The sequence below is a fragment of the Coptis chinensis genome, chromosome 6, assembly GCF_015680905.1.
Source record: "Coptis chinensis isolate HL-2020 chromosome 6, ASM1568090v1, whole genome shotgun sequence".
Lineage (NCBI taxonomy): Eukaryota > Viridiplantae > Streptophyta > Magnoliopsida > Ranunculales > Ranunculaceae > Coptis > Coptis chinensis.
The window spans coordinates 33,456,831-33,528,919 of record NC_141461.1 but is presented as its reverse complement, the minus strand read 5'-3'; the positions used below and the strand labels follow the sequence as shown (position 1 = coordinate 33,528,919).

The 72,089-nt window shown below is 37.5% G+C and overlaps 4 protein-coding genes across 4 annotated transcripts; 1 reads left to right on the top strand and 3 right to left on the bottom strand.

The window, feature by feature from the left end:
- Positions 1-9,739: 9,739 nt before the first annotated feature.
- On the bottom strand, positions 9,740-10,339 carry LOC147492652 (secreted RxLR effector protein 161-like). Its single transcript, XM_086567577.1, has one exon. The coding sequence runs from the start codon at positions 10,337-10,339 to the stop codon at positions 9,740-9,742; it is 600 nt and encodes a 199-aa protein (XP_086423703.1).
- A 19,262-nt stretch (positions 10,340-29,601) lies between these two features.
- Positions 29,602-62,302, top strand: LOC147492651 (uncharacterized). Its single transcript, XM_086567576.1, has 4 exons — positions 29,602-29,706; positions 60,015-60,671; positions 60,774-60,999; positions 61,122-62,302. The coding sequence occupies exons 1-4, from the start codon at positions 29,602-29,604 to the stop codon at positions 62,300-62,302; spliced, it is 2,169 nt and encodes a 722-aa protein (XP_086423702.1).
- A 6,260-nt stretch (positions 62,303-68,562) lies between these two features.
- On the bottom strand, positions 68,563-70,146 carry LOC147492650 (uncharacterized). The gene is made up of 4 exons (XM_086567575.1): positions 69,822-70,146; positions 69,266-69,557; positions 69,107-69,184; positions 68,563-69,007 (listed from the first exon to the last, which is right to left on the bottom strand). Exons 1-4 carry the CDS (start codon positions 70,144-70,146, stop codon positions 68,563-68,565), a joined length of 1,140 nt encoding a protein of 379 aa, XP_086423701.1.
- A 321-nt stretch (positions 70,147-70,467) lies between these two features.
- LOC147492649 (uncharacterized) lies at positions 70,468-71,628 on the bottom strand. The gene is made up of 2 exons (XM_086567574.1): positions 71,488-71,628; positions 70,468-71,391 (listed from the first exon to the last, which is right to left on the bottom strand). The coding sequence occupies exons 1-2, from the start codon at positions 71,626-71,628 to the stop codon at positions 70,468-70,470; spliced, it is 1,065 nt and encodes a 354-aa protein (XP_086423700.1).
- Positions 71,629-72,089: the final 461 nt, after the last annotated feature.

Sequence of the window (72,089 nt, the reverse complement as noted above, 5' to 3'; positions counted from 1 at the left end):
CATAAGGAGGTTCTAGATATCATGACTGGGGGTAGTTTTCTTAGTAAAAGAGCCTTGGAGGCTTATACATTCTTAGAAGATCAATCTAAGAGGAACAACAATTGGGGAGGTAACGACTCTTCCCGCTCCACTCCTTCTTCTTTTGAGGTTAAACTTGATTCCGAGCTTAAAACTCTTATCGATGCCCCCACTAAAAAGGTAGATGCCATCTCTGTTCAACAACAACCCACTCCAGTCATGAACATTAAATCTACTCGTTGTAATGTCTGTTTTAGTCTTGAGCATTCCGACTTCTATTGTCCTCTTGTCTATGCACAACCACCACCATAACCATCACACCTTAACCAGTTGTCTCAACATCAAGGACAAGGGAACTTAGGTAACCAGAATAGAGGTTTAGTGCCCATGACCCAGAACTATCAACATCAAGACATGAACGCTCAACAAGCCTTAATTCTAGTTCAACCATCTATAGAAGTAGTAGTAGTAACCTTGTTGGAAAAACAAAATCAAATTATGCAACAAAACTCCAACTTGATGAAAGATCAGCATGATCAAAACTCTAATATGATGAAACAAACGATACAAATGATGCAGTCTTTGTGCCAAAAAGTTATTGACATGTCTCCTAACCAAAATAATAACCAAACAGTGTTTCCGGTCAAGCGAAGGTCCTAATCCTAAGTCCATAAACACCGCCTTTGAAATAAACAAGATTCAATCAGAATGGTAATATAAACCAAAGGGGACCTACTGAGGCAGTCACTACCCTTCGTTCAGGGCGAGTAGTTGATAACCAAGTAACTATGCCTAAAAATCACCTGCAAACTAAAAATGATATCATACCAAATACTATAATAGAAACTGAAGACCCTACAACTGTAGAAGTACCAGTTAAACCACAACCAAAAGGGAAAACATTACACGACCCAATAATAGAAATTAAAGACCCTACACCTGTAGAGATTCCAATATGGACACCTAGATGGAAAACGGCTAGAGATAAAGCAAAGACTAATAATATTGCTAAATATAGAGATAAACCACCGTATCCCAAGAGACTAATTGTGTCTAAAAAGGACGAAAATTTTAATGAGATTAGGGAAGTGTTTAAAAATCTGACTATAAACCTACCTTTTCTAGATGCTATAAAAAGTCTACCTGGACACGCTAAGTTTCTAAAAGAGTTGTGCACCAAGAAGAGGAAAACCAACATACCTAATGAAGCCTTTTTAACTGAACAAGTATCCCAAGGGTGTAGTTGAAAACATTCTCGTTAAAGTTTAGGATTTTTACTATCCAGCCGACTTTGTTATTCTCGACATAGAACTTGCTCATGATTCCATTCCCATCATTTTAGGGCGTCCTTTCTTGGCAACCGCCAATGCCCAAATCAATTGTCGGGATGGCTCAATGACTCTTTCTTTTGGAAATCTTTCTGTGGAAGTTAACATGTTTAGACAAAAGCAGAGACAACTAGGTTTTCCTGTAGAAGGTGAAGTTAAGTTTATTGAGAGTTTTGTTTATCACATTACTGCTTCCGACAATCTTGTCCCCACACTAGTAAATACCCCTCTTATGGAAGAAGACAAAGATCACAATTTTGACTCCTTGAACATAACTGAACTAGTGAAATAATTTTCCACCTTGCCTTCTGACACTACAAGAGATGGAGTAAACCTCACAATAGACGAGATAGATGAATTCCTCAAAGATGGAGATGAATACCATAATTATATGGATGCGAACAACCTAGATGAGGAATTCGACAAGTTTTTAAGAGCCTGTGATGATCCACCCTCTCAAGAACTACCTAAAGAGCCACTTGATACCTTCATTTTCCGATGTGTGCTAATACTAACCCATGCCACCAATAAGTTTTATACTAAAACCGCGCACTCATTTTTTCCATTCCTTTAATCTAAAACTTATCCATACCCTACATATCTTCCACAACCATCCATTTTCTCACGATCATTCACTTGGACACCTTTTCGTTCAAAGAAAAAGAAGAAACTTTATGCTCGATTAGGTTCTAGATCCATCAGAATTCACTCACATTCTATTAAGCCATGCCATAGGAAATCTTGGTGCTTAATTATGTTTGGTGGTGCATTACATGTTAACTATTTATGGAAAGATCCACAATTATTTAGATTATTGATGTATGGTAAACTGCATGCTAATACATATATATCACATTAAGTCTAGGGAATCTGACTTAAAAACACCCATATAATTTTTTGTAACATACCACCTTTCTGGAGTATAGGCCAAACAAACATTTTCAAACTTAAAAAGAATTTCCCAATTTTGTTTGGGGGTGGCATATTTGGTATTTTATTTCAAATCTTTTTGCCACCTTTTGCCTATCATGTTTACTCTAGTAGAGTTGGTGTTAGTTAGTACGTAACAGTTTAATTGTGCTTCATGTTATCATATCATCTTTACAATATTTCTGTTACAGGTACTGTCAATTTTGCCACGTTTTTATGGTAAATTCCTTCCTTATCTCTTTACACTTTGAGGACAAAGCGTTCGATTGTTTGGGGGTGGGATATAAATATTTGCAAATATTAGGCACTTTTAGGATGTAAATTATGCACTTTTCTTTATAAAAAATTAAAAATCATAAATATTGTTTATACTAGGCACTTAGTGATAATAGTATTGTTCCCTTATCCATGATAATATTAGTCTAAAAATCTCACGTAGTACTTGAATTAGGATTTAATTTTTGAAACATAGATTAATATATAGGTAATAGTTATTGCATCTTTTCATGAACATCTTGCATGAGCATCTTTGATTGTACTTGGCAGTATTTTTCTGAGACCTAGGTTAGAGTACTTAATACATATCTTGTGAGCATCTAGCCTAAAAGCCTCATAAGAGTGAAATATCTGAATGATGACAGAGGGGAGAAGTAAATTCCGAGTAGAGAAATCACACATCCACTTGCTTAAACACCACACCATATCCTAAGCAAGAATTTAGGCCCTCGTTGGATCGATATAGCGAGAAATTCACACCTATATGGAATTTATTATCCACTAGTCTCCCCATTGAGCTTTTCATTAGCCTATTCACAAACCACAAATCCTTTACCCAATAAAACAAAAGGAAAAAATAAAATCAGCTTACCTATCTGGATAAGTCTGAGAAATGGGATGAGTGAAGAAAAGAGAAGAGAAATGTAAACAAAAATTAGTTAGTTGCTTCAGAAAAGAAAAAGAAAAGAAGTTTCCATCCAAATAAAAAATAAAAAAAAAAATAAAGAGTTGGAACTCCAAAAATAGAATCAAAGTAGTCAAAAGCCAAAGAAAAAAAAAATATGGCTAAGGATGGAAACAAAGTGTAGAAGCAAAAGTAAAGAACAAGGGTTTGTCTAGTTGCATAATATGAAGCCTCTATTATCTCAGACTTGTTTTTTTTTAATATCCATTTCCTTCCTTCTTAAACCATCTCCTAATCCATGTAACACCTAATAAAGACCTCTAGTTCAATTAGGAATAGGTTAGTGTGATAGTAAGTGGCAGATGTGTTTGATAGACTCCGGCTTTCTTGTGTGTCATAGAGTTTGTAAGGTAAAGTGTGCCCACTTCACACTGGAGTAGCGAAACTTGAGCGGAAAAATCAGAGTGGTTTTTGTCTTGACATTTATGTGAGGACCTACTTAAGGACGCTTATTCCGAGTTTTCAGAAATGGACCTACTAGTTCATCTCATAATATTACTCATTGTATATATGTTTATTCGTAGATGATTGATTATTATGCATATATTAGCTTAGGTTTCGACTTGATTATTCTGTATTCATTGCTAGTGAGATGTATAGATAATTGAGACATAGATAAGGAAACAATAGTTTTATTTCTGAGTCGTTGTAGTATAGATGAAGTTTGTGAGTACGTTCACTGGAAAACTCTCACGAGGCTATAACTCGTCCACTAGGGAAATTCCTAGTGGTTTAAGGCCTTGTTGCATATGGCAATGCAATCGCACTCGGCGAAACGAGATTAGTTAGAACTTCATTTTTGGTCACTTATGTTAATTTCTCATATTTGCTTGAGGACAAGCAAAATGCTGTTTGGGGCTGGTTTGATAAGAGCCCAAAACTGTAGTTTTAACCCCTTAACAATAATACTTTTAGACCAATTATGCCAGTAATAAATAAGAGTTAATGCTAATTACGTGCTCTTATGTATTTCAGGCATTAAAGTTAATTATGTGCAGAAATGTGCCACTTTGGCGATATAAAGGAGCAAGGGTTGGTTACTAAGAAGTTCTGGGATTAAAGGCCAAGACGGGCAGAAACAACACACAAAAGTCAGCAAAACTTCCGAAGACCGTATCTTTGGACTCAAGCCTTGGAATTGGGCATACCTTATGTCAAAACGACCGGCTCGGAAAGAGCTTTCCAATGGTCCAAACCTTGACTCAATCAGAGCCTACTGAAGTCAAAGCCAGCTGAAAAGGGCCTTGTGGACTGAAGAAATTGGGCTTTGGGCTCGATTTTCCGGCCCAAAACATGGACCCTCAGGCCATGCACGAAGATGTGGATCTGGTCTCCTCCATTTCCACACACAAGACTTAGCTCTAAAGTATCAATTAGCTTAGGATAGAAAGTTGTCATTAGGGTAGCCATTAAAGCTTAGTTCTAGATCTAATTTTTCAATTAATTAATTAGTTGTTATTCTTATTTTAATTTCAGTATTGAATCATTGTTTATCATTCATTAGATAAATAAAATAGTTACTTCTTGTTAAATTCGATCTTTGTTATTTAATGATTGTTTAGATTAATTTCGATTCTTTTTATTTAATGATTTCTTAGTTGTTAATTTAATAAAGGTAGAATCTTTATATTATATCATATTCAATTTCATATGGAAATGATATTTTGATGAATCAAGGATAAACCTCCATTAGAGGGGTTTGATAAAGCCTTGATGAAAACTTGATTGTGTAGTATAGAATCGTTGTAAGAGTCTATTCCACTCTAGAAGGTCGTTGATTCGCTATGAGAATGGGTGGACGTCCTCACATGCTAGTTATGAATTGGTAGAGATGCCATGTAAAATTAGGGATTAGAACGACCAATTCTTACTGTAACAACGTAAGAATTGGATTACAACAATCTATGCTAGTTTCTTAAGTTGGATTCAAGGTGGATTCAATTCCCCCATAATTCTTATTCTAGATTCAAACTTTAGTATTCCGTAGCATTTCTTAGTATAATTCGTAAAACTCTCATTGACTTTGGTAGGATTAATAGTCATAGGAAACTTGAATGCTAAAGAACTAGGAGTGGAACGAATCTTCTATTCCAACTCTACTTCAATAGTATTGAGAGTAGAAATCTTTGATAATTACCAGTATAGTTCAGTTTTAGTTTTACTTGCATGTAGAGTTTCATCGCTTTATTCATTAGTAAAACTATCAATTTTACGTTTATCAAATGAATCACATAATTGGTCAAAAGCGATGTAAGTGCATGTAGATGTAGATGTTGGTAGATGTAGAACTGTTCTAACATAGTTTTGCAGGCATCTAGACCAACTGTTATGGTCAGAATGATTTCTGAAAAGAAATGGATCGTTTTTTATTTTATGAAAAATTGATCGTTTTTACAATTTTTGATTATCAATGGATGTAATTTAAATCATGGTATGTATTGTGTTATTGTTTTTATCATTGATGTAATCTATTGTAAAGATCAAAACATCAAAAAGATCAAGATTTGGATTGATCGAAATCTGGATCTAAATTTTTTTCAATGAGAGTGCAGCGGCTGGTCGCCTCTATCACGCAGCAATAACCGAGCACGGTCGCCACTTTAATACCAGAAAGAGAAAAATTGGATCTAGCTTTGTAAGAAAGAAGGGGATTGTTAGATTGTTGCCCACACAACGTCCAATTTTTTCTAAAGGAATACAACAGAAAATCAAGGGGTTGATTTCGGATTTGATAAAGCTTTGATTCTCAGAGATTGGACATTCTCTACCGTTAAACTTGAAACTACCGTTATTAATGGTTTGTATCTAGTATATATAAAGAATTGTAGTTAATACAAAAGTAATGCTTTTATCTCTACCGTTTATGGCCTTGAAAAAAACGGTTCCTACAATTGGTATCAGAGCTGTTAGATGTTAGAGTTACGGACCTTGCATCGATACGGTCCGTAATGCTTTTAAATAACGGTTCATATATACTAATCAATGAACCCAAAGGTCCATTGGCTACCAATCTCTGAATCCTCTTCAAGTTGATATGACCTAACTGTAGATGCCAAATAAGTGTTTGCTTAATTCTGAAATTGTAGGAACCGTTATTTTCAGAACGAATATTTCTAAAAACCGTGAGAACCACGCGCAGCGGAATTAATGGGTTCTCACGATTTTGGATTAGAGAACATACCTTTCAGAATCGGCTAAAATGTAATCTCTGAGAATCAAAGCTTTATCAAATCCGAAATTAACCCCTTGATCTTCTGTTGTATTCCTTTAGAACATATTTGACGTTGTGTGGGCAACGATCTACCAATCCCCTTCTTTCTCACAAAGCTAGATCCAATTTTTGGATCTATCTTTCCATACCTCTTTTTCTAATCCAGTGAATAGTGAATAGGTTCATTTTGGCCAGAGAAAAAAAGTATTCTATTTATAGGCTACAACAGGGAACATGAAGAGAAATTAGGGTTGGGCCTCCTGACGGGCTTGGGCTTCCCATGTTTGCCCAGAACACACGGCCCAAGTCCGTCAACAAATGGCTTATTCCACTAAAGGCCATTGTTGCACTACCGCCCTAATCCTAAATTACGTGTCAGCGTTTATGGGCTCCATAATATATACTCGTTGATCTCCCATGTTTAAGATATCGAATGTCCGTTGATTAAGTCAAGTTCTTCAACTTCAACTATTGTCATTAATCAACTTGGTTTATGCCTTTTGAGTAGTACATCATCACTCAACCTCATTGTCATGTCACACCTTTATAAATACACAAATGAATCTCATGGTTTACATGTACAATGCATGTAAGTGCCCGTTATTATATCCGGATTAGGAGGACAAACATCCATAATAACAAAGGTGTTTGTTCTCTTATATAGTCAGTACAAAGAGAAACAATTGTAGGAACCATTATTTTCAGAACGAATATTTCTACAAACCGCGAGAACCACTCGCAGTGGAATTAATGGGTTCTCACGATTTTGGATTAGAGAACATACCTTTTAGAATCGGGTAAAATGTAATCTCTGAGAATCAAAGCTTTATCAAATCTGAAATCAACCCCTTGATCTTCTGTTGTATTCTTTTAGAACAGATTATACGTTGTGTGGGCAACGATCTACCAATCCCCTTCTTTCTCACAAAACTAGATCCAATTTTTGGATCTATCTTTCCTTGTCTCTTTTTCTAATCTAGTGAATAGGTTAATTTTGGCCAGAGAGAAAGAGTATTCTATTTATAGGCTACAAAAGGGACCATGAGGAGAAATTAGGGTTGGGCCTCCTGACGGGCTTGCGCTTCCCATGTTCGCCCAGAACACATAGCCCAAGTCCGTCAACAAATGGCTTATTCCACTAAAGGCCATTGTTGCACTACCGCCCTAATCCCAAATTACGTGTCAGCGTTTATGGGCTCCATATTATATGCTCGTTGATCTCCCCGTGTTTAAGATATCAAATGTCCGTTGATTAAGTCAAGTTACTGACAACTACATTAATTAACTTCTTATGTCCTTGAGTAGTACCACTCAACCTCATTGTCATGTCGGAATAAATCCACCTGCAGGGTTTACATGACAATCTTTTTGAGCTCCTCAAGGGGACATCATTAACCCGACTTTTTGCGGGACATTGATTCCTTCTATAATCAACAGCATACCTTACATACAATGTCATTACCCAATCCATCGAGTTTGTTGATTCACAAATGAATCTCATAAATTGATGATTTAAAGCAATGTACAATGCGTGTATATGCTTGTTATTATATCCGGATTAGGAGAACAAGCATCCATAATAACAGAGGCGTTTGTTCTCTTATATAGTCAGTATAAAGAGAAACAATCTCACTTGGTCCTATTCAATACACACAAAGTGTACTAGTGTAATCCTATAGTCAAGATAGACTAATACCAGATTATACTATAATCGTACTAATGGTTTGTCCAAATCCATCTAGGTTGTGAACGATTACTTATACTTCATAAGGTACTGATGATATGGTCATTTGTGTGTTCACACCATATCATCTACAACATAAAGTATTAGACACATGCATATAACTAATAACATATATAATATGCATAACATTTGCCCATATGATTCTCATTCAAAATATAAAGAATTAGAGTTAATACAAAAGTAATGCTTTTAGTATATAACCCTATCAATAATTGTAGGAACCGTTATTTTCATAACGAATATTTCTACAAACCGCGAGAACCCACGCACAACGGAATCAATGGTGTTCACAATTTTGGATAGAAAACATACCTTTTCGATCCGGTTTAGATAACTCTGAGAATCCAACCTTTATGAATCCAAATCAACAATCAACCCCTTGATCTTCTGTTGTATTCCTTTAGAATAGATTGGACGTTGTGTGGGTAACGATCTACCAATCCCCTTCTTTCTCATAAGGCTAGATCCAATTTTGGATCTATCTTTCCTTGCCTCTTTTTCAAATCCAGTTAATAATGAATTTCGGCCAGAGAGAGAGTATTCTATTTATAGGCTACAATAGGGACCATGAGGAGAAATTAGGGTTAGGACTCCTGACGGGCTTAGGCTTCCCATGTTCGCCCAGAACACATAGCCCAAGTCCTTCAACAAATGGCTTATTCCACTAAAGGCCATTGTTGCACTACCGCCCTAATCCCAAATTACGTTTCAGCGTTTATGGGCTCCATATTATATGCTCATTGATCTCCCCGTGTTTAAGATATCGAATGTCCATTGATTAAGTCAAGTTACTGACAACTACATTAATCAACTTCTTATGTCCTTGAGTAGTACCACTTAACCTCATTGTGATGTCGGAATAAATCCACCCGTAGGGTTTACATGACAATATTTTTGAGCTCCTCAAGGGGGCATCATCAACCCAACTTCTTGCAGGACACGGATTCCTTTTATAATCAACAACATACCTTACATACAATGTCATTACCCAATTCATCGAGTTTGTTGATTCACAAATGAATCTCACTCATTGATGATTTAAAGCAATGTACAGTGCATGTAAGTGCCTGTTATTATATCCGGATTAGGAAGAAAAGCATCCATAATAACAGAGGCGTTTGTTCTCTTACACAGTCAGTATAAAGAGAAACAACCTCACTAATTCCTGTTTAATACACACAAAGTGTACTAGTGTAATCCTATAGTCAAGATAGACTAATATAAGATTATATTACAACCGTACTAATGGTTTGTACGAATCCATCTAGGTTGTGAGCGATTAGTTATACTTTATAAGGTACTTATGGTATGATCTTCTGTGTGTTCACACCATATCATCTACAACATAAAGTATTGAATACATGCATATAACTAATAATATATATAATATGCATAACATTTGCCCATATGATTTTCATTCAAAATATAAAGAATTAGAGTTAATGCAAAAGTAATGCTTTTAGTATATAACCCTATCAATCTCCTACTTATACTCAAAGCATTACTTTTTAGTATACTACTAACAAATCTCCCACTTAAACTTAAAGCTATGCTGTCAAACATCTGATTCCCATCCCCTCAACATGCCTGTCAAAAGACTTAGCCGGTAAGCTCTTTGTAAAGGGGTCAGCCAGGTTATCTTCTGATGCTATCTTGGTAACAGTGACATCTCCTCTCTTTACAATTGATCGTATCAGGTGGTACTTGCGCTCAATGTGTTTACTTGCTTTATGGGGTCGTGGTTCCTTCAAGTTAGATACTGCACCAGTGTTATCACAATAAAGTGTGATACTCTTAGGTAAACCAGGTACCACTGTCAAGTCCAATAAGAAGTTCCAGAGCCAAACTGCCTCTTTGGCTGCCTCAGTGGCTGCCACATATTCAACTTCCATGGTGGAGTCATACATGCATTTCTGTTTGACACTCCTCCATACTATGGCTCCACCTCCTAAGGGAAACACACAACCTGAGGTAGACTTACTCTTGTCCCTATCTGACTGAAAATCAGAATCTATACACCCTAAGGGCACCAAACTATCTGCATGGTATACTAACATATAATCTTTAGTCCTTTTTAGGTACCTCAGAATATGTTTTAAAGTAGTCCAGTGCCCTTGTCTTGGGTTCTTCTGATATCTGCTAACCATGCCTACGGTAAAGCAGATGTCTGGCCTCCTGCATAGCATGGCGTACATTAAGCTTCCTACAGCCGAAGCATAAGGAACCGCTTTCATGTCCTCTATCTCTTTTGGTGTTTTTGGACACATATCCTTTGATAGAGGAACTCCATACCTGAAAGGCAAGAAACCTTTCTTGGAGTTTTCCATGCTAAAACGAGTCAACAAAGTATCAATATAGGTAGCCTGGGATAAGCACAACATCCTTTTCTTGCGATCTCTTATAATTTTGATCCCTAGGACGTGACCCGCTTTTTCCAAGTCCTTCATATCAAATTTCTTTGATAATCATACCCTTATGTGTGACAACACTTTCACATTATTTCCAATGAGTAAGATGTCATCTACATAAAGCACAATAAATACTACTACGTATCCATCAAATTTCTTGTACACACAAGATTCGTCTGGGCTTTGATCAAATCCATAAGATTGGATTACCTCATCAAAAAGAATGTTCCAAGATCTAGAAGCTTGTTTAAGTCCATAAATGGAACTTTTAAGCTTACAAGCAAGATGCTCTTGACCTTTTTCAATGAATCCTTCTGGTTGCTTCATATAGATGGTTTCCTCAAGACTTCCATTAAGGAAAGCTGTCTTGACATCCATTTGCCAAATTTCATAATCGAAATGAGCTGCAATAGATAAAAGAATCCGGATAGACTTAAGCATGGCTACTGGTGAAAAGGTCTCCTCATAATCGATACCTTCTCTCTGAGTAAACCCCTTTGCCACCAGCCTTGCTTTAAAGATTTCAACCTTACCGTCTACCCCTATTTTCCTTTTATAGACCCACTTGCATCCAATGGTTTTAACACCATTGGGTGGCTCTACAAGCTCCCAGACCTAATTAGAATCCATAGATTCTATCTCAGAAATCATTGCCTTTTGCCAAGATTCTACATCTTTATCTTGGAGTGCTTCATTGTAGGTCCAGGGATCAGGATCTTGGTTATCAATGGTTATGTTTGAAGACATTCCCAAACCAATCCACCTGTCAGGTTATCTAACAACCCTCCCACTACGATGAACCACCTCTTGTTTTTGTACGTTATTATTGACACGTTGTGGTTCCAGTTCTTGTATAATTGATACTGAAGTAGTTGGTGTCTCTCCTCTTAATTCTTCTAGAATAATACTACTTGGGGTTTTGTGGTTCATCACATAGTCTTCTTCTAAGAATTGAGCATTGGTGCTAACAATGATCTTCTGATCCTTAGGACTATAAAATAAACCACCATTCGTTCCTCTAGGATAGCCTACAAACAAGCTAGCGTACTTCTGTATGAGATCCCAACTTATCAGCATCTCCCAACACATGTGCTGGGGTACCCCAAATCCGAATGTGTTTCATACTAGGCTCACGCCCGATCCACAATTATGTTGGGGTCTTAGGTACTGATTTAGAAGGTACCAGGTTTAGAATGTAAGCTGCCGTTTCCAAGGAATATCCCCAAAACGAAATTGGTAAATACGAATAACTCATCATCGATCTAACCATTTCCATAAGAGTCATGTTTCTCCTCTGTGCTACACCATTCTGTTGGGGAGTCCTAGGTGCAGACATTTGGGATGTAATCCCAACCTCTGATAAATAATCCCTAAACTCTCCTAAGAGGTATTCAACACCACGAACTGATTGTAGTGACTTGATACATTTTCCATGACGTTTCTCCGTCTCAGCCTTGTACATTTTGAATTTTTCAAAACACTTAGACTTACGACGCATCAAATAAATGTACCCATATCTTGAATAATCGTTAATGAAAGTGACAAAAATATTCAGAACCACCTCTAGCCTGGACAATCATGGGTCCACATAAATCAGAATGAACCAGTTCCAACACATCTTTGGCTCTATACCCCTTGGCCGTGAAAGGCCTTTTTGTCATCTTACCTTCCAAGCAGGATTCACAGATAGGAAAAGTTTCCACTTTCAATGAACCCAAAGGTCCATCGGCTACCAATCTCTGAATCCTCCTTAAGTTGATATGACCTAACTGTAGATGCTAGAGATGTGTTTGGTTCATTTGAGAAGGTTCCTTTCTCTTATTTGAATTAGAAGATGTGTTATTAATTTCCATTTGATGCACTGTGGGTGGAATAGGATTAATGAAGTATAAATTGCCTTCTAATATACCAGAATAGATAAAATGTTTACTTTTCTTAATGACTACTGATAAGTGCTCAAAAGTAATGATTTATAACCCCAATTATGTGTATGTTAGTCTCCATTTTATATTTAAATATTCTAATATGATGCAATTTGAGTTTTTGTAGGTCAAAGAACCTAAATATGAAATATGGAGGGAAAAGAAGTTAAACAAGTCAAAAAGGAGTCACTGGGAATTACAGCTAAAGGCCTAGGGCAAAAACGTCATATTTGTCTCCATAAGTGCCAAGCCAAATGGGACTCTAAAAGAGGATAATAATTGAGTTAGAAGAGTCTTCAATCTGATCTCAAAGCCTTAATTTTGACTTCATAGGAAGATGAGATCAACATGGAAAAGAAGTCAGAGTTTCACAAGAATTAGGAAACTGAAAGCTGTCAGAAGCTGCAGCTTGGGAAATAGCCTGCAGGGCAAAGTGGGCCACGTCCAACTTTGGTACAACCAAATTTAACTTTTCTAGGATTGCTTATAGAAAGATTACAGAGAGTTTGACACCAAATAAACATAGGATTCGAATCTCTATCCAGACGAGCATGTAAGCCAATATATAAGGCACAAAAACCTCAGTTTATATCATCTAGGAAATTTAGTGTTTGCATCTTAGATCTAGAATTAAGAGAGAAGAAAGTTCAGACCTTTTCACCATTAATAGCTATAAAGATTATTCCTTTTCATATTGTGTTCATAGCATAGCATGAGGGGCTAATCTCTCTTCTCTTGGGAGGGGAGATGAAGCCTTTTTCGTATGTTTTAGTTTAATTCTTCTTCTATCATGTTTTATTTTAAATCCCTTATTGAGTTTCTTCTTAGTCGTCCATTGATCTAACGCTCCTGTGGAGGTTAGGAGGTCTTAGGGTAATTCATGATTGTGTAGAGCCAAATACCACAAACCCTAGATTCTTTTCTTCTAGTTTTTAGTGTTCTAGTGTGATGATTGGATTCTTTATGGCACCTCAATTAGTTGTATGGTTAATGCCACATGTGGATTTTCCATGGCACCTAGAGTTGTATATTGAATGCCACTTAAAGCACAATTTGGTTAGATAGAAGATATCATTGGAGATTGAAGAAGTATTTGATAGAAAGATAGAAAGCACGTTGAAAGCCACATATTATCATCATGGTTATGAGCATAAGGTTTGTAGGTATGGTGAGTTTCTATTGGTGATTTATATTAAGCATGATATATAGATCTATTAGACTAATTCTATGATTTTGGTGGATTCATCTCTCCCAAGATATTCTTTCTCTTGATTCATATTTATATATTTAATTTAGTTTAGTTTATGCATAATTTACATCTCAAATCAAATCAATTATATATTCATCATTACTTAGCCACATATTTTACTTGCATCCATTAGAGTAACTTAGATTAGGAATTTCTATTATCATCAACTAGTTATTTAGAGTAGGATTGATACCTTGCTAGCCACTATATTAATCAATATTTAATAGGCTAAGTAATTTTTTCAAAAGATACGTAACACAAACAACGACACAAATAATTACGCTGCCCCGAATCCAGCAACCTGACTGGGCAGGTCGAACCCGTCGGACTTTGTGAAGGCAACTAAAAAGTTTGGCGAACAGGATGGAGCAATGGATATGGGCCATAACAGTTGGGAATTTGTTTTCCATTTTATTGTTCATATTTGCTTATTCTATATGCATGTTTTTATTTGTTGATGTTTGCTAAAAACTAAGCCCACATGAATAATAGATAACATGAACATAGACCTGACCAGTAAACAGAAAGATCCTCAGTTCTAAATAACTAAGTGGGAGCAGGAATTTAGTTTCATATAAATCCCACGGTTTCCATTACTAGTTTGTTGGTAATATAATTATACTTGTGCGTCGGTTTTAGTGCTTTCCTCCATATCGAATGAGTCTAATTACGGATTACCATAACAAACTTCTAAAGGACAACTATATGAAGTTATTAATGTATGGATTCACTTCTCCATCTGAAGGGATTCATTACAAATAATGGACTAAGAAGTTGAGTAATGGTATACACTTAGATGCAAGTAATGGTATCCTCCCGATCGGAGTTACTGCTATTATTTGTAGGACTAAAGAAGGTCAGCATTTTAGTTTTACTTGTCTAGATGGCATGTGTCCACTCTAACGAGTTGTGTGCTGTTAAGTTGATGAGAAGTAGAACTAATAGGAAAAACCTCTCTACATGAATGTAGATAGGGTAAACGTCCACACTATCGTGGCTTACAACATCTCGGTGTGTAGGGTACTGACGGGTTAATTAATTGATTTTTAAGTTAACTCGATAAGTATTTCCACGAATGTAGAATGGTAAACGTCCACACTATCGTGGCTTACTACTTCTCAGTGTGGAGGGTACAAGTGATGGGTTGATTAATTAATTAATTTTTGTTATTAACTCAAGAAGGTTTTGCCCTACATAATAGTTATTTTATGTGATTCTCAGGTTTTCAAAATGGTTACTTTCAACCCACTAGCAACTATTCTTAAGGAAAACAAACTTCTTGGCCCTAATTACATAGACTGGAAATGCAACTTGGATATCGTGTTGATTGCTGAAGAGTACAAATATGTACTCAATGAGGAATGCCCACCTAAGCCTGAAGATATTGTTGGAGAAGAAGAGAAAGAAGCATATAAGAAGTGGAACAAGGCAGATGAGATGTCGCGGTGTTACATTCTGGCATCTATGTCGTGTCTTTGCAACATCGAGATCGCCATGACCATGGCTTATGATATGATGCTCAATCTCAAGGAACTCTTTGGACACCAGAATAGGGCTGCTAGGCAAACTGCCATGAAAAACTTGATGACCACAACTATGACTGAAGGGACTCCTGTAAAGGATCATATACTCAGGATGATGGCTTATCTGAATGAGTTGGAGATCCTTGGAGCTGATATCGATGTGGAAACCTAGGTCGATATCATTCTCATGATGCTGCCTGAGAGGTTTGAACCGTTCCGTCTTAACTACAACATGAACAAAAGGTTGTATTCTTTGGCAGAACTGATGACAGAACTTCAGTCAGCGGAGAGTCACTTTAAGCAGAGTTATGTTCAGGTTTATGCTACTGAGAAGGTTTCTACTTCTACACCTAATGGCAGGAAGAAGAAGAACAATGTTCAGAAGCATAAGAATATGGCAAAGAAGGGCATAGGACCTCAAGGAGCTGTGAAAAAGCCTAAGGGCAAATGCTACAAGTGCAAGCCGTCAGGATACTGGAAGCCAGATTGTCCTCTTCTCAACAAAGAGAATAATGGAGGTATGTCTCATGCACTAGTAGTTTAAACATGTTTAGCGGTGTTATCTACCAGAACCTGGTGTGTAGATACGGGAACCACTAACCATGTCTACATTTCCTTGCAGAGGTTCCAGGAAACCAGGAAACTTAGTACTGGAGAGATTGCCTTATCTTTGGGGATGATACCAGAGTAGTAGTTGTTGCAGTGGGATATGTTTGTTTATCTTTTGGTAGAAATAAGACTAAGGTGTTAAAGAATTGTCTTTATGTGCCTAATTTTAGAAAGAACTTAATTTTAGTTTCTATGTTAATTAAGGATGGATATTCTATTTCTTTTAAATGACAAGATTGTCATTAAGAAAAATAAACTTTTTATCTATTCTGGTACATTAGAAGGCAATTTATACATCATTAATCTTATTCCACCCACAGTACATTAAATTTTACCCAAAGTAGTATTATTCTAGAAGTATTGAGAGGAGAGACATTAAACTACTTCAGTACCAATTGTACAAGAATAGGAACCACAACGTGTCACAAATGACGTACAAGAACAATAGGTGCTTCGTCGTAGTGGGAGGGTTGTTAGACAACCAGATAGGTGATTGGTTTGGGAATGCCTTTAGACATAACCACTGATAACCAAGATCCTGATCCCTGGACCTACAATGAAGCACTCCAAGATAGAGATGTAATATCTTGGCAAAAGGCAATGAATTCTGAGATAGAATCTATGGATTCTGATCAGATCTGGGAGCTTGTAGAGCCACCCAATGGTATAAAACCCATTGGATTCAAGTGGGTCTATAAAATAGATGTAAAGATAGTTTTCCTTAATGGAAGTCTTGAGGAAACCATCTATATGGAGCAACCAGAAAGATTCATTGAAAAAGGTCAAGAGCATCTTGTTTTGTACAAGAAATTTGATGGAAACATAATGGTAATTCTTGTGCTTTATGTAGATGACATCTTATTCATTGGAAACAATGTGAAAGTGTTGTCAAACATAAGGGTATGGTTATCAAAGCAATTTGATATGAAGGACATGGGAGAAGCGGGTCACATCCTTGGGATCAAAATTATAAGAGATCGCAAGAAAAGAATGTTGTGCTTATCTCAGGCTACCTATTTTGATATTATGTTGACTCGTTCTAACATGCAAAACTCTAAGAAAGGTTTCTTGCCTTTCAAGCATGGAGTTCCTCTATCAAAGGATATGTGTCCCAAGACACCAAAAGAGATAGAGGACATGAAAGCGGTTCTTTTTGCTTTGGCTGTAGGAAGCTTAATGTACACCATGTTATGCACGAGGCAAGACATCTACTTTGCCGTTGGCATGGTTAGCAGATATCAGAAGAACCCTGGACAAGGGCACTGGACTGTGGTAAAACATATACTGAAGTACCTGAAAAGGTCTAAGGATTATATGTTAGTATACCATGCAGATAGTTTGGTTCCCTTAGGGTATACAGTCTACACTATCGTGAACTCCAAAAGTATTTCCACGAATGTAGAATGGTAAATGTCCACACTATCGTGGCTTACTACTTCTCGGTGTGGAGGGTACTGAAGGGTCAGATAAAGACAAGAGTAAGTCTACTTCAGGTTATGTTTTTACCTTGTGAGGTGGAGCCATAGTATGGAGGAGTGTCAAGCAGAAATGCTTGTCTGACTCCACCATGGAAGCTGAATATGTGGCAGCCATTAAGGCAGCCAAAGAAATAGTTTTGGGTCCGGAACTTCTTGTAAGCAAGTAAACACATTGAGCGCAAGTACCACCTAGAAAAAAGGAGATGTTTATGTTACCAAGATAGCATCAGAAGATAACCTAACTGGATAGGCATGTTGAGGGGATGGGAATCAGATGCTTGGTAGCATAGCTTTAAGTATAAGTAGGAGATTTGTTAGTAGTATACTAAAAAACAATGCTTTTAGTATAACTGGGAGATTGATAGGGTTATATACTAAAAGCATTACTTTTGTATTAACTCTAATTCTTTATATTTGAATGAGAACCATATGGGCAAATGTTATGCATATTATATATGTTATTAGTTATATGTATGTGTCCAATACTTTATGTTGTAGATGATATGGTGTGAACACACAGAAGATCATATCATCAGTACCTTATAAAGTATAAGTAATCGTTCACAACCTAGATAGATTTGGATAAACCATTAGTACGATTATAGTATAATCTGGTATTAGTCTATCTTGACTATAGGATTACACTAGTACACTTTGTGTGTATTGAACAGGACTAAGTGAGGTTGTTTCTCTTTATACTGACTGTGTAAGAGAACAAATGCTTCTGTTATTATGGATGTTTGTCCTCCTAATCCGGATATAATAACGAGCACTTACTTGCATTGTACATTGCTTTAAATCATCAATGAGTGAGATTCATTTGTGAATCAACAAACTCGATGGATTGGGTAATGACATTGTATATAAGGTGAGCTGTTGATTATAGAAGGAATCCGTGTCCCGCAAGAAGTCGGGTTGATGATGTCCCCTTGAGGAGCTCAAAAAGATTGTCATGTATACCCTGTAGGTGGATTTATTCCGACATGACAATGAGGTTGAGTGGTACTACTCAAGGACATAAGAAGTTGATTAATGTAGTTGTCAGTAACTTGACTTAATCAACGGACATTCGATATCTTAAACACGGGGAGATCAATGAGCATATAATATGGAGCCCATAAACGCTGACACGTAATTTGGGATTAGGGCGGTAGTGCAACAATGGCCTTTAGTGGAATAAGTCATTTGTTGACGGACTTAAGCCGTGTGTTCTGGGTGAACATGGGAAGCCCAATCCCGTCAGAAGGCCCAACCCTAATTTCTCCTCATGGTCCCTGTTGTAGCCTGTAAATAGAATACTCTCTCTCTGGCCAAAATTCACTATTCACTATATTAGAAAAAGAGGCAAGGAAAGATAGATCCAAAATTGGATCTAACTTTGTGAGAAAGAAGGGGATTGGTAGATCGTTGCCCACACAACGTCCAATCTATTCTAAAGGAATACAACAGAAGATCAAGGGGTTGATTGTTGATTTGGATTCATAAAGCTTGGATTCTCAGAGTTATCTAAACCGGATCGAAAAGATATGTTTTCTATCCAAAACCGTGAACCCCATAGATTTTGACTTTTGTATTAACTCTAATTCTTTATATTTTGAATAAGAATCATATGGGCAAAATGTTATGCATATTATATATGTTATTAGTTATATGCATGTGTCTAATACTTTACGTTGTAGATGATATGGTGTGAACATACAGAAGATCATATCATCAGTACCTTATAAAGTATAAGTAGTCGTTCACAACCTAGATGGATTTGGACAAACCATTAGTACGGTTGTAGTATAATCTTGTATTAGTCTATCTTGACTATAGAATTACACTAGTACACTTTGTGTGTATTGAATAGGACCAAGTGAGGTTGTTTCTCTTTATACTGACTATATAAGAGAACAAACGCCTCTGTTATTATGGATGCTTGTTCTCCTAATCCGGATATAATAACAGGCACTTACATGCATTGTACATTGCTTTAAATCCTCAATGAGTGAGATTCATTTGTGAATCAACAAACTCGATGGATTGGGTAATGACATTGTATGTAAGGTGTGTTGTTGATTATAGAAGGAATCCATGTCCCGCAAGAAGTCGGGTTGATGATGTCCCCTTGAGGAGCTCAAAAAGATTGTCATGTAAACCCTGCAACTGGATTTATTCCGACATGATAATGAGGTGGAGTGGTACTACTCAAGGACATAAGAAGTTAATTAATGTAGTTGTCAGTAACTTGACTTAATCAACGGACATTCGATATCTTAAACACGGGGAGATCAACGAGCATATAATATGGAGCCCATAAATGCTGACACGTAATTTGGGATTAGGGTGGTAGTGCAACAATGGCCTTTAGTGGAATAAGCCATTTGTTGATGGACTTGGGCCGTGCGTTCTGGGCAAACATGGGAAGCCCAAGCCCATCAGGAGGCCCAACTCTAATTTCTCCTCATGGTCCCTGTTGTAGCCTATAAATAGAATACTCTTTCTCTCTGGCTGAAATTAACCTATTCACTCTTCACTGGATTAGAAAAAGAGGCAAGGAAAGATAGATCCAAAAATTGGATCTAGCTTTGTAAGAAAGAAAAGGATTGGTAGATCGTTGCCTACACATCGTCCAATCTGTTCTAAAGGAATACAACAGAAGATCAAGGGGTTGATTTCGGATTTGATAAAGCTTTGATTCTCAGAGATTACATTTTAGCCGATTCTAAAAGCTATGTTCTCTAATCCAAAATCGTAAGAACCCACTAATTCCACTGCACGTGGTTCTCGCGGTTTGTAGAAATATTCGTTCTGAAAATAACAGTTCCTACAATTGTTTCTCTTTATACTGACTATATAATAGAACAAACGCCTCTGTTATTATGGAAGCTTGTCCTCCTAATCCGGATATAATAACGGGCACTTACTTGCATTGTACATTGCTTTAAATCATCAATGAGTGAGATTCATTTGTGAATCAACAAACTCGATAGATTGGGTAATGACATTGTATGTAAGGTGTGTTGTTGATTATAGAAGGAATCTGTGTCCTGCAAGAAGTCGGGTTATTGATGTTCCTTTGAAGAGCTCAAAAAGATTGTCATATAAACCCTACAGGTGGATTTATTCCGACATGACAATGAGGTTGAGTGGTACTACTCAAGGACATAAGAAGTTGATTAATGTAGGTGTCAGTAACTTGACTTAATCAACGGACATTCGATATCTTAAACAGAAGGAGATCAACGAGCATATAATATGGAGCCCATAAACACTGACACATAATTTGGGATTAGGGCGGTAGTGCAACAATGGCCTTTAGTGGAATAAGCCATTTGTTGACGGACTTGGGCCGTGTGTTCTGGGCGAACATGGGAAGCCCAAGACCGTCAGGAGGACCAACCCTAATTTTTCCTCATGGTCCCTGTTGTAGCCTATAAATAGAATACTCTTTCTCTCTGGCCGAAATTAACCTATTCACTATTCACTAGATTAGAAAAAGATGCAAAGAAAGATAGATCCAAAAATTAGATCTAGCTTTGTGAGAAAGAAGGGGATTGGTATATCGTTGTCCACACAACGTCCAATCTGTTCTAAAAGAATACAACAGAAGATCAAGGGGTTGATTTCGGATTTGATAAAGCTTTGATTCTCAGAGATTATATTTTAGCCGATTCTAAAAGGTATGTTCTCTAATCCATAATCGTGAGAACCCATTAATTCCGTTGCGCGTGGTTCTCGCGGTTTGTAGAAATATTCGTTCTAAAAATAACGGGGTGGACATTCTCTACCGTTAAACTAGATATAACTCTAACTACAGTTGTAGTTTTAACCCCTTAAAATAATACTTTTAGACCAATTATGCGAGTAATAAATAAGAGTTAGTACTGCTATCTTGTTCTTATGTATTTCAGGCATTGGAGTCGAATATGTGTAGAAATGCGCCTCTTTTGCAAGATAAAGGAGCAAGGGTTGGTTGCTAAGAATTTCAGTGATTAAAGGCCAAGATTCAAGGAGAAAAAGCCTTTTTAAAGCCTGGTCAAAGCTGAAAAGTCAAAGTCAACGCGGGCAAAAACAGCGCATAAAAGTCAGCAAAACTTCCAAAGGTTGTATCTTTGGACTCAGACCTCAGAATTGGGCCTACCTTAGGTCAAAACGACCGGCTCGGAAAGAGCTTTCCAATAGTCTAAGCTTTGACCCAATTAGAGGAACAAAAGTGGACAAAAAGTCCATGGAAGTCAAATCCTACTGAAAAGGCCTCTGTGGACTGAAGAAATTAGGCTTTGGGCTCGATATTCCGGCCCAAAACATGGCTCCTCAGCCCATGCACGAAAAATTGGATCTGGTCTCCTCCATTTGTATGGAGAAGAATTAGCTCTTAAGGATTGTTAAAGCTACATTAGAAAAGGAGGTTAGACTTCATTAATTAGTTAGAATAGCTTGTTTTAGATCTAGTTTTTTTACATTCAATTAATTAGTTTTAGAATTCAAATAATTAGTTCTATTACCTTTTTTTAATTTAGATTTAGTTTTGTAGCATCCATTAGAACCATTTAATAAAAGCTTTGTTATTATTCAATTCAATTGCTTCTCTTTCTATTATGTATTCTTTTCATTATTTTGTTCATGATACTCCCATGAATCAAAGCTAAACTTCCATTAGAGGGAGTTGAATGAAGCTTTGAGAGGACTTGATTTGTTAGTATAGATTTGTTGTTTAGGATTTTAAGTTAATGTTTTTCTTGACTTAGAGATAAGAAGAGTTTAACCTAAACTAGAGAATAATGAGTTTGCCATGAGAATGGGAACAAGCTTTCTCTCATGCTAATTATTTTATGACTAGAGATAGTATAAAGTAATTAGGGATCATTAGAGGTCTAGTCTTTATATTTTAATCTTGTGTGAGAATATCTAGACTAGGGTTTTCTATACAAATCTATGCTAGCATGTTAAGAACTTAAAAAGTGGATTTCAATCTCTCTTTAGCTTTCTCCATATTTGATTCATCTATATTTTTATTAGTTTAGTTAATTTAGATTTATTTGAATCCATCGTATAATAGTAGAATAGAAATTTCACATCTCATTACGTGTTTGATTAATTGAATTCGTTTAAGTCTAGAGAGTTAAGAGTGGAACGATTCCGTACTCTATATATTGAATGAATATATATGTGAGAGTAGGAAATAAATAATTGATACCGTAAGAATGAAGTTAGAGTAATCTAAGTTTAGTTTTTAAGGGTTATCAGGAAACAAACCAAGCAGCAGACTACTTAGCTAGTCTAACTACTAATGTAAATGATGAATGCACTTTCATTCCACCTCTGGATTTAAAGTGATGTAATATTATAAAGGATAAGAGTGGCATGATAAATGTAAGACTTTGATTAGTTATGAATGTAGGTTAGGGTCTGTCGAACCCTCTACTTTATTCAAAAAACAAAAAAACCAAATACTAGTAGTATTCAGCACAAAACTTTTTATCTCGGGATGAAATGAAATAAATTATAGTACTTACGAATCCCAAGGTTGTTGTGGGCAATCAACAATCGATATGGCTTTGAGTGGATTCTGATCATGATGTTAAGGCTCCAACTGAGTGTTTGCAAGTTCTTCCTGAACCTTTGCCTTCTATTGAATGAGAAAATACAAGTCTAAATATTAGATTAAAGGAGCTAACTAATGAATTTGGTTATGGAAGACATATTACACATGTTACTCTAGATTAGAAGAGAGTTGTTTACCATTTGCAGTGCAGCTTTGTAGTGTGGGCAATTATTTGGATTTCCTCTTGCTTTGATGGAGTTGTAGAATTTCCAATTCATTGTTTGACTCAAATCGAGCTCCAATAGAGTGAAGTGGCTGTCCACAACGATAGGGAAAAGCAAATTATGCACCTGGTTATGGTCTTTGGCCATCATTTCCAACCTTCTTGTCAGCACGCGCTTCAAACCTTTTTCTTTTGAGTTTTGATTTTTGGTCTCAGGTGATATGTATCTCTATGGGGAAAAAAACATAAAAATAAAAAAGTTGTAATATTAGATGTCAGGTGGTATAAACTATTGCCCTCATAAACTATAAGTCTGTGGAATTGAGTTTGATGTTCTTAAGTATGCCCAAGAACTAAACACGATCATTTTGATTTCAGTTCTAGGGTTATTTTCAACATATCTTCCGTACCAGTCGAGTAAAAAAAAACATAAAAAGCTATGTGTAGTTAGTAAAATGTTGAATTACAGTAGTGTATGATTGAGAATTTAGGTAATAACTTACGTCGCTTGAGAGCATATCATTATGCAGCAGCCGTTGAAGCTCCACTCCTCCCATACAACTTTCTCCTTCTTTGTCTTCCCATAATACTGTGCACTTGAAAATGTTTTTATAGGATTGCTCTAATCTTTCTCGGTCATCGTCATTGATATATCTCAAGCATTTTGATCGTTTTAGCTCTTTCAACCTCATTTTGGATTTACTAACACAATCCAAATCATCAATTTCAATAACATTGACCTCTTTCTTATTTTTCTCAATAGCGATCCTTTTCTTTTTGTTTTTCTCCTCTACCACTTCGTTGGGTCCTGTTTGACCCACATACATCACGAAACCCTTTTCACCGGGAGACATCAAGAAACCCTTCTTTGATGCTTGTGAGGATCCTGCAATAGATGGACTTCTGTGAGAAAGACTAATAAAATAAGCCATGAAACCACATACTAAAAAAAGACCACAATGACACAATTCCTTATGAGGGAGAGTTATAAGAAATTTAACTAACTACATTCTTACTTCATTCAAAGTAAAATATAGTTCGTCATTCGCTCAATGAGTGGGGCTTCAACAATTTCGACTTGAGCAATATGGTTCAACTTGAAGTCTTCACACAAACCAACAATAACAAGCAAGAATATGACAACCTCATGAGTCAAAACAAAATTGTCGCTTCAAAACAATCCTTTAAGACATTATCTATATATGTGATAAGACAATATCTATATGACGATCACTCCTTATGAGGGACATAATCTTTGAATATTGTAGAAATGAATATCATATGAAAATCACAAATGAAAAGGGATACCTACCATATTTACCTTCATCTGAGTCTGGTTCACCCTCACCCTCACCCTCACCCTCACCCTCTGGGTTATCATCTGTGGGGTTAATTCTTGGTTGGTCCGTCGCAGTCAAATCTTGCACAAAATCCACATAAATATGAATGTGGCCATCTTCATGAGAAGATGAATCTGTAAAGAACTCTTTCACTATTGCATCAGTATCTAGAGGAATCTTCATGCCCCTAACCAACCAATAAACGTATGTATCATCATTGGGAGGACATTCAATAGCTCAATGTATCCAACCCAACAACTGACCTCTAGTCACTGGTATCATCTGGAACTTGAGTTGAGCTTCAACAATGGTCCCCCCTTCGTACTCAAACATTTCTATCTTGTTGATCTTATTAACAATCCAAAGCCCTCCATAATGCAGCTTGATGAACTTACTATCAAGATGAGTGACATCGGTGGCATCATCTCCATCTCCATCTCCATCTCCATCCCCATCTCCTTCTCCATCTCCATCTCCATCACCATCGCCATCAACATCTTCCTCTTCATCTTCACCCAAAATTGCCCTAAGTTGTGCTTTCTCAGACTTGATGTCAGCGTATTCTCTCCTCAATCTCTCACACTCGGTCTCAGCCTCTTTTGGTTCATAGCATCTGTCTAGAAGAATTTGTTCTTCCTTGCTGATATCTCTGAGCACTTGACTTACTTTTAAGGAAATTTGATCCTGAAATGAAAAACTAAAATTTAATGGAGAAATCAAAATCATATAATCCACGAATACATCCCACCATTCTTCATTGCTAACATTGATCCATTAATGTAGTGATATATGTCATATATCATTTCAAAGCTAAATGATATATTATGATACAGAGAAACTAAAAGGAACCCATCACACCACATCGATAGAATATAGATGGAATTTTACTTCTAAGAAATCAATGATTTACTAGATGAACAAGATAGAAGATTACAATTAGGATGGTATATAGTATGCAGCATTCCAAATAATGGATGATATATAGTATGTATCATCCTTATATTGGCAAACCAAAACTTCCAGTAAGAATGGTGAGAACCAAGTGATAATGGGGTTAAGTTGATAGGATGGTATATGGTATGTAGCATTCCAAATAATGAATGATACATTGTATGTATCATCCTTACTTTGGCAGACCAAAACTTGATACAAAGAGGAGGCTCTCACTATGTTATAAAGAGGAGCTCTCACTTCACTCACTTTTAGAATGATCTCTCTCACTCACAAATTTCCAGTGCACCCTCTCAACTATTTTTATTGCATATTAGTCCCTACAAATTTAGCAATTCGCCCTTCAGTTAAATATTCCTCTGTGTACTTTTTATATATTTTTACTCAAACTTGTCCTTCTCAATAACATTCTTTAAAATCTCAATTCTAAATGTTGTTTCATATACGCGCAACCAACACTAGATGAAAACTATATTAACATGTCGCAATTTCTTTAAACACAACAAAAGGTCATACAAACAAAACACTAATAACTTAATTCTAAAAAATGTGGTGTTACACTTATCAAAACCAAAACTTACCTTTGCTTTACTCTTTTTGTCCAGCCCCTCACCTACTACTTGTGGGAACTTGTGATTGAGCACACTCTTATCCCACTTTGCACACCTAGGGTATTGTGTTTCATAATCATTGACCGGTGAGATGAAGTCCACCGTATGCTCACAGAACCAGTACTATCATTGAAAAAAATGAAATAAAAAAAACACAGTTATTATTCAATCACTCAATAATAAAACCTATAATACCACTAAAATGGGTTAAATACTTACAAGTAGTTGTACCATACATGTAGCAGTGCTCATTGGGATTTTAGCACTGTGTTTTCTAATCTGCTTCATCATGTGGTCGGAGATTGTTGCTGGCCACGACACCTTATTCATTTCTTCAAACCGTAGTACCGCATTATCTTTGAAGCCAGAGTAAAATTTTATTTTGTGAAGAAGACGGAGTTAAGCATAAACAACACCATAAGCTTGGCAAAGTCGGCTATTGACTCCTTATCTTCTTTCTTCACAACTCCTTCTAGTGCACTCCGGATTTCAGAAGTGGTGATGAGGCTAGCGTTGAAGTATTTCACTTTAAAATCAAGTGCATCCCCACTCAAAAACTTCTTGTCTGGTTTACTTACTGCTTCAACAACATTCTCACCCTGCTTTGGTAGCCCAAAAGTCAGGCTCACATCCTCTGGAGTTAGTCACACACTAACTCTGTGTATTACGAAATACCCATCCTCTGCGTTGAATGCTTCAATGATAGTCTTGATGACTTGACTAGACTTCGAAACCATCTTGTCGGTCAGCTTCGAATCATAGCAACTTTTGAACAGTGGGAAGAAAGGGGTTTTCTTCATCTCTTCCAAGTGACACTCTTTGATTGCACTTTTAAAAGAGGTGATAACTGTAAAAAGATAGTCTTACTCACAAATAGAGAGATGAAACTCTAAACGAAAGTAAAACTATAAACTGTTGCTTATACTAGACTTATCAAAGATGTTTGCTTTCTACTCTCGAATCTATTGACGTAGAGTTGGAATAGAAGATTTGTTTCACTCCTAGTCCTTTAGGATTCAAGTTTTCTACAATTGATGGTCTATCCAAGGTGAATGAGAGATTTACGAAGGGAATTATACTACGATGTGAATTCAACTAACAAGATACGAATAACGAAATGACAGAATGCTAAGGTTTGAATCTAGATAAAGAATTAAAGGGGAATTGAATCCGCCTTGAATCCAACTTAATAAACTAGCATAGATTTGTTGTAAACCAATTCTTATGTTCTTACGGTAAGAATTGGTCGTTCTAATCCCTAATTACACATGGCATCTCTACCAATTCATAACTAGCATGTGAAGTCGTCCACCCATTCTCATGGCGAATCAACGACCTTCTAGAGTGGAATAGACGCTACAACGATTCAATACTACACAATCAAGTTTTTATCAAGGCTTCATCAAACCCCTCTACTGAAGGTTTAGCCTTGATTCATCAAATTATCATTTCCAATTGAATTTAAACTAGGCATAATATAAAGGTTTGAATATTACTAATTTAACTACTCAAGAATTGAAATCCAAATTAATAACTAGGAAATGAATAACAAACAATAATTGAAATTGGATCTAAACAAATTTAAATGACAAAATCGAAATTAACAAGAACTACTATTTTATTTATCTAATGAATGAAGAACAATGATTCAAATAATTAATCTAAAATAAGGAATGAAACTAATTAATTAACTAATTGAAATTCAAATCTAGATCTACAAGCTATTTTAATGGCTACTTTTTATTCTAAGCTATCTAACTATATCTTTCTTAAGAGCTAAGTCTTGTTTTATGTAAAGGAGGAGACCAGATCCATAATTTCGTGCATGGGTTAAGGAGCCATGTTTTGGGCCGGAAAATCGAGCTCATAGCCCCATTTCTTCAGTCCACAGAGCCTGTTTCAGTTGGCTTTGACTTCATCAGACTTTTCGTCCACTTTTTCTCCTCTTATTGGGTCAAGGCTTTAACCATTAGAAAGCGCTTTCCGAGACGGTCGTTTTGACGTAAAGTAGGCCTAAATCCAAGGCCTAAGTCCAAAGATATGGTCTTCAGAAGTTCTGACTGACTTGTGCACTATTTCTACCCGTGTTGACTTTTCAGCTTTTGACCGGGATTCATAAAGGCTTTGTCTCCTTGAATCTTGGCCTTTATCACAGAACTTCTTAGCAACCAACCCTTTGCTCCTTTATATCGCCAAAGTGGCACATTTCTACACATAATTGAGTTCCATGCCTGAAATACATAAAAGCACGTAATTAGCATTAACTCTTATTTATTACTCGCATAATTGGTCTAAAAGTAGTGTTATTAAGGGATTAAAACTACAGTTTCGGGCTCTTATCAAGAGGGTTCACCCATAAGCTTCACCAAAGATGACATTCCACTCCGGAATGAAGTTACCTTTCTCTTTTTGTTCCTCACTACCTCTTGCCTTGCTCTTGCTCTTGCTTTTCCTCTTGCTCATTTCCTTTGTTTTTCCCTCTAGGTTTGTCCTTTCTCAGTTCCTGATATAAGATATTTGTTGTGAACAATGTAATGGAAGACATAAGACATGGGATAGTTTTGTAAAAACACTGTATACTACATTAGATAATATATACACATGGCATAATATATACGGTGCATCATCCGTCATACAACATATAACAAATCAATGACATTTAAATTCACAAATAAAATCTTTCAAGCGTGTTGCATTTAACACAACTCATGCATGCATGCTCTGTGACATGCACAACATATAAAGATGCAACATAAAATAATCAAATGCCAATAAGAATGCATGAAACTAGTAATTAAATCAAATGGATGCAAAGATAAAAGAAAAATGGGAATAAAATCCTAATATAAACAAACTAAGTATAATAGAAGCTTACAATCGCGAAATAATTATAACGGGATATCGGTGTAGAATGTTGGGACACACAGGAAATGAACCATATAACGCAAAGGTCAAACTTATGCTACTAGATTCCCTTCCGCAAACTAGGAGAAATCGAAACTCGGTAGATCTTATGTGACAACCAGAGTAAATATGGTGCTAGTGCTAGTGCCAATTGACATCTTGATTAATGCCTTCAAAAGTTATTAAGACTAAACTGGAAAATTAGGGCCTACTGATAACAGAAGCAGATAACTTGTAGAAATTTATTCAGAACATCGCAAATAGAAAATGAGAAGGGCTAGGGAACCCTTTGGCAGTACATAAGGGCTTAATCAGTTTCATGTCCCTAAAGTAGTTGATGCCCCTACTCAAAGTATCTTCAGCAATGGCTAAGAGTAAAGGAGATAGTGGGTGTCCTTGTCGGAGGCCCCTACCAATTTCCATAAAGCCACAAAGACCTCCATTCAAGAGCACTTAAATCTGTTGCAATCCATTTAACGTCAATACTATGGCAAATGGTCCAACAACATGAACTGGTTCAAATCCAGGCATCGTCACAAAGAATCCTGTAAATGATTTTTCATCACCCTACTTTCTCCATTCTTCTGATCATCCTGGATCAATCCTAGTTTCCACTCCAATAAATGGTGAAAATTACCCAACATGGAGAAGATCTATGAAGATGGCTTTGAATGCCAAAAACAAACTTGGATTTGTTGATGGAAGTCTATCTAAACCTTCTGCAGGTGCAACTGAAATTCAGGCATGGGAAAGATGCAATGACATGGTATTATCATGGATTCTCAACTCCATTGATAAAACACTTATATCTAGCATCATCTATGCATAAACTTCTCAAGAGGTATGGCTCGATCTTGAAGAGCATTTTTCTCAGAGTAACAATCCTAGAATTTATCAATTGAAGTAAGGTATTTACAACCTTCACCAAGATCAACAGCCATTAGCCTCTTATTACAACTCTCTTAAATCCTTTTAGGATGAGTTAAACAGTTATGCCACCGTAACTAAGTGCACTTGTGGCGCGGCCAAAAGTATCAAGGACATGCATGAAAAAGAGCGTGTTTTCCAATTCCTCTTGGGCCTTAATGATACTTAAGCCCCCATTCGGAGCCAAATTATTGCGAATGATCCCTTACCCCAAGTCAGTAAGGTTTACAAGAATGTCTCGGGTAAAAGCCGAAACAGGGGCCATCACACACAGAACAAGCAACTAAAGATGCGGACTATACCACATACAAGAAAGAAGAAGTGCTCCTCCATGACACGACTGGTGACGGTATGGAATGAGACCTAATAAGAAGGCCTACTTCATTACTGCCGAATGCGCATTGATATACCCCAGTAATGTAACACACAGCTAAAGGGCCCAAAAGGCGTTAAATGGCGTTTTTGTTCATACCATTTGATCAAGCTATGAGAGGATGCCTACCACTCGTCAGAAGCCTTCTTATTAGAGTCAGTCTCGCTTAAACTTAAAGTAGGTCTAACAGCCGCTTATTCTCCATCAACGGTATCCGTTTCCATTCTTAGAATATTATTCCAACCATACGTCTCATTAAACTAAGATTTCTCCTCTGCACGCCCCGATTCTCTCTCTAGTAACCTTGAAGCTATTGGTGGAACTACTAGTAGACAACTTCCCCTATCAAAATCGGCAAGAGGCACTCTATCTGAGCCTTCAAGAACAGAACCATAAAACACAACAAATGCGAACGAAAAAAAGATCACTACAAAGGCGTCGGCACGAGGTCTTTATGATACACGCGCCGGGGGTGACGACCTTACAAAGATTAGTTACAAGAGTCACCTTACACTCAGGAGCCTTCGAAAGCCAAGCAAGCATTCGACCACTAGCGGCCTAGACAACCAACAAGAAGGCATCGGGGGAGCAGGGCTAGCGGAGATGATCCCATATTCTGTGGATTGAACCATGCAGGGGATAGTACATGTCCGCAGAGAAGGAGAGGTAGCGTGCTAGTTATATATAGTTATATGCATCCAACTCTGTCTCTATCTCCACTGCTGGATCGAAAGAAGAGATTGCAGAGTGAAGTAAAAGAAGAAAGAGTTGTCAACTGCTACTAAGAAGAACCTAACAGAAGATCCATCCGGATATACTTCCCGATCAACTGCTATTGGTGCTTGCTCTGGTGCTTATAGCCTCGTATATGAATAATAAAGGGGAATTCAAATTTAGGTATATTATGTCAGATCGGATTATTATGTCCTTTAAGCAGAGGTAAGTTTACTTACACTAGACTGAGATCTTGAGGTTTCCTAAATAGTGAGATATTGAGCCCATTCCCTTCCTATTAGCCCCTTCTTCTTCTTCCCGAGGGCACTTGAAGACTGCTAGCTCACCTTCTGATTCTGCCTTAAACTAATCAATAGTGCTCGCTTTGAATCAATATAACTAGACTCGATCTTGACCTGAGACGAAATGGGGCTCCTACTTGTTTGCAACAGCCTCTTCCTCGTGAGCTACGTCTATTCCAATAGGACTTTTTCCGTTTTCTCAGTCAAAATGTCATATCATAAGAGACATCGAAATAGTGCAACTTTCATCAACCCCCGGGATTTTTGGTTGTGACTCAAATTCCTTTAATAAATGAAAATTTGTCAATCATGCAACTTTCATCTCCCCCCGTAAAAATGGCTTAAAGTAAAATTCCTTTCATATGGGGCATCTCAATTTGAGGAATGTTTGTGATGAAACACCATGTTTTTTGCTTGTTTTTGGCCGTCAAATGGGCCTGTTTTCCCGCATGAAACACCTTCCAGGCCATAAACACCGGGCTATCCAAGAAATAATCGGAATTCTCTATTCGAATTTGGTTTAAAAAAAAGGCTTATGCTTCGAAAACACATTGATTTGACCAATAGGATAGTACACCTTCACGGCATGGCAGGGGTTTTCAAACAAACTCTTCATAGTTGCCCACCCCTACAGCTAGAGTTATCTCGTATTTACACCATTTCTCTCCTTCACTTGTAATTGTTGAGAGATGAAGCCCTACCTGGACTATTCTATAATTTAAAGAAAGATCTCCGCTCGAGCCTATCTCCTTTGAGCTAGACAGCCCATCTCTAATCGATGGAAAACAAAACCGTACTCGATAGCGCCCCTCTTTTAAGGCAACCAGGAATGCATTTACTTTGCTTTCTTCTCACTGCCTAGTATATATTATATTATTCATTTATCTGGAACCCTATCTTAACCCTTGCCTTTCTCTAGCCTAGCCTAATTCAAACCTTTGCCCTAACCCAACTCCGTAGGGATTCTAAAGATTAGAAAGACTATCGACCAAGAATAAGGATGATTCCCTGACTGACTCTATTTTTATTACCCGTGACTGCCCTAAGTGAGAGTAATGGATTTGCTTCCAAGGGAACATAGATCAGGATGGAATCATGAACAAATAACTATTTTGTGGGTTGGTCTATCGATCTTTCCTTAAGTGCGCAACTTATTGCATTGATTTTCTCTTTCTCCATGGACTATTATTTTTTTATTGATCCCTTGATTCATACAGATTAGTGGAAGTGGATGTTGGATTCTGATAAGCAAAGGATTTAATAATCCCTTTACTGAGCTACAGACCTCCTGAATGCCTGCCTACATCTGCCTTTGCTGCTGGTTTTAAGGTTGATCCACTTCCCTGAGCTATGGACTTGAGTTCGGGAATGGATAGATATGAAGTTGTTACTTGAACGGATGAACTACCTACTTTTTTAGACTTCTTAGCTCCTGCGAGAAAGCGAATGATCCCTTACCCCTAACTACATATAATATAACAGCGTCTTCTTCATTTATCTCCACAAATTCACAAGAAAATGTCGCAATGGTTGTTAATGGCATGGGTCATGGAACTAGTCACTTTGGTGGACAAGGACGTGGTCGTCCTCAGTGTGAACACTGTGATACAAGTTGCTGAGTACGGGATAAGGATGGATATAAGACACGGCATTAAGAAGATAAGAGTACAAACAGATTCATAGAATGTCCTAACCTTTCTCACAAAGGACAAAAAGCATCCATGGCAAGCAGAGAAAATGATCAGAGGCATTAGAAGGATGAAGGAAGCTTTTGAGTTATTTAGTATCATCCATGTGTTTTAGGGAAACAAATAAAGTAGTTGATGTTTAGCTAGTAACAAACCTACTGTTAGCTATATAGAGTTAGTACCTAGTTCATTTTCAGAAGATGTAAAGAAAATAACGTATGATGATGCAAGTGGCAAACAATATGTAAGAGAATGTAACAAGCTATTATTTTATTTATGAAAAGGGGTAAGGGACCTCTATAAAAACCTCGCTTTCCAACCAAAAAAAAAACTATTATGGGGAGAAGTTACTTTTAGCTTTACTCTGACATTTGGATTGGAGCCAACTACTTGTGCATGAACTACTAACATTTCACAAATACATATAACATGTTGACTTGTTTCGAAAAATTCCAATTATTTTTGAAGAAACTAGTTTAAATGTAAAAAAACTATAATAAAAAAAACAAACAAACTCTTATATACAATTCCAGAACATGGCATTCCAAGTTGGCTTTTCTGAAATTTATAGAAAATTATTAGATATGCAACAAGATCTTTAAAGTTAAAAAAATAAGTTTAAAAGTGATTTTACCTGTGACTCTTCACATGATTTTCGAGATTTTGAAGAAGCAGAAACTTTCTGAGATTTAGCAGTGGATGGTTTACGAGATTTAGCAGTGGATGCTTTACGAGATTTATCTACCTTACGAGGCTCCTTGAACCTCAATGCACCTGGGGCGATGACGTCATCTCCCCCCTGCAAAATTGCACGTGCTCTTTTCCTTTTACCTATTCTTCTTCAACAACAATTACTAGAAAATTGCTTTGCAATGGGGCGCAAGCGGAGTAATCGGCTTCTTCCTTCGTCGAGAAGAACGAACTAAACCCTGCAAGGGGAAAAGCAATCAAAAATGATAACCAATATTTAGTCATCAATAAGGCGACAATGAGCGCTATAAACCGAATCTAGCTGGTTAGACTCCGTCACCAACTAAACATCACTAAACTGACGAATACATGAAAATAAAACAAATCAGTAGCACAAGAATGAAAAGGTATCATAAGAATCAAACTTCTACCACACCAATTATCTAAAACACCTAGAAAATCCCTATAGAAGCAATCGCATAGGCCACCGGCCATAAACAATCACATAGGAGAAGAAAATCAAGCACAACCAAAAGAAACAGTATCGATATATTAAATTCACATCAATAACTAACAATGCAAGCAAAATCAAAGAAAAAATCACATCAAGAAAAATCGAAGCAGAATCAATGCAAGCAAAATCTAAGGTAGAGAAACAAAAAATTCATCAATTTAGAGAGATGAAAAACAATTTGTTAACAGTTAATTGAGAGATGACTAAAGTATTCTACTTACCCTAATTTGTTAACAGTTAATTAAGATAGAGTGCGATTTTTTGTTTCCAAATTTAGGGAAATTTTGCAGTTGCTTTGGTTTCCTCTTTTGCACCAAAATTTTGAAATTTGTATTTACAGTATGACTATGATAGGTGAAATTTGATTAAACTGATTTTGTCCAACTGACTCGATTTGGGTCAAAGTCAAACACGGTCATTTTGAGAACTTGTTTTTGGACCGGATCAGGTTAGACCGGGGTTCAAAATATTCCAACCACTAATTCAAATGAAACCAGAGCGGTTATTTGTTAAGTAAAAATTGCGCGCCATTAATTTTGATACAGCCTGGTGACAAGCCTTCTTTTTGTGTTTGTAGATGAGATGGTATATGGATGATGTAGATAGATGATGGTCGTTGAACAAAACAGAAGCGTATCAAAACCTAATTATCCATCAATAAGTAAATAATGAGTAGGGTATCGTTCCACTTTTAAGTGTATGTTTATATGAAGGACAGGACTGGAAAGGGAGTTTGAGGGATTAAAAACTATTATTATAGATTTTAGAGATTCTAATGCTAAACTAAACTAAACTAAACTAAACTATTGAGAATTTATAAGAGAGGGAATTCAAGAGATTAGAATACACCAATACTTTTGATTCAATAACTTTTTGCTTCATGGTTGTTCTCACAAGTAAACTACAATTAGGCAATCGAGCGAGTGTCGATGCCCTCTTGGACAAAACATCGTTAACAAATAACTCTACTTAAGGTTATTCCTATGTTCATGTTACTAGTATCTTCTTTCTTTTTGTGTGAGCTTGGGCAGCTATTCAATGAATCACCATCTAAGGCAAACACAAGGAATACTTCCCTTATTCTAAAACAATACACAACTAGAAGAAAAGTAGAGAATAATAGTATAATATTCAATTACAATAAATAAAACCCTATTCTAGCATTATATTCAATTGTAATAAATAAAAACATGTTACTAACAAATATTCAATTGCAATAAATACAACCCTAAACTAGCATGATATTCGATTGCAATAAATAAAAACCTTAATCTATACTTCCATCCCCTGGTCTGGGCAATGGAACTAATAACTAAGAACATAAAGAACTAACATGATTGAAGAACACCATGAACCAGAAGAATCATTAAACCTTAAGCACCGGCTTCATCTTCTCCCTTGAAGGAGAAGATTAGACTTCCATAAAGAAGGAAGAACACGAAGAACGAGAAGAAGAAGAGTCGAAGAACATAAGACTAGAAAGACTAATTTATTAAGACTCAGCTACTTAAAACCGATATTTTATTATTAATCTCTCTCTGCCTCAAGTTCTGGACACAAGAGTATAAGTGAATTGGCAAATTACAGGTCCTCTATTTATAGAGGTTACAATAAGCTCTAGAAGTATTCCAAACCATCATTTGTTTCCTAATACAAATAGACTTCTTTCAGAGTCCAACTTCGTCTCCAAAACTGAGAAGAAATTGGCTATAGTGTCGATCCATGCGTCTGGACACACTATTCATGCATCTCAGACGCGATCAATACGTCTGGACGCTCGATCCATGCGTCCCAGACGCGTTAGCCGATTTTGTCTCTTCTGCTCTATCCTTCTATCTTCTTTTGCGGGCTTTGATCCAAACAACAAATCTTTTGGCCTTGGGCTTCCAAATAGGCTTTAAAATAAGTCCAAGTCACATCTTTAATAGCTCCAATTCCTTGGCCTTCTCAATGATTGTCCTCGAGCTTTCCATGTGATCTTTAATGCTCCGAATTGCTCCGTTTTACCCCTTTTTCTCTAATATTCTGCAAAACTCTCTCTTTGACCTGTAGAATCATAAAACATAACTTATAAACACTATTAGTCCACTAAGATGGCTAAACAAGAGGCATAATCGAGGGTTAAATAGCACTTTTTGAGCACTTATCACAACTCCCAACTAGCATTTTGCTAGTCTCTTAGCAAATAAGATAAAAAATAGATAAGTGATCAAAATCACATCCTAATAACAAAAATAAAATCCTAACTCATTTTCGCAGGCATTGTGATTGCATTTACCATATGCAACAAGGCTTTAAACCTTTAAGTTCCTAAAAAAGGACGAGTTATAGTCTCGTGAGGGTTTTCAGGTGATATACCCACAAAATCAATCAATAGCATGTTCAAGAATGATAGTATTTTTCAGAGAGAGAAAATCCTTACCAACTTAGTGATTACTCCAACAAGCGGTCTCCATTGCTAACTACATTGCTGCAAAGACTCGTAAATTATGATGGGAGATGGTAAAAATTGACAAAATTCTTAATCAAGGCTTATGTGTGTACTTAGTCAATCTCCTATACTCTCCTATCCAAGAAACGGAATCCCTAGTTTACCATAGGTAGATAATCTCGACTTTCAATCCTCACCGGTCATACTCTCAGAAAAGAATCTCTCAGAAGATGGTCTACTATTTTACCTCATGTATGTGGGGAAAAGAATAATGCATACGATCATCCCACATACTACCTTGAAAAATAGACTTCTGAATAAAAGTAGTCTCATAGAACGAATGTCAATCACATATGAAGTGTCGGGTCCTTCACTTTAGCATCCTCTCACTTATTCTAGACTTTGTACCATACTGTAGTGATAAGGTTGTAAGTTGGCTTGGGTATTGGTTTATGAAGAAAAGGTAGAAAAGATTCTAAGGTTGTTTCTAAAAACACTAAGGGTTTTCCTTCAATCTTTTAAAGATTTCTTCAAATTCTGTATTGTAGAGAAAATTCTTCCTTTGTCTTAGCTTTTCCATCCATTCTGTTCAACTTTTTTTTTTTTTTTTTTTTTTTAAAACTTTGTGGTATATCCTTGATTAGTACTGGATATGCTTGTTTTCCACTAACTTCTTTCACTTAGAACAGAATGATGGTCTTCATTGTATCTCTCTGGTATTTTCTTGTAATATTCCTTTTGTGCTATTTCTTCCTCTTTGTGCCCCTCGTATTCTCAGAAACATATAGGTATGGCTAATAAATATTTTGGCTATACTCCTTGTCTGGAGTTGGGTAAAGGGTAAAGGGTTTTATGAAAGAAAATGGCTTATTGTAAGGTTCAAAAGGGTTTAACATGATGGTCCTACTAGGTGGGATAAAGGCTAAATGGATTCACTACTTGACTTATTAGTATGATACTCTGTTTCGAATAGACTACAAGACCTAATGGCTATCTCCCCAGTTGATGTCACTTCGTGATTAACCAAATCAATGAATAATGAGACTATATTATAACGACATAAAGAACTGAAAGATGTTGAGTCACTAAGACTCGGATTTTTCATAAGAACTCTCTAAAGAATAGGTATAAAGCTCAAGTCTAAAAATTCTACTTCTAGTTTACTAGGGGTTTAAATCTCTCTTCTATCAAAAGTACACAAAACTGACCAAGTATTATGGTGGTGCCTTAATAAAGAATTATATCAACAAGAACTATGTCCGAGCATAATAAATAGTCTAAGCGGTAATTAAATTAATAATATCAACTATCTATCAGTAAGCAGTATAGAATCTATATCCCAGACTCATCATTAAAATTCATTTTTCTCATGCTACTGATATAAGAGAAAAAATATATTTTTGTTTTTGAAAACTAATTTTCAAAATTCATTTCTCAAGTACACCCTCCCCCAACTTAACATATGTATTGTCCTCAATGTATTGAAATTAAGTAAATGAAATGAATGAGAAAAAGGGAAGATGTTACCATTGATGTCGAATATCAAAATTAATCCCAAAAATAAGAACATTTCCTTTTACCAAGATTTTTTTTTTGTTAGGTCTTTTTAAGTCAGATCCCTAAGACTATATATCATGCATTATCAATTTGGAGTGAGGAGATCAGATTTTCTTACCCAAATCTGACGAATGTTTGGAGGACGAGGAGGTATCACCTTGTGGGTTGTCAAAAATACTCCTTGATATGCCGAAAAGATTCCTGGTGAAGTTGTTTCTCTACCTTGAACTATTTCAGGTCTGATGATTGTGTGATAGGCATTGTGGTTCCTCTGTGTAGAAGATTGACGAAAATCTTTCTTTTTAACAGGACAATAGTATCTGATGTGCCCTTTACCACCACAGTGATGATAATGGATGTCTAGCTGACTGTGCTCAAGGTGGGCGGTAGACTGGTTCACATACTTCTCTCGTTCAGACAATGATGGTGTAGAAGAGGCTTCACTAGTGCAATGCTTCTTATCAATATGGTCCACTTTCTGCTTCAGAAGACTCATTTCAGTTTCTAGATTTTATTGTTTTTCCAAAACTTCTTTAAGCTGATTCTCTAGTAACTGATTTTTCTGGGTAGAAGTCTGTTGTTCATCCTGAAATGTAGAGTTCATCTTCTTAAGGTATGATACTCTCTCTGTCAATTTTCCATTCTGCTCACTTAAATCCTGAATTTTCTGTAGAGATTCCATGGCTAGCAACGCCTCTGTGGTGGGTTTCTCAGGTTCATCACAGTTTTCTGTAGATTAAGCACTCTCAATTGTATCTTCGAATGGGAAGGATTCTTGTATCATGCTATCAAGAAAGTACACCTCTCCACCTTCAGCGTCATCACAATCCTTATGCAACAGGTGAAAGATATTTATGTCCATGGACATCTTACCAAAGTTGATCTTGATTTCACCGTTGTGACAATTTATCAAAGCTTTTGCGGTAGCGAGGAAAGGTCGGCCTAGAATAATTGGAATTTTATCAAAGGCCTCCTGGGTGTCTATTGATAAACATAAAATTGAATAGTCTACCTACGAAATGAATGATGAAACTCAAAATGTAAGTAAACCAAAACTTTTTTTATGATCCTTATCAAAGATTTCTCTACTCTCAATCTTATGACATATAGTGGAGTAGGAAGTTCGTTCCACTCCTAGTTCTCTAGCATGGGATGTTTTCTAGTTAACTAATCGGTCTTAAGTCTATGAGAGCTTTACGAAGGGGAATTATACTACGATGCAATATGAAAAGCAATATGTTGAATGTCACTACGAAATATATGGAAATACTAATGTTCTTGAATCTAGATAAAGAATTAGAGGGGAATTGAATCCACCTCGAATCCAACTTAATCACATAGAATAGACTCTTGTAATCCAATTCTTACGTTCTTACGGTAAGAATTGCTCGTTCTAATCCCTAATTAGCATGGCATTTCTACCAATTATAACTAGCATGTGAGGTCGTCCACCCATTCTCATGGCAAAACACGACCTTCTAGAATGGAATAGACTCTACAACGCTTCTACACTATATAACTAAGTTTTCATCAAGGCTTCATCAACCCCTCTAATGGAGGTTTTAGCCTTGATTCATCAAACCATCATTTCCCATTGAAATTGAATACAACACATTACAAAGATTCTAACTTTATGAAATTTAACTAAACAATAATCGAAATCTAATTAATAACTAAGAATTGAATGATAACAAGAATTGAAATTAGATCTAATAAATTGTAAATGACAAAAATCGAAATTGACAAGAATAACTATTTTATTTATCTAATTAATAAAGAACAATGATTTAAAGTTTTAATCTAAAACAGGGAATGAAATTCTAAAACTGAGATCTAAAACTAATTAATGGAGGCTACTAATCTAATTTCTAATCTAGGTCTAACTATCTACCCTTAACAAAGAGTGAAGCTTTGGTTTTTATACATTCAGATCAAAAAATCGTGCATGGGCTTGGAGCCATGTTTTGGGCCAGAGAATCAAGCCCAAAACCCAATTCTTTCAGTCCAAAAAGGCCTCTTCAGCTGCAGTTTGCTTCAACAAACTTTTTGTCCACTTTTGCTCCTCTGATTGGGTCAAGGCTTGGACCATTGGAAAGCTCTTTCCGAGCCGGTCGTTTTGACATAAGGTAGGTCAAATTCCGAGGTCTGAGTCCAAAGCTATGGTCTTTGAAGTTCTGTTGACTTTGTGCACTATTTTATTTTGCGTGGACTTTGACTTTTCAGCTTTGACCGGGCTTTAGAAAGGCTTTGTCTTCTTGAATCTTGGCCTTTAATCACGGAACTCCTTAGTAACCGACCTTTGCTCCTTTATCTCGCTAAAGTGGCACATTTCTGCACATAATGGACTTTGAAGCCTGAAATGCATAAAAACACGTAATCAGTATTAACTCTTAATTATTACTCACATAATTGGTCTAAAAGTATGATGGTTAAGGGGTTAAAACTACAGTTTTGGGCTCTTATCAACCCACCCCCAAACAACATTTTGCTTGTCCTCAAGCAAAGATGAGAAATTAGAATAAGTGACCAAAAATGGAGTTCTATCTACTCTCGTTTCGCTGAGTGCGATTGCATTGACCATATGCAACAAGGCCTTAAACCACTAGGAATTCCCTAGTGGACGAGTTATAGCCTCGTGAGAGTTTTCCAGTGAAGGTACTCACAAACTTCATCTATACTACAACGACTAAGAAATAAAACTATTGTTTCCTTATTCATGCTCTAAATTAACTATACCTCTCACTAGCAATGCATATAGAGTAATCAAGTCGAACTTAAGCTAATATATGCATAATAATCAATCATCTACTTAATAAACATATATACAATGAGTAATGCTATGAAATGCATAATGTGTCCGTTTAAAACTTTGGAATAAATGTCCTTAAGTAGGTTCTCACATAAAAGTCAAGACAAAAATCACTCTAATTTTTCCACTCAAGTTTTGTTACTCCGATTAATGCGTGGGCATACTTTACCTTACAATCTCAATGACACACAAGGAAGCCGAAGTTGATCAAACACATTTGCCACTTACTATCCCACTAACCTATTCCTAATTAAGCTAGAGGTCTTATGAGGTGTTGCGGGGATTAGGAGATGGTTTAAGAAGGAAGGAAATGGATATTCAAAAGGGACAAGTCTGAGATAATAGAGTCTTCATATTACATAACTAGAGAAAACCTTGTTATTTACTTTTGCTTCTACACTTTGTTTCCATCCTTAGCCATATTTTTTTTTTCTTTGTCTTTTGACTCTTTTTATTCTATTTTTTTGGAGTTTTTATTTTATTTCTATTTTTATTTTTCTTTTCTTTGGATGGAAACTTCTTTTCTTTATTTTCTGAAGCAATTAACTAACTTTTGTTTACATAGGTTTTTCTCTTCTTCTTTCTTCCTTATTCTATTCTCAGACTTATCTAAATTGGGTAGGTTGAAAAAAAAAATTTATTTTGTTTTGTTTTGTAATAGGGTAAAGGATTTGTGGTTTATGAAAGGCTCAGTGGGGCGACTAGCGGAAAATATATTTAGGTCAGAATTTCTAGCTATATCGATCCAGAAAGGGCCTAAATTCTCTCTTAGGACATGGTATAGTGGTCAAGCAAATGGACGTGTGATTTCTCTATTCAGAATATACTTCTCCCTTGTGTCATTTCTCAAATGTTTCACTCATATAAGGCTTTAGGCTATATTCTCACAGGATTTGTAGAATAAGTACTCTAGCCTAGATTTCAGAAACTTACTGCCAAACAATCAGAGATACTCATGTAATATATTTATAGATAGATACAAGATTATTACCTACATATTAACCTAAGTTTCTAAAAACTATTCTAATGCAAAAGCTATGTGAGACTTCTAGATTATTAAGAGCATAGAGAAAGAAACAATACCAATATTCCTAAGTGTATAGCATAAACTTTTTATTTTTATTTTTATTATTTTTAAGACAAATAATACGTAATATATAACCTAATATGTGCTTAACATTTACATCGTGTTTCTATACCACCCCCAAACAATTTGGGAGAAGGGGGTTCATGAAACAATTCAATAGCACAATTAAATTATGTAACTAACTAATTTTTATAATTCTTAACATTTTATAAATAAAAGTGCATAATTTACATCCTAAAAGTGTCTAATTTTTGCAAATGTTTCTATCCCACCCCCAAATAATCGAACGCTTTGTCCTCAAAGTGTAAAGAGATAAGGAAAGAATTTACCATAGAAACGTGGCAAAAATTGGCGATTACAGAATGAAAAATGTTGTAAAGATGATATGATAATATGAAGCACAATTAAACTGTTACGTACTAACTAACACAAACTCTCTTTGGAGTAAACATGACAAAGCTTAGGGTGGCAACAAGATTTGAAATGAATACCAAAATCATGCACCCCAAACAAAATTGGAAAACTCTTTTTAAGTTTGAAATTTTTGTTTGGCCTATACTCAGAAAATTGGTATTGTACAAAAACTTGGGTCTTTTAAGGTCGATTCGAGACTTGCTAGATTACTATTTTTATAGCTTTAAAATTTTTACTTTTTATGAATTAGGTTTAATATAAAGGAAAACAATAAGCGATAAAGACATAATTCACACCATAGAAAACATGACTCAAAAACCAAGAAACATGCAAGAGTGGAAAACATGAATTATGTGAACCGTGGACTTAGGATCCGTACTTACAACCACACACTCCATAGGGAGGGCCCGGTTACCTGAATGGTGCATTCACCAATATATGGAAATGAAAGGAATTGCACCAAACACAAAAATTGAGTCGGATTTATAGTCGATACCGAGACTTATCTAAACATATGTATGAATATGCAGTTTATCATATATCAACAACCCAAATAGTTGTGGATCGTTCCATAAATAAATATCACAGAAAACATATCCAAACACAATCAAGCACCAAGATTTCCCTCTGACGCAGCCCTAGTGGAATGAAAGCGTAGTCGGATAGACCTATAACATAACCGAGCATGCACCTTATGTTTCATCTTTGAACGAGAGGGTGTCCTAGTGAATAAGTGTGGAAAAGTGAATGGTTGTGGAAGATATGGTGGATTGGGATAAGTTTTAGAGGGAAAGCATGGAAAAAATGAGTATGTGGGTTTAGCACAAAACTCATTCATGGTGTAGTTAGGGACTGTCTCAAGTCTGAAAATGAAGGTGTCAAGTGGTTTATCCTTGGGAAGTATTTATTTACTAGGTGGATTTAAAAATCATGAAGCAGGAGAAAACTAATGGATCGAAAAGCAAACTCGAGGTTCCTTTGAAAAGGTGGAGGGTGGGGAATATTGGTGAGGGAAGGTGAATGATTCTCAGCTAGAGCTCTCAAGTCCATATCATCAGAAATCTTGATATATGCAAGACATTCCTCAATAGGTGGGTCAAAAGGATCACTGGGATAGAGATTGAAAAATTCATCTTCCGTCATAGCATCAAGGGACGAATGGTTGTTGGCAAGGGGACTCGTGAAGTGGTAAAGAAGCGGTGCAAAAGAGTTCTTGCGGAATTCTTCTTCGATTTAGTCTACTACTAGGGAGTCATTGTTAAAGTCGAATTTCTGAAGGAAAGGAATTTGTTAATCTGTTTCTCCGAAACATGTTTTGAAAGTAATCTTGAGCTAAGCTCTCGATCATGCTAACCTCTCCATTTGTAGATGAATCGGGATCTCGTGTCCTCGTTTTGAAAACATTTACATCAACAGAAAGATGGCCAAAGGACAAGGACATCGAACCATCGCGGCAGTTTATGAGCGCGTTGGCAGTAGCCAAGAAGGGATGCCCTAAAATGATAGGTACAAAGTCGTTAGTGACTTCTGTGTCGAGGATAACGAAGTCGGCTGGGTAGTAAAAATTTTGGACTTTAACCAGCATGTTTTCAACCACACCCTTAGGATACTTAATAGATCGATCAGCTAATTGCAATGTCATTTTAGTAGGTTGCATCTCCTCTAGACCTATTTGTTTATACAAATAAAAGCGGGAGTAAGTTAACACTAGCCCCCGTGTCTAGCGATCGTCCGTGGTGAGAATCTCCTAAGGTGCATTGTCTGATGGGGATCGACCGTGGTCCTTGTACTTAACAATTCCATTATTTTCGGATAAAGTTGGGAACCGCTTCAGTTAGAAAGGCGCCTTTAGGTATGTTGGTCTTACGCCTAGTAGTGCACAACTCCTTAAGAAACTTAAGCGTGGTTAGGTAGCTTTTTTATAGCTTCGAAAAAGGAAGGTTTATCGTTAGATTTTTGAAAACGCGTTCCTAATCTCCTCAAAGTTAGTATCCCCGTTAGCATGGCTAATTTCGAGGGGAACGGTTTTCGCTCTATATTTAGCGTATGGCTCGACTTGATGTGTAACCTTGGCTTTCTGTTTCTTAGGTTGTGGTTTAACTGGTACCTCTACAGTGGTAGGTTCTTCAGTTTCTATTTCGGTATCTAGTTCGATATCCGGTGTAGAGAGTACTGATGGGGTAACTATAGGCATAGTTACTTTGTTATCAACCACTCTTCCAGAACGGAGAGTGGTGATGGCATTTAGCTCACCTACGGTTGTAGTTTCCGTACTAGTATTACCGTTTACCTCAAAGGCTGTGTTTGCTGTTCTAGGATTGGGTATCGCTTAGCCTGGAAACACGCCTTTTGGTTGGGCTTTCTCTTGGGCTAACTGTTGGTTTAAATTATTAACGGATTGTAGAATGTGTTGGTTAGATTGAGCCATGGTTTGGAAAAGTTGTTGGCTCACTTGTATGAAAGTGTCAAGACGATCCGGTTGTGTGGGTGTAGTAGTCACGGGTGGTGTGACTGGAACTATCTCGCATTGATTATTTATGGGCGGATTGTGATAGTTATTATTTACTGGAACGATACCTCTATTAGCATTATAATTATTATAACTACATTGACCTTGTGCTTGACCTTGTCGAGGTTGCGCTTGGTTGTTATAATTATTATAATTACCCTGATCCCGTCCTTGTTGTGGTGGAGCTTGGTTATAACTGTGCGTTGGCCTAACATATTGATTATTGTACCCTGGAGGTGTGACGTGTTGGTTATTTCTCCAACCGAAGTTGGGATTTATTCTCCAAGGGGCGTTAGGTTCACTATTAATGGAACAAGAATGTTCATAGGCTATAGGACAGTGGGAGTCGGGATGCTCAGGACTCCAACAGAAACTACATGGATTTGAATTTACACTCATGACGGGGATAGGCTTTTGTTATACAGAAATAGCCTCTACCTTTTTTGTGAGGGATTCAATTAGAGTTTTAAGCTCAGGATCTAATTTAACCTCAAACATACTGGTAGCCTTAATCATTTGAAGAAGAACTAGCGGAGCGGAGTAATCGTCACTACCCCCATTATTATTATTACGCTTAGTTTGATCTTCCAAAATTTATATGCCTCCTCGAGGCTCCTTTACTTAGGAAACTACCCCCATTCATTATGTCTAGGACTTCTTTATGGTGGTGTAGAAGTCCTTTGAAAAAGGCACGAACTAACGCGTCTTTTGCTAGGTGATGGTGTGGACACTCTATAAGGATATCGGTGAAACGATTCCAAGCCTCTGAATATGATTCATGAGGATTAAATGAAAAAAGTGAATCTTGGAAAGCATTTCATCCGTCTTTTAGGGGTGGGTAAAATGTTCCATAAACAAATGAACAAGTTTGGCCCACGAGTCCACGAATTAATTAGCTTGGGGCGCTTAACCAAGGCGCCGCCTTTATCAACTAAGGTGAAAGGGAATACCCTCAATTTAATTTGTTCCGCACCAACCGTAGGATGGTGGAATGTTATAAGGACTTCTTCAATCCCTACGACGTATCTTTGATAAGGTTTTTCATGGTCTAAACCATGAAAAAGCGGGTAACAAATTAAATATATTTGGGGATGCGGAAATCCCCCACTGGGTCTGCTAGAACGATGCAAGATTTAGGGCTATCGCTCAAGGCTTTATAAAAGTCAGAGAGAGGATTCTCTCTTTCTTCAGCCATAATATCAGGTGGTGTGTGTGAAATAGTAGCTAGAGGTGTAGTGGGTGGGAAACTAGATAGACTTGTTTGTTGACGTAGCCGTGTAATTATGTTAGTTGTTTTTCTTCGACCAGACCTTAATCTCATGCAAGACTAAGTCGAACTTAACTAAACATGCAACACTCCAAACAATTCTGATATACTAGTAGAACCCTCTAACTGGAGATGCGAGGTGTAGAAGAAAGGAATACCTGATTGCGTCCTTGCTTCGCTTATGAATAGTGTCTTGTTTACACGTGTTCAGTGTATATAACAAGTTAAAACACTGAAAAACTTGAAAAATCGAAGTTCGAAACAAACTTGTGGAAATCCGGCAAATTTGGCTGAGGGCGGGGGTGCGCTCGCATAGGGCGCGGTCGCGCTCCTTGTTCCAGTGACTTAGCACGGGTCGCGCTCGGTCTGAGGGCGGGTCGCGCTCGTGGTCCAGTAACTATAGGGCGGGTCGCGCTCAAGGAAGGCGCGGGCGCGCTCGTGTTCCAGGCTATAGGGCGCAGGCGCGCTCCTTATAGGCGCGGTCGCGCTAAGTGTATATTTTTGCGGAACTTTTTCAACGCTGAAAAGGACAACCACAGTATGAATCAAATAAGGGTGGGTGGGTTAATGGGACTTAAAAATGACTAATTCTACTATGAAAACAATGCTAAAGTGCAACTAAGATGGCAGCGGCGCCATTTGATAAACATAAAATTGAATAGTCTACCTACGAAATGAACGATGAAACTCAAAACGTAAGTAAACTAAAACTTTTATTATGATCCTTATCAAAGATTTCTCTACTCTCAATCTTATGACATATAGTGGAGTAGGAAGTTCGTTCCACTCCTAGTTCTCTAGCATGGGATGTTTTCTAGTTAACTAATCGGTCTTAAGTCTATGAGAGCTTTACGAAGGGGAATTATACTATGATGCAATATGAAAAGCATTATGTTGAATGTCACTATGAAGTATATGGAAATACTAATGTTCTTGAATCTAGATAAAGAATTAGAGGGGAATTGAATCCACCTCGAATCCAACTTAATCACATAGAATAGACTGTTGTAATCCAATTCTTACGTTCTTCGGAAGAATTGCTCGCTCTTCTAATCCCTAATTAACATGGCATTTCTACCAATTATAACTAGCATGTGAGGTCGTCCACCCATTCTCATGGCGAAACACGACCTTCTAGAATGGAATAGACTCTACAACGCTTCTACACTATACAACTAAGTTTTCATCAAGGCTTCATCAACCCCTCTAATGGAGGTTTTAGCCTTGATGTATCAAACCATCATTTCTCATTGAAATTGAATACAACACATTACAAAGATTCTAACTTTATGAAATTTAACTAAACAATAATCGAAATCTAATTAATAACTAAGAATTGAATGATAACAAGAATTGAAATTAGATCTAATAAATTGTAAATGACAAAAATCGAAATTGACAAGAATAACTATTTTATTTATCTAATTAATAAAGAACAATGATTTAAAGTTTTAATCTAAAAACAGGGGATGAAATTTCTAAAACTGAGATCTAAAACTAATTAATGGAGGCTACTAATCTAATTTCTAATCTAGGTCTAACTATCTACCCTTAACAAAGAGTGAAGCTTTGGTTTTTATACATTCAGATCCAAAAATCGTGCATGCGCTTGGAGCCATGTTTTGGGCCAGAGAATCAGGCCCAAAACCCAATTCTTTCAGTCCAAAAAGGCCTCTTCAGCTGCAGTTTGCTTCAACAGACTTTTCATCCACTTCTGCTCCTCTGATTGGGTCAAGGCTTGGACCATTGGAAATTTCTTTCCGAGCCGGTCGTTTTGACATAAGGTAGGCCCAATTCCGAGGTTTGAGTCCAAAGATATGGTCTTTGGAAGTTCTGTTGACTTTGTGCACTATTTCTGCCTGCGTGGACTTTGACTTTTCAGCTTTGACCGGGCTTTAGAAAGGCTTTGTCTTCTTGAATCTTGGCCTTTAATCATGGAACTCCTTAGTAACCGACCTTTGCTCCTTTATCTCGCTAAAGTGGCACATTTCTGCACATAATGGACTTTGAAGCCTGAAATGCATAAAAACACGTAATCAGTATTAACTCTTAATTATTACTCACATAATTGGTCTAAAAGTATGATGGTTAAGGGGTTAAAACTACAGTTTTGGGCTCTTATCATCTATCATAATGAAATCCACTGGATAGTAGAAATCGGCTACTTGAACGAGAACATCCTCAACTATGCCTTTGGGAATCTTGGTAGAGCGGTCAGCTAACTTCAATTTGACTTGTGTAGGCTTTAGGTTCTCTAGGCCCAATGCTTGGTACACATGATAAGGCAAGAGATTAACACTAGCACCAAGGTCTAAAAGATCATTACCCGTGAATTTTTCTCCTATCTTGCATGATATTGTAGGACTTCCTGGATCTTTGAGCTTGACTGGAGCTTGCTGACGGATAACATATGTTGTTTGTCCAGCTAGAAATGCTCGCTTTGGAACATGAGTACTTCTCTTTATGTTGCATGCATCCTTCAAGAATTTAGCATATGATGGCAAATGCTTGATCACTTTGAGAAAAAGGATATTGATGTTATCTTTCTCAAATGCCTCCTTCATCTCTAAAAATTGCTTGTCCTTTTGGCTTTGAGCAAGAAACATAGGAAAAGGTTCCTTTAGTACAAACACATCAGCATGTGTCTGCTCTTCTCTCTCTTTGGCATTCTTGCATATCTTGTCTTGGTTATCTTGACAAATGGGAGTTGAAAGGATTTCCCCCACTTCCTTTTGAACTTCATTTGAAATCTTGACCGATTGCTCTGTAGCAATGTCATCATGAGAGGGTACGTCAACCTTGTTGTCTATCTTCAATCCTGATCTGAGAGTAGTAACTGAGATGACCTGATCATGGAGGTGATCAGTACTAGAAGTTGTCCCAATGTGGCATACATCTTCACTCCTCGAAATCGGTTCCAATAAGCTAGGTTGAGTGGCTTGTGTCTTTACAAACAAAGTAGTGGTGAGTTGGTCGACCTTAGCCTCTAGAGACTCCATTCTAGAACATTGACTTGCCTGAGATTGCTGGAGATTGAGCTGAGATTGTGCAAGAAGCTCTATAACACTTTCAAACTTCTGATTTTTCTGTGATAGCAAAGTATTTCCATTCTCCAAATTGGCAGGTGTGGCATAATTTCTCCTAGGATCAGGCACTAACTCTCCACTTGTATTGGAATTCTGTTAAGAGTTTAATTGTTGTTGAGGGACCAACTGTGAAGCTTGACTTGTGTGTGGAATATAACTTTGATCTTTAGAACCTGGGGGTCCAGCGTTCTGTCTCCAATAATTACCTTGAAAGTTATTACCACCTTGGTTAGGCCTCTAAAATGAGTTCACATTGTACTCTCCAACTGATGCATGTTGATAGTAACCAGGACATTCTAGAGTTACATGGGAAGTGTCCGAACAGACTTCACAGTATTGGCTAGCTTGCATGATTGGGAGAGATTTAGCTTGAGACTTGTTGATCTTGGAGGGATTCATAGAGAACTGGTTAAATTTCTTACTCAGAGTTTCAATGCTGGTGGCCAGGCTGGCCAATGTAGACTTCAGTTCTTGATCTGATTGTTCATGTGCTTGGTAACCAAATTGCTTTAGCTCCCCCTCCATGCTAGCGACATCCTAGTTGCTAGTAGTCCACTGTTGTGTTTCTTCAACTAAATTCTCGAGAAAGTTGTAAGCTTCCTCTCCATCCATTGATGTAAACTTGCCTTTGTGCATTGACTGTATCATCTGCTTGTTCATCATCGAAAGTCCTCGATAGAAAAAATGAGACAGTGTGCTCTTGTCGTATCCATGATGTGGACATGAGACTAGCAGATTATTGAATTTCTCCCAGCTTTGATGATATTCTTCAGTCACCTTCCCTTTGAAATTGCCGATAGCTTGCTGCATGGCATCTGTCTTCTGGGGTGGGTAGAACTTGTTCATAAACTTTGTCCTCAACTTCTCCCGGTTGTTGATTGAATTGATCGGTGTCTGCGATTAACCATTCGGAGGTTTTACCTTCTAGTGAGAGCGGAAAAAGAATCAACTTGATACTCTCATCTTTGATATTCTGGTTCTTGAAAGTTCTGAGGACTGATAGAAATTTGTTCATGTGAACATATGGCTGAACATTGTATGAACCGTTGAACTTTGGAAGCATAGAGATTACTGATGCTCTAAGCTCAAACTGGTTAGCTTCTGTCTCTGGAAAAATAATACTACTGGGTGGGTCTCCAATGATTGGTGAATAGAAATCGCTCAGCTTCTTCCTCTGTTGTGCTTGCATGGGTAAGATAGCTTCAGGATTATTCAGGTCCACAACACCTCCATCATTGCATGCGGCCATTGTATCAATCTTGTCTAGTACTCTTGCTATGCGAAGATGATGAAAAACAATCCTACTATGCTTGAATACAATTAAACTAATATGCAACTATTCTAAATTATACTAATATGCAAAACTACTTTCCTTCAACTGGGTTGGGCTTCACAACTAGTATCTTGCCCGTTGTCTAAAGTTGTCTCTTCTAGGGTTATGGTGAATCACTTGGATTGCTTAAGTACCACAGCCCACAGACGATAGTCCGTTTGTCAAGATACAGACAAGAAACACTAGAGTTTGATGTTTCCCTGTGTTGGCTTACAACTTCAATTGTTGAAAAAGTCCTAAATGCAATTATACTAGAAAGCAATAAAACTAAACTACGATGCAATTATACTAAGAAAGAAATTAAAAGAATGAAGATTCGACTAACCTGGATGGTAGATCTTGTCTTCGAGATGTCCTTCAAGCTTCTCTCTTTCTCAAATGGATGGATGATGCGGCTAAAATTACCTCAAGATCCAAAATTCTAATCTAGAAAGAAAACGTTAAACATAAACAACTTAAAACGGCAGCGGCGCCATTTGACAAGCCTTCCTTTTGTGTGTGTAGATGAGATGGTATATGGATGATGTAGATAGATGATGGTCATTGAACAAAACAGAAGCGTATCAAAACCTAATTATCCCTCAATAAGTAAAGGATGAGTAGGGTATCGTTCCACTTTTAAGTGTATGTTTATATGAAGGACAGGATTGGAAAGGGAGTTTGAGGGATTAAAAACTATTATTATAGATTTTAGAGATTCTAATGCTAAACTAAACTAAACTAAACTATTGAGAATTTATAAGAGAGGGAATTCAAGATATTAGAATCACCCAATACTTTTGATTCAATGACTTTTTGCTCCATGGTTGTTCACACAAGTAGACTACAATTAGGCAATCGAGCGAGTGTCGATGCCCTCTTAGACAAAACATCATTAACAAATAACTCTACTTAAGGTTATTCCTATATTCATGTTACTAGTATCTTCTCTCCTTTTATGTGAGCTTGGTCAGCTATTCAATGAATCACCATCTAAGGCAAACACAAGGAGTACTTCCCTTACTCTAAAACAATACACAACTAGAATAAAAGTAGAGAATAATAGTATAATATTCAATTATAATAAATAAAACCCTATTCTAGCATTGTATTCAATTGCAATAAATAAAAGCATGTTACTAACAAATATTCAATTGCAATAAATACAACCCTAAACTAGCATGATATTCAATTGCAATAAATAAAAACTTTAATCTATACTTCCATCCCGTGGTCTGGACAATGGAACTAATAACTAAGAACATAAAGAACTAACCTGATTGAATAACACCATGAACCAGAAGAATTATTAAACCTTAAGCACCGGCTTCATCTTCTCCCTTGAAGGAGAAGATTAGCCGTCCATAAAGAAGGAAGAACACGAAGAAGAGTCGAAGAATATGAGACTAGAAAGACTAATTTATTAAGACTCCGCTAGTTAAAACCGATATTTTATTATTAATCTCTCTCTGCTTCAAGTTCTGGAGACAAGAGTATAAGTGAATTGGAAAATTACATAAGACACTTAGGTCCTCTATTTATAGAGGTTACAATGAGCTCTAGAAGCATTACAAACCGTTATTTGTTTCCTAATACAAATAGACTTCTTTCAGAGTCCAACTTCGTCTCCAAAACTGAGAAGAAATTGGCTACAGAGTCGATCCATGCGTCTGGATGCACTATTCATGCATCTCAGACGCGATCAATGCGTCTGGACGCTCGATCCATTCGTCCCAGACGCGTTAGCCGATTTTGTCTCTTCTGCTCTATCCTTCTATCCTCTTTTGCGGGCTTTGGTCCAAGCAACGAATCCTTTGGCCTTGGGCTTCCAAATAGGCTTTAAAATATGTCCAAGTCGCATCTTTAATAGCTCCAATTCCTTGGCCTTCTCCATGATTGTCCACGGGCTTCCCATGTAATCCTTAATGCTCCGAATTGCTCCGTTTTACCCCTTTTTCTCTAATATTCCACAAAACTCTCTCTTTGACCTGTAGAATCATAAAACATAACTTACAAATACTATTAGTCCACTAAGATGGCTAAACAAGAGGCATAATCGATGGTTAAATAACACTTTTTGAGCACTTATCACCTGCACACAGTAGATTTATCAATATGACTAGTATACTGCAAAGCAATTGGGGCATGAGCGGAGAGGAAGATGGAGAGGGAGAAGGGTGTGGAGAGTGGAGAGGGAGACGAAGAGAAGAAAACTGAGGACAGGCAGACAGAAACCAACAAAATCACATTTTTGCCTCCTCATACCCCCTCGCCCCGAAACATTAAGCTCCGCTCCACTTGATCTGTAATCTCTAATTATAATTGAGGCTACTAAAGGAAGTATTTGGTTAAATCAACTCGACCGGGTTGAGTAGAAACTCCCAAGTTAAACACCTTTTATAACATTCGAACAACCGAGTTGGCTGGTTCATAACTTGAATCTGGCAGTTCAAACCGTTAAAAAACTAGTTAAACCCGGTTCAATAGTAAAAAGTCAATTTGGGGAGTTTCCAATCCAGGTCAAACTGGGCGAGTTGTAAAACCATACTTACAAGGACTCTGTCAACCGGCCTTGCCAGCATTCCATGAATTAATAAGATATATGTACACACCATAGATGATACTAACCATGGTGTGTATTGGTATAGGTTTTACAATTCACTGTGTCCGATTAAAAAGTTTATTTTGATTAGATACATCACATTATTTAATTTTTTAGTTTTTTTTAAACCAAAATCTAGAGTAAGCAAGCTGTACCTGCGCTATCACATATGGGCCCTCTAATAAGCAAGAGGTGAGGGTGTATTGCATGGCAAAGTCTATAACCAAGGCTCTAGATGCCAGCGCACCCATATTGAGGGTGTACTCTAGAACTGCTATTTTTTTTATACACAAAATTATCAAATATAGTTTTTTTGGACGACGTGTGATACCGTTCATGGTTTTAATTAACAGTTTCACCGATCCAATATGAACCTGTTAACTCTCTAATCTATGTCTCTCTTGCTCAAAACATAACTCTGAACTTTGATCATCTTGATTTTGATGACGATATCACTATTCTTTGTGAAATTTGCTCTATCATAAAATATTTGTCCGACAAAGATGAAGAAAATTCACATAAAAATTAAAAATTAAAAATTAAAACTAGCTAGTTAATTTAACTAGTCAAAAGCTAATCATATTTGTCCTATCAACTGACTAATATTTTTATTTTTATATAAGGATGACTTGTGTCTTAACACAGGCATCCAATTCATTCATCACGTGAGAGTGTGTGCAATCTAAAGGCGCATGACAGTTCATATTAACAGACAAATGTTTAGTGACATATTGCTATTATTAGGCTTCCGTGAACCGGCTTATTACATTAGAATTCAGATATTTGTATACTCATAAATGAATTTAAGACACAGGTCAGTTACAAACAAGTTGCAGGTGGGAGAATATATATCAAGCACCGGAGTTAGTACATGAAGTACTGCGAGTGATGAAGTGCATAGGAGGAGCAATAATTCTACATTGACACATTCTTCCGAAGTTCGACCACGTGACATGATGGAGGGGGGTAACTCTTTAACAACATTTCTCTCACCAATAAACATGATAGTAGAATATCGCTTTTGATTTGAATCTATCATACCAAAGTAATGAAGATGAAGGAAAAAAATTCAAAATATAATTGTTGACAAATGAGATAACTCGAAAGACTATTACACTTTGGATTACTACAATAGACAAGTACAAATACCGATGTTTTTTGTTCTGCCTAAGTCTCGAATTCTGTTATAAAAATTAGTACATAACAAATTAGTTGCATCAACTAGTATACAAAGTCAGTCTGTATGCTACTCCATTGCAAGGACAGGTCAACCTAGGCTTTTACATCTGAACGAATATCGAACATTGTGTATGAATGAGAGCACCAAAATTTTACACTTCAAAAAGAACACTACAACAAAATGGTGGAAGACTGTCTCGTCGGGTCGGAGAGAGCAATATAATGCTAGTGAAGCTTGGATTTAATTCTATACTTGGCTGGGGATGTCAGAAGGACATTTCTTCGATATAGAAAGGTGATCCTAGGAGGTAACAGAACGGTTTAAAGGCTATCATGATTCAGTATGAAAGTAAATACATCTAGCTAGAGAGAAAAACCCCATGGGAAGTAGACTGATTATTCCACACGTGGAAGCATAAACATGAAGCCTTAATTGAAAGGATGAGTGGAGGTGGTTTAATGTCGGATATGTCAATTTTTTCCATTATTGACTTCTGATAAGAGCCCAAAACTGTAGTTTTAACCTTGTAACAGTCATACTATTAGACCAATTATGTGAGTAATAATTAAGAGTTAACACTGATTACGTGTTTTTATGCATTTCAGGCTTCAAAGTCCATTATGTGCAAAAATGTGCCACTTTAGCGAGATAAAGGAGCAAAGGTCGGTTACTAAGGAGTTCCGTGATTAAAGGCCAAGATTCAAGAAGATAAAGCCTTTCTAAAGCCCGGTCAAAAGCTGAAAAGTTGACGCGGGCTTGACAAAGAAGTCAAGTGAGAACTTCCGAAGGCCGTATCTTTGGACTCAGACCTCGGAATGGGGTCTACCTTATGTCAAAACGACCGGCTCGGAAAGAGATTTCTAATGGTCTAAGCCTTGACCCAAGCAGAGTAGCAAAAGTGGATGAAAAGTCTGTTGAAGCCAACTGCAGCTGAAGAGGCCTTTTTGGACTGAAAGAATTGGGTTTTGGGCCTGATTCTCTGGCCCAAAACATGGCTCCAAGCCCATGCACGATTTTTGGATCTGAATATATAAAAACCAAAGCTTCACTCTTTGTTAATGGTAGATAGTTAGACCTAGATTAGTTAGCCTCCATTAATTAGTTTTAGAACTTAGTTTAATTAGTTTCAATTCATTGTATTAGATTAAACCTTTGAATCTTGTTCTTCATTTGATTAGATCAATAAAGTAGTATTTTTTATCAATTTCGATTTTTGTCATTTCCATTTCTAGATCTAATTTCAATTCTTGTTCTTATTTCATTTTAGTCATTAAATTAGATGTCATTATTGTTTGATTAAGTAAATTTCAATTCTTTACATTATGTTTAGTTTATATTCAATGGGAAATGTTAGTTTGATGAATCAAGGCTAAAACCTCCATTAGAGGGGTTGATGAAGCCTTGATGAAAACTTAGCTGTTAGTGTAGAATGGTTTGTAGATTCTATTCCACTCTAGAAGGTCGTGTTTAAGCCATGAGAATGGGTGGGCGACCTCACATGCTAGTTAGTATTTGGTAGAAATGCCACGAACACTAGGGATTAGAACTTCGAAATCTTGGCCGTAAGAACGTAAGAATCGAGATACAACAATCTATGCTAGGTTATTAAGTTGGATTCGAGGTGGATTCAATTCCCCTCTAATCCTTTATCTAGATTCAAAAACAATCATATTTCCATAGCATTCGTAGTTTAAATTAAAATAATCAATTTCATATTGCATCGTAGTATAATTCCCCCTCGTAAAACTCTCATTAGACTTAAGACCGATTAGTTAACTAGAAAACATCACATGCTAGAGCACTAGGAGTAGAACGAACTTCCTACTCCACTATATCTCATAGGATTGAGAGTAGAGAAACTTTGATAAACATATAGGCACATAAATAGTTTTAGTTTACTTACGTTTTGAGTTCATCGTTCATTTCGTAGGTAAGCTATTCAATTTTATGTTTATCAACTTCGATATGTCATCAACTGAAAAGGGTATGCTGTGAGGTAAATGGAAGGAAGCAAATGATCAGTACATTATTAGTTTTGCGCATATGGAGTCAAAGAAATGAATGGATAACAAAATTGAATAGTTTGACCTATGTACCTTGAATCATCATCTAACAAGAAAGAACTGCTGCAGCATTGTTTGAATCTTCAGTCATCAACACTCTCTTGTTGGAAATGACCTAGTCAAAGATAATCACTACACCATATCAGTCTATTTGTAACGGATATAGTACCATTACTACCAAATATTAGTAACGGTTATCTTGCGTTGACACAAAAGCGTGACTAATATTAGTAACAGAAATTAGTAACACTTCATATCCGTTAGCAAATTTACTAACGGATATAAAGTGCACTGAAATTAATTTCAGTAACAAATACGTAACTGTTACAATGTATTAGTAATGGATACCAAATTTTTTAGTTCTCCATCAGTAATGGATATAAGTGTCACTATGATTTTATAGTAAGGGATTTTGTCCGTTAGTGTTGGAATGTTTCTAACGGTTTCGTATCCGTTACTAATGATTCATTGTTTTAAAAAATATATATATATTGTGCTGTATTTTGCTATTATACCACCTACAGTATTGTTCCTAGGCTACCTGCACCTAGGATGTCCATCTTGCCCGACACCCGAAACCCGCCCAAAACCTGAACAAAATACCCGCATCGAACCCTGCTAGAACCCAACAAAACCCAAACAAAATACCCGCACTGAACCCTGTCCAAAACCGACAAAACCCGAACCCGAACCCAAACCGAAATACATAGGGTAGGGTTTGGTCACACTCTCTAAACCCAAACCGACCCGAGGCTGACCCGATAATTTAGCCCTAAATCCGTTAAAAGGGCTAAAAACCCCGAAACCGAACCCGGACCGAAATCGAACCCCAAATTAATCCGGTTTCAATTGTATACTAGTAATCTCATATAAAATAATGAGTTACATAAATATTTGGATTATGATCTCATTCATGTTTACAATGATGAGTTATTTAATATATTGGATTATGAAAAAATTTATGTCGGGATTTCTAATTTTTTAAGTAATTGCACGTGATCATGTGTTTATAGTTCATTCCGAGTCCATCTATTTTTAAATTATATCAAATAATTATGTCCGAATATAGCTGATAATTACTTCCAAGTTCATTAGAAGTTTTATTTTGTTTGAAGGATTGGTGGATAGCCAAAGAAAGAATAAAATGTAGATATATATTTCAAATAAATTTTCTGTTTATTGTCATCTTTATTCATTTATACCGGGCTTTATCCTACCCGAAATCTAAACTCGAGCCCAATGGGTACCCGAAATATAGGATTAGGGTAGGATTTGGTCACACTTCTCAACAAAATACCCGACTCTGAACCCGACCTACTGAAAACCGGTTCGAGTTCGGGTAACCCGATACCCGTTCAAAACCTCGAAAATCAGGTTCGGCCGGGTCGGGTACCCGTTTGGACATCCCTACCTGCACCTGCTTCTACCATACATTCCAAATATATTACACAACCTGTCCATCCCATTAGACATCAATAATTGCCCATGCTGTATGGCACTAATAACCTCAGCACACCTTTGGCACTATGGTAAAAACCAAAGATTAGTACATACTAAACTCCCCCGGAGGTAAAAGCTTAGCTCACCTCGAGGTACCCTAGTGAGATACATATACTTGCAGCCACTAATTCGATGATCTTATCTTCTAATTACATGTGTCATCTCCTCCATGGACAAAATTACAGCATTGGACAAAATTACAGCAGTCTTAAAATTTAAACAATATCCAAATAAAATTTCATAAGAATCTACCCACTTACCTAGCATTTGAATAACGATATAATTTTGATTAACTGAGAAGTAACACAAAAGGAAAAAGAAGTCAGCACAATTGAAAAGTGTGCTCATATAGGTTCTACTATAAGCACAAACTGGTTTGCCTAACATTGAAGCAACAAAATAACTGACAATTCAACAAAGTCAAATAATTACAACACCGTCGAATTGCATCATGAAAACTATATATTCAATTCGGATTTCGCAATTCACATTTTCAAGTGAGGCAGTAAACTTGAACACATTTCTCGAGCAAATATGGTTGAATAACTATTTAGCTGCAATATGTGCATGAGATTTCCAATTAAATCCGTGATGCTTGAACCTGTTGCCAATAAATAGAAAGCATGAATAAGTTGGCAAATAAAAGAGATGAGCAAGCTAGGGAAGATCCAACTAAGGGGATTAAAAAATTATTTGAAAGGCAAAAGCATCAGGTTCGGACACTCCCGAAAGAGAACACCATCATCTAACTGAGATTGAAAACCCAGAATGGCGAGAATAGCTAACATGCAACAAATATCTAACCACAATCAACCTCTTTGACTCTTTACTATACTGAGTACATGAGAGTGAAGTTAAAAAATGAGACGCGATCCAATATCACTAACTGTTAAACGAAAATTTGATATTAACCAATCAAATTGGTTAAATAGTTTCAGCTTTAGGATTCTACTAATCCACTAACACCGAAAAACTTGTACCCAATAAACAAAAAAACTAGAGTATAAAAAGTATAGCTAAAAATGACAATTGTATCTTTGAGTACAGCGAAGGGAGCATTCAAATTGACAATTGTCACATCCTTTGTCATCAATGCCACACATTCTGACAACAACATACTAAGAATTACTAAACAAATCAAACTAATTGATCATCATTTAATTGCTTATAGAAGAAAGAGGACAACAACAACAACATATATAAGAGTCCTTATAATGAGATCCATGGCTATAAAAGAGTAAGACCGAGCATAACTTCTGACTATCATAGCCAAATGCAACAAAAGAAGATTCACTAGAAAACAAGACAAAAAATACTATCTTTTTATGTAGGGTCCTGAAACCTAAATTTGATTCAAACTATGTCGAAAGGCTGCTAGAAATCAATCCAATGCTACTGGACTGAGCAGACTACAACACCGTGTAAAAAGCTAGCTAGCTAGAAACCTAAATTTGACTTTAATAAGTTTTCAATGGGGACCTTGTTGTGGGCGACCAGTAGAGACTTAACATAGTTTGCTTCATGATCCAGTGGTCCTTGTTAGTTCCTTTTTTAGAAAAAAATAGTAGGTAACGATAGGTTTATCCTTCTCTTCCTCTCTTCTTTCCTATTTCGGTAAAATCCTGCACTGAGTACAGTGTTAGTTCGTATAGGATAGGAAGCTTCTTCTTGGCCTTTGTGCTTGTGACTTGACTTTTCTGGGGGTTCCTTATGGCTGGTCTTGGTCCTGCTGTTGACGGTCCCTCGGTTATGGGAGGACAGGGGCTCTGGGCGACTTTGTTTTCAATTGGAACAAGCTCAAAAAATACTTCTCCGAAGATTTGAGACTCATCGTGGATGGGATAGCGGAAATTCCAGTTAATATTGTTGAGAAAAGGAGTCTCTATGTGGAGTGAATATGTGGTGGGGTTTTTTGTAGAAAAACGGCTACCTTTTCCAATGGTTAAAGCCGCCTCGCTCGGCAAAGTGGAAGGTTAAAGGCGCTATTCAATATCAACCGATCGTGAGCTTTTCTACTTTAAGTTTAACCAGGATGAAGACAAAAAACAGGTATTGGAAGCAGACCCGATATTTATAGCAGGTAAACTATTTGTGATTCGTCAATGGTCTCGAGAAGTTGAAGCTCAAAAGACTAAGATAACAAGTATCCCAATTTGGGTAAAACTTATGGATTTGCCAAAGGAATTGTGGACAGACGAAGGGTTGGGATATATAGCTAGCTTGATTGGTGAACCCTTGCGAACTGATGAGGCCACCATTGAAAGAACTAGATTGATGTATGCTAAGATCTGTGTAGTTATTCCTATAGACTATGAATATAAGAGTTCGATTCAAGTGAAAATGGGGGATGAAAAAATAGTTATTAATCTTGAATACCCCTGGGTACCTCTGTCATGCTCTAGGTGTAATAGGTTTGGTCACAAGCTTTCAAGCTGTCCCTCTCGACCAAAACAAGTTTGGCGTGTTAAGCCTGTAAACTGTACAGGGAACACACATGAGGAAGTGCAAGTTCAAGAGCAAGAGGATACTACAGATGGGAATTTTGAAGGGGGCGAGAACAAAGAAGGAAATGGATTGAGTATGGTAAACTATGTCCCAGATTCAGAGGAAGGAACAGGCTGTCCGATGCTAGTGTCCCAGCAATTAGTAATGTCCGACATTCCTCGAAAGGATAGCATGGCTTCAGCCCAGAGGGGATTAGAACTAGTGATCCATCAAGACTATCCAGCTGGTTCTGACCAGCTTCACCAGAGAAACCTGGATATTAGCCAAAAGGAATAGTTTTTGAAGGAACAAAATGCGTTTCAGGTGTTGGCAGCCAGTGATGATGAGATTGAGGACGATATTTCTGAAGGAAATCCTGTAGAATTCTTCACAGATCATGAGCCGGTTAAGGAAAAGGTGGTGAAAGCTAAAACCAGGGCACAGAAAATAGCAGAACTCAGCGAGATAAACAATGAGGATGGAAGTACAGCTCAGGGAAAGCATGCTCAAGTATCTGAGAGGAAGAAGAAAGGGAGACCAAAGGGGTCCGGTAGTAATAAACATTAAGCAAAATGATCAAGATTGGAACATGGAATATCATGGGACTAAACGAAATAAAAAAAGCAAAGGAAGTGAATAAATTCATTCTGAAGAATAATCTTTGTTTGTTAGGGCTTCTGGAAACGAAAGTAAAGGAGGAGAAGAGGAAAAGGATTAGTGATATATGTGCTCCGAATTGGCATTTTGAGAGTAATTATAGTAGTAATCCTGGGGGTAGAATATGGATTCTTTGGAACCCAAATTTTGTGGACGTGAGTAAGATTCAAGAGACAGATCAGTTTGTACACTACAGGGTGACTATTCATCCTAACTCAGCTAGCTTCCAATCAACGCTTATCTATGCGAGTAATAATAGCCAGGAGAGATTAGGGCTGTGGCAAGATCTACGGCAGCTTCACAATAGTTTTACAGGACCTTGGTGTGTACAGGGAGATTTTAATAATGTGCTCTATTCTCATGAGAGGATAGGGGAGCTGGTCCATCCTCGAGAAACAGTTCCTTTTAGGGACTGCCTAGTCGATACAGGGTTATTTGATTTAAAAGCATCAGGGTGTTATTTTACGTGGACTAATTATGGAGTAGGAGCAAATAGGAAATGGTCAAAGATAAACAGGGTGCTTATCAACATCCTCTGGTCGTCTTTGTTTGTGCATGCCTCAGCTGAATTTCTGCCGCAAGGAATTTCGGACCATTCTCCCATGATAGTCTGCTTGGTTGATGCTGAAAAAGGGAGAGTTCCTTTCAGGTTTTGTAATTCTTGGGCCCTTCATGATAGTTTCAAAGAGTTGGTTAAGCAAGTGTGGGATACAGAGGTGTTGGGCAGTTGTCTATATATACTGGTCCAAAAATTGAAGATTCTAAAGTCTAAACTGCGAAGATGGGCTAGGGTGCATATGTCCGATATTCATATAAAAACTGAGGCAGCAAGGGAGGATCTTCACAGATTACAGAAAGAGCTACAAAGTTCCCCTACAGATCTCCAGTTATGCGAAAAAGAAAGAAAAGCTAGAACTCTCCTGTGTAAATTGATTGAGATGGAGTATATGGATCTTAAGGCCAAAGCTGAAAATGATTGGCTAGATTACGGCGATAAAGGAAATGCATTCTTCCATCAAGCAATAAAAGAAAGAAGGAACCGTAATTTTGTGTGGTCTGTTTCAGATATGAGCGGGGTAAAACATGAAGGAGTATCACAAGTGTCCAACGTTTTCATCAATTTCTTTCAGGACCTTCTGGGAGTTGAGGCTCAGACGACGAAATCTTGGGTTCTTGTTGGAGGACATTCCAGTTAGGGGGCTGGTGGATACGGTACAAGCAAAGAAACTGCGAAGAGGTTACAAATGGGGAAATTATACGAGCTTTATTTGATATGGAGGACTCTAAATCCCCAGGGCCTGATGGCTATACAGCATTCTTCTTCAAAGATTCATGGGACATAGTCGGTGAAGACTTCCTAAGAGCTGTCAAGGAAGTGTTCGGTCATAACAAAATTCATAAAGGAACTAATGCAACATTTCTATGTCTGGTTCCTAAAAAGCCTGTTGTTTCACAGGTTGATGAATTTCGTCCGATTGCATGCTGCAATATTACTTATAAATGTATTGCTAAGATACTCAGTAATAGGATGAAGCCTTACATGGAACAGTTGATCGCTCTTAATCAGTCAGCATTCGTTCCTGGAAGATGTATACAGGATAATCTTCTACTGGCTCACGAATTGCTCAGAGGATACAACAGAAAGCATGGGCCGCAGAGATGTACTATCAAAGTAGATATCCAAAAAGCTTATGACACTGTTAGCTGGGAATCCCTACTGCTGGTGCTCAAGAGATTCAGATTCCCGACAAAGTTTATTGGCTGGCTAGTTATGTGCTTCTCATCTCCTTGGTATTCAGTCCTTGTCAATGGTAGTCCATATGGATTCTTTGAAGGGAAACGAGGGTTAAGGCAAGGTGATCCTTTGTCTCCGTATTTATTCGTACTGGTAATGGAACTGTTAGGTGGTCTGCTGAAGCAAGGGCTCCTGTTGAAAGGCATCAAGCCTCATTCCAGGTGTAAAAGACTTGCAATAACTCATCTGAGTTTTGCTGATGATGTTCTACTGTTTTGTAAAGGGGAAGCTGGCTCTATATTGGCCGTTAAGTCGGCAATCAATTATTTCTCTTCTCTCACAGGGCTGAAGATAAATACTCTGAAGACGTCTATACTCACTGGTAGTATGACAAATGATGATGGGCTAGCTCTTGCTGGGTTGTTGGGGGTTCAACTGGTCACTCCTCCCATAAAATATCCGGGGCCGCCACATCACTTCGCTAGAATCAGCTCCAAGGATTGCTTGCCACTGATTGAAAAAATCACCATGAGAATGTCCAACTGGAAGAACAGGTCTTTATCTTATGCGGGCATATTACAGCTTATACAGTCTATCCTGTCCTCGTTTCATATATATTGAGCGAAGACTTTTATCATTCCAGTTGGTGTTTTGGACAAGGTCGCAAAACTCTATAACAGATTTCTGTGGTCTGGAGATTTGGTGCAAGTGAAGATGCATAAAGCAAGTCATGCAACTTTGAGGTTGCATAAGGAGGAAGGAGGACTGAGCATTATTGATCCTAGGGTATGGAACAAAGCAGCATACTATGGGTTGGTATTTAAGGTTGCTACTAAGGAAGAAACTCTGTGGACGAAGTGGACTTGGGAGTACCACATTCGACAGAAACACTTCTGGACTATGAAGATTCCTTCGGATTGCTCGTGGGTGTGGAGGAGTATACTGAAACACAGAAAGATTGCTCGGAAATATATTAGATGCTTGATTGCTAATGGAGAAGGAACAAGTTTATGGCACGATCCTTGCATAGCCTCCACGTTGCTAATCCACAATGCACAAGCTAGAAATTTCATCCATGAACCAGATGATGCTAAAGTAAGCAAGCTGATTACGAATGGTACTTGGAACGACAAGGTCCTCAACTTGCCAGACGGGGAGTTGAAATCAATGATCTTACAGACTCCCATCAATGACAACATGGTTCAAGATTTGGTAGTGTGGACTGCCACAAGTTCAGGTAGGTTCTCCACAAAGTCAGCTTACATGTCCATCAAGAAGATGAGAGAAAAGGTTGGTTGGTACAAATTGGTGTGGGGCAAATATAATGTTCCGAAACATTCTTTCATCACCTGACAATTGTTTGCGGGATGTTTGGCAACACAAGATCAACTGATTCACAGGAAGATTCTCTCTCACTCAGAGTGTTGTTTGTGTAACGACAAACTCCCAGAAAACTCGAAGCACCTCTACTTCAATTGTACGTTCACAAACAAGATTTGGGCTGTGATTAAAGATAATCTGGGGTTGGGAGTAGTTCGTGAATCCACTGCAGAGTGGAAGTTTCTGTTGCGCAAGACAAGATCGAACACGATCTCAAGTGAGATAACAAGGGTGATGATTTGTGCAACTGTGTATGGGATTTGGAACGAGAGGAATAGCAGGAGGCTCAGGAACAGAGCTCATTCTGCAGAGTCGATTAGCAGCTACATCATGGAGAAGATGAAAACATACTTGCAGCGAGTTATCAAGTCCACTGAGGACTCTTCTTCAGCGACTAGGTATTTGATTAAGCGAGACCGGGTATTGAGATCACAATAAGGCAACGAGCGGCAGAGCTAGTTAAATGGACCAAACCACCTGTTGGTTTCGTCAAGATCAATTCGGATGGGTCGGTGACTGAAGATAGAGCTGGATATGGCGATATACTGAGGAACCATGAGGGATCTCCTATACTCTTATACATGGGAAATGTGAACTTACGATCGGTGATTATCCAAGAGTTAAAAGGAATTGAGGCTGGTCTTCTGGCAGCTCTCAGTGTTAACTGTAATATGATTCTGGTTGAATCTGATTCTCTAAGAGCAGTCCAAGTAATTAACAGACAGGAGCTGAGCCCTTGGTACTGTCTCGATACAGTGGAAGGCATCTGGAGGCTAATGAACCAATGTGGGTCGGTTAGTGTGTCCCATGTGTATAGGGAAAAGAATAGAGCGGCAGACCTGATGGCTAAGACTAGTACTACTCGGGATAGAATTATAAATCCTGGAGTTACTTTTGTAAGCATTCCTCTTCTTACGTATGAGCTTAATGTTATAGTAGAGGAAGATGCTATTGGTAAGTTGTACCAGAGAGTTTGATTAATACAGGTTGGGGTCTGCCAAACCCCTCATAAACGTTTCAAAAAAAAAAAAGTAAGCAAACTATTCTATAAATAAATTAGAGTACGTACTTATTATTAATATGTTGACACAAATTACACGACCTGGCCTACCATCCCAAGATTAAAATCTATAAGCCTCATCTTGACCTCAGAATTATCTTTTTTTGATAATGAATTAAATTATAATCACCATTACGACTCCATTGTTTCTCCCTCTCATCTTTTTCCTATTACACCTGTCTCACCTTAATGCTATTTCAAAATGACTTAAAAAAATTAAACACAGAAAGACATAATTCAAAGCCTCATTGTCAACTTCAAGATACCCTTAATTTGTCATCCTTCCTTCATCTGAAAACTCGTAAGTCAGAGTATCCCTCATCATTATACGAAAAATTGTCATCCCAAGAAAAAAGGAAGATACGTATCACTTACTTTATGTAAATAATTAGTAATCCTACATTCTTACTCTTCCCTAATCATTTTCCCAAAAGAAGATCCCTTTCCTTATAGGTAGAAGTCACTTATAATGAATATACAACAAATCTCCTATTACATGAATACCCTTCCCCAGATAACCAAAGTTACCTAGGCAGTCCCCAGAAACTCCTCAATCTAGCACTCAAATATTTGAGTCATGAAAGGCTTCGTACCAAAAGCTTTAGCAGGAAAATACATGTATATATGTTGAAAAGTACTGAACGACAAAATTAATGGAGTTTAGAAAGTGTGCTTGGAGTAGCTGACACTGATTCACATTTCACAAATACATGTTGTGCATTTTGGGAGATCTCTCACATCTCAGTATCTTACCAATCTTCAAAATTGTACAGTCTTCAAAATCTAAGAGACTTAAGTCGAGTTCCGAAGGTTATTGAAGCGTAAACTCAATGTCCAAAAATAGCACACTATAAAACTCCAGAAACTATAAGTAAACTAATAACTTTTGCAAAAACAACATGTAACTGTAAGGCTATAGCAGTATAGCCTCAATGCACTTTCCCAATGTAAGTGTACGACGCTCTAAGGCAAGCCTCAAGCTATAAGCTCTGATGTGTTTTTCCAAGGTCTGCCTACTCTCTCATCGTTAGAGGTCAGTTGAGCAAGGCTAGTCTTTCTTAAAATAGCAATTCCAAATATGGGACAAAAGGAATAATTGTGTTGACTGCTGGCATTATCTACCACTAAACTGCTTTCAATGTCCATAAAAGTGCACTTTAAGAATCCAGACAATAAATAAATAGATAAATTAATGACTTAAAAGTATGGGATTTATATGAGTAAAAGTAAACACAATCCAAGAAGTTATGCCTCTCGCACTGTATGTGAGGCTATACCGCTATAGCATCAGTCCAGTTTTATGTGTGCAGCCTCGAAGAGTAAGCCTTAATTCACTTTTTCCTATTAAAAACAGTGACTACTCTCTCATCATTACAGGTCAGTCGAGGAATGGTCGTCTCTCTTAAACCACCAGTTCCAAATATGGAACAGATAAAAAGTTTGTTTTGATCGCCGCTTGCATTGTTGTCTCCATATCCTGACAATATTTCCTCCCTCCCGTAAATTAGTGGTTCAGTCACAATGAAGCTAGTTTCATAGTCGTGACCACATGTTTTTTAACACCACTCTATGTAACTCCAGGAATCAAATGAGACATGAAACTTTCCGCAGTAATTTATCACAACTTCTATAACTTTATAACATTGGTTTCCGCTAACTATGGCAAAAGTGAACTAACGATAAATTTACTAAATTAACTAAAGATCATATTTTTATTCATATTTAAGATAATATAAACAAAGGAGCCTTTATATTATTACCATCTGACTTACCATAAAACTTTTTCTTTGAGTTGGACTTTCTCAATGTCGGGGATATCTAGGTGTGTTAAAAGGAAGAGCTTGTTTGCTAGTACTAGATGGGGTTGTGGTTTTTTGGGTTTCCATTTTTTTGTGTGCAAATCGACCAAAAATAATTCTATTTCATGAATGATGAGATTAGTAACTAAACAACAGCTATAACAAATCCCCATCCACTCAATATGGAATTGATTAGTAACTAAACAATGTGGTTTTCTGATAATATAGCATACTCAATGTAGACTGAAATGTGAAACTTACTAGAGCATCAAAAGTAATTGATAAAAGTGAAATACCTTCTCTAAAAGTTGTGAAGCTGAATTGGCACCTAGAAGGCACTAAAAAGGAGGAGGCGAAAACTTAAAATAACTTAATACGGACCTGCACAAAATTCAAAAGCATACAATGAACTGAAAAATAAATAAAACAATTTACTGCATTCAACAATAACACAATTTTAAAATCTAATCGTGTGAAGTATAGATTGTAAGTCTGTGACTAATGGTAAGGAAAAGCAATCTTCTCCCTACATCAAACAGAAAACAACTCCTACAGTATAACTGGGGTATCCTCAAAAAAAGATGATGAAAACCAGATTCCCAAACCCTAACCCTAAAAGCATGAGGTGATTGAAGGAGAGATGGTGGATTTGAGACGAGAGCCAGCGAACTTGGTTTTTAAAAGCTCCAATCGCCTTCAAGTATTCTTTTTTTCTTTTTTTTTATCGGTAAAATGTGATGTGTATATATAATCATAAAGTCAAAATTCGTAGGATGAGATATCCCACTCAGATACAACAAAGGAAAAGACAAATACTAAATCACTACTAGAAAAAAGAAACTACGACTATTAGAGAAAATTCAAACAAAGGGATGCAATCATGCATGGCCGAGCAAGGACTCCCAACTGAACATAAGGTCCCCGAACGATGTATCTGTCCACTCTTCCCAGAACTTTGACCAGAGAAAGACGAATCCCTTGATTGCTGCAATCACGTGTTCCCTAGTCATCGCACATCCATCAAAGTGTCTCCTGTTCCTTTCCAGCCACAAAGCCCACATGATAGCAAAAGGTAAGATGTTCCACACTCTACATCCCTTTGGGGAATAGACATTAAGCACCTAAGAGCTCAACAGATCTTTCACTGACCGAGGAACAACCCAATACACCCCAGAGTGGCCCACAAAGTAACTCCATATCTCCCAAGAGAAAGGACAATGAATGAGAGTATGACTCATTGACTCCCTATCCGGGACAAAAGTTAATGATTATTTTCTTTCTCCTAATAAGATTGTCTATGGTCAAAATCTTATTATGGGTCGCACACCAAATTAAAAAAGAAACAAAACAAAGAATCTTTGCTGACCAAATAAAAGAACTAGGAAAGTCTGGAATCATGACCCTTCGGTTGTTAACTGGTAGATGAGAACACAAAGAAAAGTAGAAAGACGTGGCTGAGAATTTCCCATTCTTTTCTATAATCTAGTGCCGACGATCCCTATCCGGTCTCACAGCAGGAATCGCCTCTAGCATAAGCGTGAGGGTGGCAATGCTCGCAATATCCCGATCAGTCAAGTGAACATGAATCCCCAAATCCCACCCAAGATTACCATTATTTAGACGTATGAAATCACAAATGGTGCGATTTTTAAAAACTGAGATGGCATAAAGTCTCAAGAAAGACAAGAATAACGGTCTCTCTGCTACCCATCTATCCTCCCAAAACGTAATTCTACCCATGTCACCTAATACATATGTGATCTCTCTCTGAAACTCCACGAGACCTCTCTGAATACTCTTCCAAACCCCACACCCGTAGGGACTAGAATTCCCCCCGCTATACCACCCAAGATTGGACTCACCAAATCTGGATTTGACTACACGCCTCCAAAGCCTCTCATTTTCTTCCCCAAATCTCCAAAGCCATCTGCCCATAAGGGCAGAATTAAACTCACAAATCCTTCATAATCCCAGACCCCCGTTCTTCTTCGACATACAGACAATCTTCCAGTTAACAAGATGATACCTATGATTCTCCTCCTTGTCATCCCATAAAAAATTCCTAATGATCCTTTCAACCCTTTTGACCACGCTTTGTGGCATCCTAAAAAGAGACATAACATAAACTGGAAGGCTCAAAAGAGAGCTCTTAATCAAAATCACTCTCGCCCCTCTCGATAGGTACCGCCCATGCCACCCTTCAAGTTTCTTATGGAGGTTTTGCTCTACAGGTTCCCACATAGTAGCAGGCCTATATCGAGCACCAAGAGGAAGCCCAAGATACCTCGAGGGCAAAGATCCAGCAGAGCACCCAATGGCTCCAGCCATCCTATCAATATCGCTCATGTCAACCACCCCATACATTTGATTCTTAGCCATATTCACCCTAAGCCCTGAGATTACCTCAAAGCAACAAAGAATCCCACGAAGAAATCTAAGCTGTGAGAGGTCCCTACGCAAGAACACCACGATATCATCTGCATATTGCAAATGAGAGATGAGAACTCAGTCTTGGCCCACCCTAAAGCCCTCAATAAACCTGAGCTCATTAGCTCTACTAATCATTTTACCCAAAACCTCCACTAATAACAAAAAAAGAGGTTGAGACAGGGGGTCAGCCTGTCTAATGCCTCTAGAACTCCTAAAGAAACCTATTGGCGACCCATTAATAAGGATCGAGAAGGACCACGATGAGATACATTGCCTAATCTATTTCCGCCACTTCCAACCAAATCCCATACGTCTCATCACATAGTTCAAAAACTCCCAACTCACATGGTCATAAGCTTTGGTAAGATCAATCTTACAAACTAGACCTGGTATCCCACTAACATTCTTATCCTCAATCGCCTCATTAGCGACCAACACCGCATCAAGGATTTGACGACCACTCACAAAAGACCCTTGCTCCTCCGCAATGAGGTTAAAAATCGCCCCTTTCAATCTCATAGAAAGCATCTTGGATATGATCTTATATACACTACCAACCAAGCTGATAGGACGCAAATCACTAATGTCCTCAGCTACTCTCTTTTTAGGGATGAGATTGATGAAGGTGTTATTCATGCTATTCGAAAGAAAAGATGTCTCCCAAAACTCCCTAACGGTCTCCATGACATCATCTCTCACTATATCCCAAAATTTCGAAAAAACTCAGTATTAAACCCATCCGGTCCCGGAGACTTATCGTTCCCCAGATCGACAATTGCCCTCCAAACCTCCTCCTCCTCAAACTCTCTTTCTATGTCCACACTCTCCTCTCTCAAAATGCTAGGAAGGAAGAGATCATCTACAAGAGGGCGTCTACCTACAGGCTCGGTGCAAAGCCTAGAGTAGAAAGAAACCACCTCCTCTCTCAAGCTATCCTCTCCCCAAATAACCTCACCATCAATCCTTCTTGATCTCTAACATATTCTCTCTATTTCTAGCCCTTGCTCTTTGATGAAAAAATTTTGTATTAGAGTGCCCCTCCCTGATATCTTTGACCTTAGCCTTTTGTCTCCAGGACATCTCCTCCAAATAAACCACCCTCTCAAACTCCGCCCTCCAATCCTGGCATTGTATCCTCTCATCCAACTCGAGGTTTCCTTCTTCCTCTTTGAGATCAACTTTCCTAATATCCTCTAAAAGTTTCTCTTTTTTCCTGTCCAAGCGCCCAAAAACATTCTTGTTCCACTCCTTAATTTTATTTTTCACAATTTGAAGCTTTTTTGCGAGTCTAATATTCGCTTTATCTCCATCAGTCTTGCAATTCCACCACTGCTTCACATTCTCCACAAATTGGTTGTCCTTTAGCCACATGTTCTCAAAATAAAAAGGAGTCGGGCGTCTCCTCTTTACCTTACTAGTTAACAAGATAGGGTGATGATCAGAAGCTGAGCTAGCAACAACCGACTGGGAAAGAGAAGGCCAACTCTCTTCCCACTCCGTACTCACTAGAAACCGATCCAAACGAGATAGAATCGGCTCAACCTTTCTATCGGACCATGTGAATTTACCCCCGATAAGAGGTAAATCCACCAACTCACATCTCCTAATAAAATCATCAAATCTCCTACTGATAGTGGGACTAGGAGCACCCTTTTTCAGCTCGTGGGAAAACCTAACCACGTTAAAATTGCCACCCACACACCAAGAACACCCTCTACTAAAAGCATAAACGTCGTCAAGTTCAGCCCAAAAACTCAGAAAACCGACCCTCTTAGAAGGACCATAAACGCAAGTAACAAGCTTATGGGTTTCCTCACCGTCAAAGATACAAGAAATGGACACGGAAGAGGATCCAATGAGTTGGTCCACTGCCTCAACCCTCTCTTTATCCCATATAACACAAATCCCTCCGGCTTACTCAACTGCCGGTATGTCTATCCACTCCATCTCATTGATTCCCCAAATATCTCGGGCGACCTTAAGATCAAAACAATCTAACTTAGCCTCTTGGAGCAGCACAACTGAAGGCTTCTCCTTCTTAATGACCTCTTTAACAACATATCTCTTCTTATTGCTACCTAGCGCCCTAACATTCCATGACATGATTTTATGCCCCATGTATAACAATTTGGTTTCTTCCCCCTCTCCTAGAACTCCCTTCCACAATCTCCTCACCAAAGTTGATATTGGATACCAGCCTCAATAGTTCCCTATTACCTTTTTTATTAGCTTCATGCCCTTGCATTGTGTTTTTCCCAACCGATTTTCCATTCTTAATACCTTCAAGTATTCACAATGAACAGTGGTTTATGACGAAGATAGGGGTGGGAGAAAGGAGCTGGTATCGGGTTTTTTCTTTCTGTTGGTGGCAAATCTCTATTTCTTTGGTGGCAAATTCCTTTGTTATTTTGAGTGGCAAAATTTTCTTTGCTCCCCCCAATGTAAATTTTGCCGGGATTTTGGTGGCAAATCAAAGAATGGGGCAAATCTTAAGAAAATTTGCCACCGGGTGGAAAACGTATCAAACAGTGGCCAATTGATGTTTTTTTGCATTCACCACGATTTGGCATGGCAAATAG

What these genes read in the sequence shown, in the direction of transcription:
- LOC147492652 (XM_086567577.1), bottom strand. Translation starts at nt 10,339, where the DNA reads ATGGTTAGCAGATATCAGAAGAACCCAAGACAAGGGCACTGGACTACT.
- LOC147492651 (XM_086567576.1), top strand. Translation starts at nt 29,602, where the DNA reads ATGGCTTTGAATGCCAAAAACAAACTTGGATTTGTTGATGGAAGTCTA. An exon ending in CCCAGAGGGGATTAGAACTA is followed by an intron (nt 60,672 to 60,773) that starts GTGATCCATCAA and finishes AATGCGTTTCAG; the next exon opens with GTGTTGGCAGCCAGTGATGA. An exon ending in AGGGAGACCAAAGGGGTCCG is followed by an intron (nt 61,000 to 61,121) that starts GTAGTAATAAAC and finishes TTTGTTTGTTAG; the next exon opens with GGCTTCTGGAAACGAAAGTA.
- LOC147492650 (XM_086567575.1), bottom strand. Translation starts at nt 70,146, where the DNA reads ATGAATAACACCTTCATCAATCTCATCCCTAAAAAGAGAGTAGCTGAG. An exon ending in CTTGAAGGGTGGCATGGGCG is followed by an intron (nt 69,185 to 69,265) that starts GTACCTATCGAG and finishes GTCTCTTTTTAG; the next exon opens with GATGCCACAAAGCGTGGTCA. An exon ending in GACAAGGAGGAGAATCATAG is followed by an intron (nt 69,008 to 69,106) that starts GTATCATCTTGT and finishes CCTTATGGGCAG; the next exon opens with ATGGCTTTGGAGATTTGGGG.
- LOC147492649 (XM_086567574.1), bottom strand. Translation starts at nt 71,628, where the DNA reads ATGGGGCATAAAATCATGTCATGGAATGTTAGGGCGCTAGGTAGCAAT. An exon ending in TAGATTGTTTTGATCTTAAG is followed by an intron (nt 71,392 to 71,487) that starts GTCGCCCGAGAT and finishes TGGGATAAAGAG; the next exon opens with AGGGTTGAGGCAGTGGACCA.